The 72089-nt window shown below is 43.9% G+C and overlaps 3 protein-coding genes and 1 long non-coding RNA gene across 4 annotated transcripts; 2 read left to right on the top strand and 2 right to left on the bottom strand.

Annotated features, from left to right (window-relative positions):
* Window positions 1-2720: 2720 nt before the first annotated feature.
* LOC113590533 (elastase-1-like) lies at window positions 2721-5261 on the bottom strand. Its single transcript, XM_081719538.1, has 8 exons — window positions 5186-5261; window positions 4714-4793; window positions 4476-4576; window positions 4258-4383; window positions 3958-4091; window positions 3286-3428; window positions 3016-3165; window positions 2721-2861 (listed from the first exon to the last, which is right to left on the bottom strand). The coding sequence occupies exons 1-8, from the start codon at window positions 5223-5225 to the stop codon at window positions 2850-2852; spliced, it is 786 nt and encodes a 261-aa protein (XP_081575664.1). The 5' UTR covers window positions 5226-5261; the 3' UTR covers window positions 2721-2849.
* Window positions 5262-34144: 28883 nt separating this feature from the next.
* Window positions 34145-35268, top strand: LOC113590534 (gamma-crystallin M2-like). The gene is made up of 3 exons (XM_035527313.2): window positions 34145-34294; window positions 34618-34860; window positions 34943-35268. Exons 1-3 carry the CDS (start codon window positions 34286-34288, stop codon window positions 35225-35227), a joined length of 537 nt encoding a protein of 178 aa, XP_035383206.1. The 5' UTR covers window positions 34145-34285; the 3' UTR covers window positions 35228-35268.
* A 1830-nt stretch (window positions 35269-37098) lies between these two features.
* mbd2 (methyl-CpG binding domain protein 2) lies at window positions 37099-63638 on the bottom strand. Its single transcript, XM_027030697.3, has 7 exons — window positions 63112-63638; window positions 54153-54312; window positions 50103-50240; window positions 46518-46608; window positions 45950-46127; window positions 43450-43576; window positions 37099-37590 (listed from the first exon to the last, which is right to left on the bottom strand). The coding sequence occupies exons 1-6, from the start codon at window positions 63225-63227 to the stop codon at window positions 43462-43464; spliced, it is 798 nt and encodes a 265-aa protein (XP_026886498.1). The 5' UTR covers window positions 63228-63638; the 3' UTR covers window positions 37099-37590; window positions 43450-43461.
* A 2191-nt stretch (window positions 63639-65829) lies between these two features.
* LOC118241555 (uncharacterized) lies at window positions 65830-71717 on the top strand. Its single transcript, XR_004776174.2, has 3 exons — window positions 65830-66155; window positions 66474-71092; window positions 71207-71717. It is a non-coding gene; the product is annotated as an uncharacterized LOC118241555 (long non-coding RNA).
* Window positions 71718-72089: the final 372 nt, after the last annotated feature.

Genomic DNA, 72089 nt, shown 5'->3' with positions numbered 1-72089 from the left:
TTTACTGTCCCCTCCCATTTTAATGGTGGACAAATGGGTGGTGGCGAGTGAGTCCAGGTGGTGGAGAAGAGGGGGATAACGGGTGAGTCCAGGTGGTGGGGGGGGGGGGTGCAAAGGGTGAGTCCAGTTGGTGGAGAAGAGTTACATTAAGAGCAAGCCCACTGCAGTGTTAACATGGTCTCTTCCTCTTGTGTTCCCTTTTTTTTCTCTATATGCCATTAAAACCTTTTTCTTTATGTGATGAAGAGAGACAGAAATGCTGGTATGTGCCTATAGCTTTTCCTTTCTTTCTTTTGGGTCTCATTCCTTACATATTTATGTTGGGTTTTTTTTTTTATTATTACTTGTCTAAATCTGGAAGATATACACACTCCAAAAACAACTGTAGCTCAAACAGGAGATCCAATGTTCTATCAGCTCAGAGACCAACGGAGGCATGGCCCCAAATTTGATGCGCCTGAGCTCGTATGCTATACATGTGTACTTTCCCATGGACAAATGATCACCATAGCAACACAAGAAAATTGTTGGGGTTTTTTTGGGGTTTTTTTTTTTTTTAATGTACAGTTCCATAGAACAATTGAAGGGGAAATCATTAGTGAAAGGTTTTTGGGTTTGGGTGGGTTTCGGGTCTTTTTGGTGTGGGTGGGTGAGTGGGTTGTGGGCATGGACAGGGTTTTTACCACAAAATTTAATATATTGTTTAGATTGTTCCTCTCTTTATAATTTATGAAGGCAGTGTGTGCATTCCATAGGTTTATTTAGTCAATCAAAACAAACAAACAAAAAAATGAGTCCAGTGAGTGCTCTCTGAAATTAGCCCCAGCAGGAGTGTTGAAAACAGCTTCAGTCATGTGCGCTGAACTAGACTTTATTGGCAATACAGTTGCGTCTCAGTGACGTGTAGACCTTGTAATGGTCCAACAGTCCAAAGCCAGTGTCTGTACCGGTCTAGAAATCTCTGTCGTGTGATTAATGTTGAGCACAGGAAAAGAAAGAACCATGCTTGGACTAATATGATGTATTACATTCAAGAAAGAGTCATACAGAAGTTTGGTTGTCAAAAACCACTGATTTTGGAACTCACGTTTTCTTTTGCTTAAAACAATAGTTTGGGCTCGTTGTTTTCGGTCCTCACATGGTTCCCAGGATGAAATCCTCTCAGACAGACTGCTGTGTTATGACGATGGGGAACTGAGTCAGTCTCGTTTAGTCATCAGGTGGCTATGGTGGTCCAGTTAGCAGAAACCTTCTAGATAGCACTCTTAGTTCATGAGCTACATGACTGGTAAGATGGGATTTTACACTGATCTGAAAATGTGTAAATTTTGACTGGAAAAATGATTCACCACCCCACTAGTAATTGAATCCTTTGAGGAAAAAACATAAGCAAGATGCAGGTTACCACCACATCAATACTGTGACATGAGCATTTTCTACTCTTATTTAACCTGAGGTGGTTCTTTCTAACAGAAGTAATAAGGTGAGAAGAATACATCTTCTTATATGTATTTTGACTCCATCCTTAAATTGTTCAATTTTAGCATTGTTAACCAAATTAGAGTAGTCATTGAGCTATTAAAGTGTCTGTTTTGTTGCTATTTAAAGGGAGGGGAGAACGTTGCACACCTAACGTGAGAACACCCCCTTGGCTGTTTCTACCCACAACGTTGTATACTATTGCTGGTTTTGTAACGCACTGTAGAACAGTCTAATGGTTCTTTTTTATATAGAAATGTTATTTCAATGGTGCATTCTTTTTGTTTGATAAATAAAGTTTTTGATAATAAAAAGCTTCACTGAATGGCATTTCATTTTGTCACCCTTACAAGATCTGTCCTACTGTCAGTCTGCTGTTTATTATCAATGTACGAAACCCTGAGTGATTTACAACTTTTGGGAGGAGGTGAGTATCTCCAGCAAATATGAAAGAGTGGTGTGTTTAGTCTGATTTCTTTGGTTTACCTGTTTGCTTGCTTGCTTGCTTGCTTGTTTGTTTGTTTTTAAAAGGCACTACATCTTGATCCAAAAACCAACCCGCCAGCACCCTGCAGCTCTCAAATCTTTTTCCATTGGTCTCTGGCTCTCAATCACAGCTAATGTGCTACCACAGGCCCCCCAGAGCCCAGCAGGGTGGAGTACAGCATGGCAGCGTGGCAGACCGAAAGCAGCAGCCTGCGCCCAGTTTGGTATGGCCTGCAACAGAGGAGCAGATGCCTGGAAAATGGGTGTGATTAATGGTAGACCAGACCTGGCATATGTTGCACCAGACGCCTGGGCGTGCCAGGAGGGAGAGTGTTGGGCAGGAAGACCTGGGCCTTGTAACCCCTACGTACAATGCAGCTGGTGAAGGCCATTGAGAGGTGCACAAACACGAGCCATCCAGTGTGGGTTTACGACGCAAAGTGAACCTCTCTTACCATTTCATCAGCTTGTATATTATGATTTTGCGATAGTTTTTTTGTTTTGTTTTGTTTGTTGTTTGTTTTGTTTTTGTTTTTCTTTTAATTAAAGGTGGTATAAACAAAACCTGTTAGGTTTCTTCCTATATAGGGGACTGTGTACCAAGTTGGTGACTTTGGCCTTCAGCTTTATAGCAAGTAGAATGGCAAGAGATGGTGTGATAGAATGGAGTTTAAAGTATACATTATGAGCTCACTAAAAATAAAAAGAGTTATCTGACCAACAGAAAGGAAAACACAGAGATAAGCTGTGAATCTAAATTTTATTTTTCTACAAGCCACACACAACATTGGTTGTAATGGTGGAGGAACTGTTGATTCAAAATAGAAAAAGCCATCCACAGGGTTTTTCCAGATGAGGAGAGCATTACCCTTGTTGCATTCAATTTAGCCGGCAATCTAGTGTTGACAGAAACATAATAGACTGGATTTGTCTCCCAATAATTAATATGGTTTGTTGTCCAAATCACCATAGAAGCAACAGAATAATAGCCATTATAGTTGCAGAACATGTATTATTATGTTTACAATTAAAGAGCTCATATGTACTCACACTCTGAATCCAGGGCAGATAGTTAGACACTCGGGTGAAGACTGTTGGTTTATTGATGGTGTTGCAGCCAGCAGCAGACACAAAACTGACGAGTCCATGCACAACATAGGTATTACCAACCTGGCAGTTCAGAGGGCCTCCAGAATCACCCTGTAGTGAGAGAACCCAAGTTGAGTGCAAAGTATTTTCCAGTTAGCAGCCATGAGAATCACAGAACTGGAAATTGGTAAATGTAATATAAAAGGATGAAATAAAGCAAACTTCTCGTACAGTGCAAGCAGCATTGGTTCCACCACCAGCACAGATCATGTTGGGTTTAACGACGCTGCCCCAGTGGGTACTGGAAGAGCAGGTACCATAATCCAGTACAGCCAGGGAGGCCTCCTTTAGGATGGCAGAGTAAAGGCCTCCAGCTACATGCAGAAGGCAGGGGAAGAGGACACAGTCATGAACTGGCACTCTCAGCTTTCAACTGGTAACAGAAACGAAAGGGGCTCGAGCCATGATGAACCAGCCAGTGCTCAAGTTGCATCCTTGCTGCGAGACAGAGGTTCTTAATACTGTCCTTGGGGAACACCAGACAGGCTGCATTTTGGCTCTCTGCCAGCCCCAAGCATGACTGAGCAAGGATTCACTGTCTGTTTACTGACTCAGGTTTGTTGGGAGCTTACGAGGTACAAAAATGTGGACTGTGTGGAGGTCCACAAGGTATGGCTTACCCTGTGTTTGCCAGTCCAGTCCTCAGGAATGCTAGCCAGACCAGCCTTTTTTCTCTTCCAGTTCTCTTCACACCTTAGCCAGGTAATAGAGAGTTCTGCAGCTCTTGATTTACCTGGCTCAGATCTATAAGGAACTGGAACGAAACAAACTCCTGGACTGGCACAGGATTCCTGCAGACTGGACTGAGAAACTCTGCTCTAAAGACACAAAACTGCTCCTCACTCTGTGTGACTCCCCAGCCGGTCGTATAGCAGACACTACCAGAAAGAGTCTGGCTGCTGGTGGGCAGAGTACCCAGCTGCACGTAGGAGTTTAGAATGACATCCGAGCTCAGACGGATCAGAGCGATATCGTTCCTGGGATCAAAAGAGCAACCTGTCATTGTCATTGTCATTTTTTTCATCACAGACTTACAGAGACACTGATAATGATGCAATAAGTCAAATGAGAAAAGTCTAACGTGTGAGCTCATCTTCTGATTGAGTTCACACAAGCACACAAAGTGTACTGTGTACGACAGACCCATCAGCCAGGTTGCGGTTCCAGTTGGGGTGGATGTAGATGGCGCTCACTGCATAGTACTGCTCCCTGGAATTCTCGCTCGTGATCAGATCATAGTCTCCCAGCACAACCATGGACACTACAAGGCTGCATGGGAAAGTGACAGAGAGAGAAGTTGACCAGTGTATGGGGACACCGTTTTTCCGCACACAAGACAGTACCACAAGAGCTTCACTTACTGGTCTACACACTGGGCAGTGGTCAGCACCCACTGCTTTCTGATCAGAACTCCACCACAGACGTGGTTGTAGCAAGTCCCGCTTTGAACTCGTAGAGAGGCCTTAACAAATGAACAACATTCAAAAAGGAACAAAAAACATACACCATATGACAAGATCCCAAGAAATGAGGTGTGGAATGCAAGCTATATAGTATGGAGGTCTAAATGTCATGATTATACTGCACCACAGTATTTACCTGCCATTTCCAGGTGTTGGGACTGGCCAAACCACCACCAACAATCCGGTTCTGTTTGGCTGGAACAGTCTGCCCCAACACTAACGCGGAAATGTATGCACAATATTGTCCACACACAGCAGACTAGACCAACAACATTTATCTTCCTAGCCAAATGTTGAAGAAATGCTGCAGAGTAAAACCTTTTTTTTTTAAATCAGCATTTACAGTAGTTTTAAATGGTGTGGGGGTTATTATCTGAAATTCTTGATTTTAGAGTTACAGGTGATTAAGGCCTGGAATTATGCCCTGTGGAAGGCTATTGTGGGTAATTTTGATGTGCTGTATATAATTCTGGAAAAAAAAGCATTTGACAAAAGCACTATTTTAAACTTCTATGAATGCTGAAATAATCATGTAATGCTTATTTAATAGCCATGGACAACAGATAAAATCAACACTCACTTTGCATCAATACTCAATCACAACTTACCAAGTGTCGCAAAAGCAAGAAAGCAGAGGACATTCAGCATCTTGGCAGAAGGTAAAGATGATGTGCAGAACGGCACGTTCAGAAGCCATTTATACAGTAAGGTGCTGCATTCAGGGTGTGGTTAGATTCAACCTCTGAAGCAATAGCACAAAAAAAGTGATCCTCTTACACACAGCTAGATATCGTTTATGTTACAGGTCAGAGCTGGAAGAATGAAATCCCTTTGTGATCATACCATGAACTTGATGGCACTGATTTTGCTTAACAACAGGCCCAGGAAAAACTTTAATGTTTACAGTAAAATGTATTACAATGTATTACAATGGTACTGTCCATAGGCAGTACCATTGCAGTACCATTGTACTGTCCATAGGCATTTCTGGGACATGAAGACATGTGAAAGCTGGCCCACTACTGCATTGTCTTTTGGCATGAAACCAGAGTGTTCCTGCATCCCTTGCTATTATGGTAGACTAAAAAGCAGCTGTTCCCTTCTAAACATTAGCCTGCAATTGTTCAGATACCATGACACTGTCAACAGTGTCAGTGACATCGGATAGAGAGAGATGATACAGGAGAACACAGACAACTCGATTTTTCTTACAAAAGAATGACAGTGTAAATCATGTAAATATCAGCACATTTCTAGGTCTTGTAATTTCTAGGACTTTTTCGCACATATTCAGGACACAAACATGCAGCTTGCTCTCCACTAGCAGAAGGACCACTTTCACCAGAGTAGCGATATTAGCATGCAGAACACCACACTCCTGTAGCTCACACAGTGGGTGTCAGACAGCTGGATGAATTTGATTCCAAAATTAATAAAAGTTATAACAATGTGATCAGGGTGATTGTGTTTCTCACAATGTTGTCATATTATCAAAGTTGAATTAAAAGTGGCCAGCTCCTATATTATAGTATTATATTTATACAATAATGATATTATTATTTATCATATATTATCAGCTCATATATTATTTTTTATTGTTTGGTTGTTCGTGTTTATCAAGATTATGAGACAGTTTATAAAGTATTTTCTTCTTAGCCTTTACTGTAGTAAGATGGAATCATTTCTTACTCTATGTGTCCTAGTTATAATAAAGACCTGCTTCTTTCCCACACTGTTCTAATTATTATCAGTGTTGAGTTATATTATAGTACATAATGAAATGTTATTCTGCCGAGGACATGTATACATGAATGGATGTGGGGTATCAGTGGGAATTTATTATTACCATTGATGGGCAAGAACATACCATACAGAGCTTTTGACCCCGGACAACCGAGCTTTCTGCTAGGTGCTCCGTGGCAAAAATCATTGCTAGGTCACTGACATTACAGTTAGCCTACTCTACATTACATAATCTTTGGCTGGTTTATATATATTTATATATATATATATATATATATATATATATATATAGATCTTTGTGTCCTCTTTATGAAAATGCTTCTGTAGTGATTTTTAATACTGCTATTGTGTAATCTTAGCCAGATCATACCCCCCGTGTGTTCTAGATGTGGGCATGGTCCTGGATGGTAGGGACTTTTGAAAGCCTTTTTGCTAATCCTATTCAGTCTGAGCCATGGAGAATGTAAAAGCTTCCCCCCTTCTCAAATGTAATGCCTCCTGGCACAAGGCAACTGTTAAGCTTGTAGGCCTAAGTCCATATACACTCACCATTCAACATCCAGTTTATAAGAGCATCTACTAGGCACACATGCTCACTTCTTCCTAATCTGCAAATGCTTCTATGCACATCTGGGGCTAATACTTGCATGAATACCTTCACAACATATATTGGTGTTGCATGTATAATCCATCAAAAAAACATGACTAAACCTTGGAAAAAAAACACTTGGTAAAACATTCATTCATTCATCTTCTAAGCCATTTAATTCAATTCTGGGTGACAGAGGGCTGGAGCCTATTCTGGCAGGCCAGCCTGCATGGCAGGAAGCAACCCTGCACAGAGCAGCAGTCCACTGCAGGAGACACACACGGAACAGAGGGAATTGGGTCATTGTTCAAACTCTTCAAACACTTGCTGAAAAACCTGCTTGTTTTAAACTCATGGTGATTGTTTAAACAGTCTCTTCCCAAAGGCTGCTTTAATTTGCAAGGATATATATAGATAGATAGATAGATAGATAGATAGATAGATAGATAGATAGATAGATAGATAGATAGATAGATAGATAGATAGATAGATAGATAGATAGATAGATAGATAGATAGATAGATAGATAATTTATTCTAGGCTTTTTATGTATGTTTTGTCTGATTGTTTTATTTTGTTCATTTAGGTTTTTAGTCTTATCTTCTGTATGCACACCTTGGACCTACAAGGGATTTGGAAGTATGGACTGTGACGTTGGCAGTACAGAGGGAGCGAGAGGTGAGGTTGCAATAAAGACTTCTTTATTGTCCATAGCTCCAATAAAAGGAGAAAAACTAAACATACAATGAAGTCAGCGTCGAGGTAATTCAAGCATGTCATTCTGCAGTCTGCTAATGGGCAGTGTTGACTTCGGGTACCTGTGGGCATAAATAACAAAAGAGGGAAATAAGGATCAGGTGCGTCGGGTTACTAGGTGGGTGGTTATGAGCATGGCAGGGGTGTGGTGTGATCCTGAACAGGAGTGGGCGCGTCCCTCCTGCTGGATAATGGCCCACCATGACATGGACCAATTTGGGAGTAATACCTGTGATCAAGAAAGAGTTACTGTCTCAACAGTCAATCTAAAAATTAAGGATTGGATGCCACGATGTGACGATTCCTTCTTTGTTTATTTTGTCTGCATCTGGTCTGGAGTATTCTATAAACTGTATAAACTGTTCTATATGTGAACAGACTACTGAGGAGCTTTTGGGTGATGGAACATGGAGTGATGTGTGGTTATACATGATAACCATGAAGGCTAGAGCCTGGGCTCCATGTTGTGTATTGTAACAAGCACCATGTGAGAACAGCAGAGACTGGAGATGCAGTCCTTCAGTTAATTTAAAACACTATCTGTGTACAAAATATTCGGTCACGTTCCGTACATCAGCACCTTCCGCAGCCTGGAACGAGCATGCTCTTATTGCCACCCAATTAGATTGCCTCCATATACTCTGGTAAACAAATTAGCTACCTGAACCCAAAGAGGTGGGCAGGATCTGCCTCTTGGCTACTGAAAAACAACAGAGGTTGCACAGGGGTCTCCGTCTTTACTGTGGAAGCGCCGATCATTCCTGTGCAGATTGCACTGGTCGTCTAAATGTTGCCCCACCCACTACCATTAGTAGTGATCATTCCACTCTACACTCTCTTTAGTTTGCATTGCTGGTAACATTATACTGAAGAGCCAATGCTGCTGTCATTGCAGGTATACTTGATTCTGGTGCCTGTGATGAAGTCAGAGACCTACGCCATCACCATGTCACCTGCTGGAGAGTAGACTTACCTGAGCTCCTGGTTCCAAAAGTGTGGAAGCTGGAACAACTACAACCCTCCTACAGGTCAGAATGGCCTATGACCATGCAAGGGTAAGAGGGGGGCTGCCAAAGAGGAACACCTATAGAGATAAAAAGACAAGAAATCAAATGAGTCAACAAGTGTTCAGATTTACCAGTAAACTCTTGATGCAATGGCCATTAAACGGTGCACAGGACTGACATTGACCCATTGTAATATTTTGAGGCTGATTTTATTGTTCATCTTTAGAGGCACCTGCATGAGATATTGGTTAAGCCCAGGGCGGGAAAAGGGGTGTAGAAGAGAAGGTAGATGTTGGTGAGATGGGAGCCTTATTCAGTTGATGATTGCCTTCTGAATGAGCAGCATCGAATTCTATTTCAGTTTGGTACTGAAGCCTAGTCCAACTTTAATTAATAGGACTGTTGATTAATGTTTGAGGAAGCATTAGAGACCTACTGAACTGTTGTTTACTTTTAAAACCATTTATTTCCTTTTTCTTTGTTTTCACAATGTTTACTAATAAATTGGGCATGCTAAACTTATCTGGAGGTGTCCTATACTCTTGGTGCAGTGAACCGTGTACTCCATCCTTGACACAAAACCACATGTAAATCCTGGGATTCCTTTGGATTATACCATCCTCCGATGGTGGCAGTGGTGGGATCAGCTCAAGGCCATTGGGAGAGTGCGCCAGGTTGATCTCCCAATGCGCCCCTGCTGTGAGGTGATGGTGAAGCCCAGTGTGAGGACCCCTGTTGAGGGCCATGGGTGTGGCCCTGATAGAAAGAGCAGTTGTGTGCGGAGGGACACGTGGACAGTGTCATGCACAGGGGCACTCCTTGGAGGTGAAGGCATTGTGATGGGGGCTGTCATCCTCTGAAGGTGAGGATTGTGTGATGGAGACCATCACTTAGGAAGGTTAAATGGGTGCTCTGGCTGCTGTGTCAAGGAGATGGCTCTTTGGTCTGGTAGTCAGAGGTCACGTTTAGCTCCCGTCAGACCTGCGTTTGAGTCCCAGGTAGGGTGGCTGCTTTCAGCCTTCTTTACAGTGCCATGGGTAGTTCACATCCCACTCCAACAATTCCATATTCTTCTGTCCATGAGTTGGCCTCAGTCAGTATGAGACTTTCCATGTATATTATATACTTGCTTTACCCTGTCACATTCCAACTTGGGGTGCCCTTGATGGAATGTCATAACCCACATCTCCCCTGGAACAATGCTGTGGAAGAGTACACCAAAAAAAAAAAAAAAAACTCAAATTAGACTTTATTGTAGTTCACATTGACAATATCTTGATATACTTGAGTCTAGAGGAGCATGTTCTTCACAAGAGGGCAGCATTTGCAAGGTTTCTGGAGAACTGGTTGATTGTGAAGGTGAAGGCCAGGCCAGGTTTGGATTCACCATCTCATAGGGTCCAGGAACATTAAGGCTTGTTTGTGTCCTCGTTTACATTTACATTTATGGCATTTAGCAGACGCTCTTATCCAGAGCGACTTACAAAAGTGCTTTGTCATTTACTCATAGAATATATCCAAGTACAGTATAGTAGGTTAGAATTAAACATACCAATGAGCTAGAATACTGTAGAATACAGGGATGAATGCTGATACCTATAAGTACAAAATACATAAGGTCTATCTTAAACAATGATAAGTGCTAGAAACAATAAGTGCTAGAGTTTGTTAAAAAACATAAACAGTGCCCTACAATAAGTACTAAATTAGTCAGGCAATAAGGGAGCAGTGTCAGTTGTCCTTTAAATATTCTGCAAATAGATGGGACAGCAAGCAGAAGTTCATTCCACCATCTTGGAGCCAGGACAGAAAATAGGCTCGATGCTTTTCGTCCATGAGACCTGAAGCAAGGTATTTCAAGCCGAGCCGTAGTTGAGGTACGAAGTACTCGAGATATGGATCGGGCTTTGACCATTGACCTCATGTATGAAGAGGCTGGTCCATTTTTGGATTAGAAACATGAGCTGAGAACGACAACTGGTTATCCAAAGTTATGCCGAGGCTACGGGCAGCTTTGGATGGTGATACCAGGGAGTTCTCAAAGGAAACGGAGAGGTCATGGTAAGGGTTGGGAGTACCTGGGATGAAGAGAAGTTCAGTTATACTGGTGTTGAACTTCAAGTGGTGGGCTGTCATCCATGACACAATTTGCGTGTCAGAGGGTAGAAAAGAAAGAAATAATTGAGTATCATCGGCATAGTAGTGGTAGGAGAAACCATGAGAAGATATTACATCACCAAGAGAACGAGTATACAAAGAGAAGAGAAGGGGGCCCAATACTGAGCCTTGTGGAACACCAGTGGAGAGTCTACACAGTTTGGATGTGGATCCTCTCCATGTCATCTGATAGGACCGTCCATCCAGATAGGACTGAAACCATCTCCAAGCAGAGCCAGTCACACCAAGCCTGGAAAGAACAGAGAGAAGAATGTTGTGGTTCACTGTGTCAAAGGCTGCTGAAAGGCCTAGAAGAATCAAAACAGATGACTGTTTGGCAGCTTTAGTGGCATGAAGTTTCTCAGTCACCGCTAGGAGGGCCTTTTCTGTAGAATGTGCCGGTTTGTAGCCAGACTGATTGGGATCATGCAGCTAGTTCTGGGTGAGAAAAAGAGACAATTGATTATAAACTGCTCGCTCAAGGGCTTGTGAGAGGAAAGAGAGAAGTGATACCAGTCTGTAGTTGGTAACGCTGGAGCTGTCAAGTGTGGCCTTCTTGAGGATTGGTACCACCCTGGCAGTTTTGAACTGTAGGCACGTATCCAGAAGATAAGGAGTTGTTTATGACAGAGATGAAAGAAAGCAGATCTCTTGTGATTGTCTGGAAAAGAGCAGAAGGAATTGGATCCAGCGGACATGTAGTTGGATTGCTGGAAGTCAGGAGTTGAAGAATTTCATCTGAGGAGAGAGGAGAAAAAGAAGTCAGAGAGTTGGATGTTGGGGAATGCACATTGGCTGGAGAAGTGGGAACAGAGGAAAAGGACTGGTGGATTGCTACAACTTTCTCCTCAAAGATCCTCCGGAGTAAGAGACGAGGAACGAGGGGGAGGGGGAGGATTAAGGAGAGAAGAAAAAATAGTGAAGAGCTTGTGTGGATCAGATGATGATGATTCGAATTTCTTTCTGTAGTAGGATGACTTTGCAGATGTTACTTCCAGTGAGAACTTGGAAAGGAGAGACTTGTATGAGCTAAGGTCTGAATCTACGTGAGATTTCCTCCACTGCCTCTCCTTAGTTCTCTCCTGTGGCAGTGAACTGTTTCTGTTAGCCAGGGGGCAGGTGGGGAGGACTTAGCGGATCTAGAGGAGAGAGGACACAGAAGATTCATTGATGAGGAGAGTGTAGAAATGAAAGTATTTGTAACTGTATCCAAAGAGAGAGAGGGTAGAGAGTCTGGGTGAGGAAGGGTGGACAAAATAGTAGAAGTAAAGGAAGAGGGAGTTATGGAGTGCAGATTGCGATGGAGGAAGGAGGAACATGTTGGAGAGGACTGGATGGAAAGAGAAGGAAGGGAGAGAGAGAAGGATAGAAAGTGACGGTCTGAGAGGTGGAGGGGGGTGACTGCGATGTCTGATGTTGTGGTGGTACGGGTGAAGATCAGGTCCAGAACATTGCCCGCTTTGTGAGTCAGAGGGCAGTGGTTGAGGGTGAGGTCAAATGCTATCAACAGCAGAAGGATGCAGGAGGAATGCAGCTTGTCTGATGGAAGGTTGAAGTCACCAAGGAGAATGAGTGGATTTCCTTCAATGGGGAATTCACTCAGAAGGATGTCAAGCTCATCAATGAAGTGATCTAGGGAACCTGGAGGGCGGTAGATGACAATGATAAGAAGATTGGTGAGGAAAGATACTGTAATGGCATGAAATTCAAAAGAGGAGATGGAAAGTGTAGAGAAGGAAAGTGGAGTGAAATGCCAAGATGCCTCGGCAAATGGGTAAATGAAAAGGCAGAGGACAGGGCAGCTGGAGTTGCCGAGTTCTCAGGGGTGATATGTTTCTGTCAGAGCCAGGAAGTGTAGGAAGTGGAGGGATGCTAATGCTGAGATGAAGTCAGCCTTGTGGACAGCAGATTGGCAGTTCCAGAGCCCTCCCCCCACCACGATATGTGATGCTGTGAAGCGTTGTGAGTCAGTGAGGTTGCTGAGATTATGACGTCTATGATTGTGTCGAGGAGATCTGTGAAATATGTAGAGAGGAATTGTGAAGCACATTTCAGATGCTTGATTTGTGGATGTATGAGATAAAGGATTGAGATAATATGAGAAGATACTTAGCTGAGTTTATGAAGTCCTGTAGGTGAGATGTAGATGAACTGATTGAGAACACCACCAAACCTTCTCCAGATGTTGAGTCATCCTAATTTAACTCAGTTCAATAAATGCTGAGCCTGCCCTTCTATTCACACCTAAGGTCAGGGCGAAACTACACCTGTAGTGAGTAATTACTGTTACCAAGCGACTAACAACTAGGTTTAGACAACAAGCCTTGGATTTCACAGAATCTAAGACAAACGTAAGTGAACTCAGAGCCTACCTTAACCAACCAGATGATAATCCAACGAGACAAACCAAAGCACTCATGAGACTATCCTTTACTACCCTTTCACTCACCTTCCTTGTCACTCCAATTCTCCTATCGCAGGTTTCCCCACTGCAAACTGGAAGGCAGAAATACTCTTTCAACAAGTGTCCTACTATATTTGGACTGCCAAAAGATATCATCACGGACCGAGAGAGCCAGTTCACTTCATGGTTCTGGACATTTATGGAGCATCTGGAAATCAATGTAAATCTAACATCTGATCATCACCCAGAGGGTAGACTCAATCAGAAACAGACCAGTACTGTGGTACAGGAAGTTGGCAGTTTGAGTCCTGACCAGGGCATCTCTGGTGTAGTCCCTTAGGCAACGTCCTTAATGCTGCCTGCCTACCTCATTAACATGAGAGTTCAGAATAAGAGAGTCATACTAGCTTGGACGTTGCCCAGGTCAACGAGGTCCATGTCAAATGTTGGAGGACTGGGGAAATCTGATGAAAAGTGGGCTACTGGAACAAATACAACACACTAATGGATGAGAGTGGAGAATAGAGGACTGTTGGAATGCTACTACACAAGAAACCTATGCAGAACAGGGACAGGGCATCTCCATTATAAATCCTGCACTTGATGATGACTCATGGTCTGAAGTTGGCTTTGACAGCCCCATTGAGTTGTTGATGAAGGCTCTTAGAGTCCTGTTGATGTTATAAAACCTCAAGCATTCCAGGATCCACGTGCATGTGGGCATTGAATCATAGGCTTTCTTTCAGTCAACCCAGGTGGCGCACAGGATGGTCTGTCTCATATTACAGTCTAGGCCCCGCCATGTTCAGTTAACCAGTCAGGGTGGTTCCATCCATTAGCAGCTGGTTCATTTGTGCTTTCATGCACTCCTGGAGTACAGTTAGCTTCTTCAGACATCAGGGCCTGAACCTGTCCAGCTCTTCATTTGAGACCCTCTCTTGGACATCTACTAGCATGATGGTTACTAGATCCTGTTCCGGGAAATGGGTCTGTTCTCATGTTCTCTCTCTGCCACAGAGAGCACACTTTGCATGGCTCATGGGAGAACTTGTCTTGTGTACCTCTTCAGCTGGGCAGCTAGAACTGTTCATGACTTGGCAGTCTCCAAAGCTTGTTGTCCTTCTTGGGTACCTTCCTCGCCTGCAGCCCCTGAACACTCCCACTCTGGCTGTCATGTTAGATGGCACTCCCGCCTACGGTGTGAGGGCCATCCTGGACTTCACTAGAAGAAGAGGCTGGCTCCAGTACCTCATTGACTGGGAGGGTTGCGGTCTGGAGAAGAGGTGCTGGCTGAGGACACCATGCTTCTATCATCACCCGGATCATCTGGCTCCAAACCCCTGGGACCGCCCCCATTCATCCACCTTGCTAATGCTGGAGCGGCACCAGGATGAAGGCTTTTGGGTCACCCATACACAGTGCTCCACCTCCCCTGAGTACTAACACTTGTATCTTGTTACTGGCTCATCTACACTATCTATTTAACCCATCCTGTCTGGCACCCACTAGGTTGAGGGAAACTCGAGAAGAGATCCCTCTGGCTAGGGGTTATCCCCAGTCAATATGAGACTATTTCCTTGTGTTATGGACTGCTATAAAAGAAGGGGATGAGCTGTGCTACATTTGTTGTTTCCTTTGTCTCTTCTTTTGTAGCCATCTTATTCCTTATGTCAAATACCTTTGGCCAAGCACGTGCATCAACTTTGTATTAGTTCCTTGCCAGGCAGGCCATTAAAGAAATATACACAAAAACACAGCAGAGCATGATGCACCTATTAGGACTAGACAATACAAATAAGTAAATATATAAATAAGAAGAAGAAGAAGAAGAAAAAGAAGAAGAAGAAGAAGAAGAAGAAGAAGAAGAAGAAAAGCTTTCAATCTCAACTCCACTTTGTGCTGTGTCTGCCTCAGTGTCTTCTCCACTGAAAAACAAAAGAAAATTGCATATTTACATGCTGGTGGATTTTTCATAATCCCACCAGACACAGCAGCTAAATAATCAGTAGCAGCCCGTGGCCACTATGTGCAGGTTCAAATGGGCTTCAGTGGCAGTATTATAGACTGCGTGCAATGGGTTTCAGCACTGCCCACTGTGTGAGACATCTGTCCCTGGTTCGTTAGGCCAGTTTTTTCCATCCATTATTGTCATTTGCTGCCTTATCCACTTAGCACTCCATACAGCTGCTATGGTGTGTGAACAGAATGGTCAGCTGCATTAACTGACCAAGCTGTCTGTGTGTGTGTGTGTGTGTGTGTGTGTGTGTGTGTGTGTGTGTGTGTGTGTGTCCATCCAGCCTCTTAATGTAGCAGTTTAAAATATTCATTAGGATGGGCTTTATCTGGTGAATACAAGTAGTTAAAAAACATTTTCAATCAGTTTCCTGCATTAAAGCCCAATAAAGGCTAAAGATAAACCTGAACTTGGATTAGGGTCTAAGTCAGAAACTCAGGGATGAGGGCAGGTCACTGTAGTCTGCAGCTAGAACATCTGATCATGACTCTCACTAGGCACTCACAATGTCAGTGGGTCAAGGACAGCTGATTTACTTATTCCAGTGCTAATGGAAAGCTAAGCGTATCACTGATGTGACAAAAAGGAATATTCAATCTAAGGAATAAGTGTACAGTGTATTTTAAAAGGATCTAATACAGTACACATGCAACATAAAACTAGAACATCTCAGGCATTGTGAGATTCAAGAGGGTTCACTCAAAGACCAAACTACATTATGCTTAAAAAAATAATTTAATTTTAGTGATGTCTAATTAAATGTGCAGCTTGTCACAAATTAATCCAACTGTTTAATCCACCTGACTGCCTACAAACTCACCAAGAGCAAGAATCGTTTTTGTGACAATCTTGCTGTTGCATCTAATGGCTTCCAAACTGTTTTGAAATTGTTTGTAGTGTAATAAGAGGAAAAACATGACAGTGTGAATTTTAGACTTAAGCAAATTAAAGATTGCCTTCAAGAAAGCATCTTTTCTGTCATATCCTTGAGAAGATTCAGAATTAGCATTCGTGGAAAACAGCATGTCTGCCTTTTTAAGCAAAAAAAGTAAATAAACAAAACAAATCATGGCTACAGACATTTTGTCAGATAACCACAGTAAGTAAACACTGACCATGGTAGTAAGAAGAAATTAATTCCCTGGTTAAGGGTTTCAGATCACAATACCTGAGATCAAAATAAACTTCCCTTTTTGTGCAGGATTACGTCTCACCCTATCAGTCTGGCAGGGTGTGTGCAACCCCACTGTTTGTTAAATCCGTTACAGTTCACAGTGGTGAGATTTAGTCATGTGTCCAGGGACACTCAAGTTACCCAACATGGACTAATATGTAAATCTACTGACTAAATAAATCGATGAAAATTAATGTTCAGTTTCTCCTCTTACACCCACTGTGATACATTCATACACCATCCAGATGTCCCCAAATGGCAGTATCACCCAGAATGAATTAATCACTTATATGTCTCAATTCTTCCTCCTTCATGTCACTATATATACTACGTGTAAAGTAGGGAGAATTCAGTAAAACATCCCCCCTTCTCCTTCACTCCATCTAATGTCAGATTTAATGGTAGAAGCAACACTCCATTAACCAGGCTGCACCTCAAAGCCTGGCCCTGTGCATACCTTGTTACTCAACAGTGCCACTCAGGGCACAATGTTCCCAGGCAAACAGTAAGAAAAATATTAGCAGCACAGAAGGCAAAGCACGTCAGTGACAAATATGGGAGGTCTTATTCACACACACACAAGCGCTAAATCAGCAGGGATCATTGAAACAATAACACTGAGGGTTTAGTGTTACATATCCATTGTCTTCAGGCAAGGACATTTAAGCCCAAAGCTTTTATGGTTTTAAAGGATTAAAAGGGCTGATGCCCTATCAGATTTAGTCCCACCGACAGTTTGGAGCACTAGCAAATCCAATTACATTTCCCAAAATTGATCTCTCAGCCACCAGTCAACAATGAGTTTTTATGTATGCAAACTTAAAATAGGACTTTTATTATCCTCTTATTATGTATTAAATGTGTTACACCATGTCAACAATAATGTAGCATGCCCAACAGTATCCATATGCCTGCTTGTTCACCACATGCTTGTCCATTTATTCTGAAATCATGTCTACTAACAGGAAGCTCTTTTATGCAGTAACAGCCTGTACTCTTTTAGGTGGCCTTTCCATGGGCTGATGTGTTGGATCAATGCTTCAAGGAAGATACGGTGGTTCTGATGAGCACTGATGTTCGCTGGCTAGGTCTGACTCAATGAGTGCTGCAGCTCCTCCCAAAGGAGTTTGATGGGGTTGAGGTCAGGGTTCTGAGCTGGCCAGTCAAGCCCCTTTCACTCCACTCTCAGCAAATCATATCCGTAAGGGCCTTGTGATGTCACAAAGAAACAGGAAAGGGGTTGTCCCTTTCCTACTGCCATAAAGTAGGAAACACAGTCTCCAGAGATACTCAATTCTTGTTCCTTAAGGTACAGTTCCAGGATGTTTTCCACCTTGCCTTTACTTTGTAAAAGTAAAGGCAAGGTGGAAATGTAAGGATCCGACTTCATGGCCGGTTAGTTTAATAGATTCCTTAGTTATTAGAAAAACCTTTTTAAAATGTTTTAAATATAGCGTTCGACTCAGTGGTAGGAGAATAAACCAGGGTCAAAACCAAAAGAGCAAAGAAGGGGGAAATCCAAATCATAGAGCTAGAACAGTCCATGTCTAAACCAGAAGAGCCATCCAAAAACCAGGCAATAATTCCAAAAAAGGGGCATGCAAAAATCGGCAACAAGAAATACAAAATCAGGGTACGGTACAAAGGAAGATAATCAAAGAAAAATAACATTCAGTATTCTTAGACAATCTAGAGGCAGTACTTCACAATGTCTGAGAGCTTGAGACAGGCTTATATACAAAATCCTCTGAACACACAGGTGAATTCAATATTCCGGTGACAACGATCTGATTGAACATCCCTGATTGGCTGAGTCATTGGCCGGGTGACGAGTCTGCTGGGTAGTGTAGTGTGATAGGGGGTCGGGCGGTATGACACAACCCTGGAGGGAGCACCATATGTTTTCCACACTGCAACTTAGGTCCGCTGAACTTGCTCAGAGGAAAGCACTAACTCCCCTGCTAAACAAGGGCAAGCCCATGGATTGGCTAGTGTCACTGCGACTGACAGCAGACACACTTATGCCATTCCATGCAGCCAGAGAGCAGTACCAATTTTGATCTCTTGAACTGACTAATTTGATCTCTTGAATGATGGCATCTTGAGGGTTCAAAACACCTAACTCTTGATGATGAGGCTAATGCTTTTCTGTTGCGCCACTCAGGAGCCTGTAGTGTTAATATTTGACAACACTGGACCTAGCTGTCCCAGTCTAAACCATGAAAATCATCCCCAAACCATTGTTGCTCATCCACCAGACTTAACAACTGACATTTACATTGAGTCATGAAACATTCTGTGGGAACAGCTCATCCATATTCATCTGCTGGAGTACCAGACAGTGGTGAGTCATCACTCCAGAGAATGTGTTTGTATAGTTTCACAGTAGAAAACGAGACTCATGCCACTTCAGCCAGTGCTTGGCACAGCACATGGTGATGGTAGGCCTTGTAGGGTCTCCCCCGCTGATATCACCCTCAAAGGTGGATGCGACTAAGACAATTGTTTCAGCTGAAGTCACATGATATTTATGTTATACAATATACACTTCACTATACATCCTGTGGTCCCATGGGTTTGAGAAGCCTGCCACTTTGGGGCATTTTTCATTCCACAATGACGTCACTTACAGTGGGCAGAGGCAGATGCAGGAACACAGAAACTGGAGAGCAAATTCTGTGTGACGGCCTGAGTGCCGCACGGCAAGGAGCAGGATGCGCAAACGTCTCTCGACGCAGACAGACAGTTTATTAGCACGAGACACAAACGGTAAACAACAATGGCACTCACACATAACAAGCTAGTGCAGCATGGCATAAACGATACGTAAACAAGAGCATGAAACTTACGCAGGCAACCATGAACATAAACACTAGCACAAAAATCTACATGAACAATGACCGACAAATAACTACACACACAGGGGTTTAAATACATACATAATGATGTGAACAACAAGGTGCAGGTGTGTGATTGCAAGGGGGCGTGGTAACAAACAAGGGGGCAGTCACAAAGATAACATTCAACAGGTAGCTCCCACTGCACATGGCGGGCCATACCACGTAATAAGTGGGAAGGGGAGCATATGGTTACACATGGAAACTAGAGAGAAAACCCATAGACATACAGAAACTTGAGATAAGTCAAATAAATGCACAGAAACTGGAGAGCAGACACTCTGCGTTGCTGAAAGCACCTGAGCTCTCCAGAGAAACCCATTCCTTTGGCAGGGTTTTTCCACTGAAATTGTTTAACACCTGTATAAGGGCTGTAAATTGCCCAAATCATAAATTACAGACACTTTTAAACATATTAGACATCTATAAATGTAAATGGTATATAAAATGGCCAAAATGCGTGAGTCACAACTTTTCTGTCAAAAAGACATGGAGGAAAAGCAGCATGAATTGAAGTAATGCACGCTGAAAGCTGAAAGCCTGAGGGTGTCAAATGAAAGGGAGGAAGATGATTTCAACTGACATAGTGTAGTCAGGAGAAGCTTCAAGTGATCCTGACATGGCTGTCATTCATCTGCATGTTGTCTCTCTGGCAACATCACAGGGCCACAATGTACCGCACACATCCAGCACCAAGACGCACATTTGCTGAACAATGGAACAGACGAAGGACAAAGAGCCTAACCGCTCCCCGTCCATGTCAACAACAGCGGTGTTCAGTACATGGAGCTAAACTCCATGTGATTCAGTGATTCTGAACACACCTGGATCTTTAGAAGAACATATTGTAGGCTGTGAAAAAAAATGTGAAAGTCCTGTCTGTAATTTCCTGCAGTGGAAATTACAGGTAAGGTAACAAAAAATGTAGTGACATTTTAAATGTGTGGAAATTGCACATACAGGGATATGTGGTTTTATACGTGAGGCAAAATGAGATTGAAAGTGCACTAAATACATCAGATATGCTGAACTGTAGGTTGAGCTATATGTTAAGCTATATATGTCTCTCAGTTAAAGCCTGGAAGGAGGGACTGACATTCAAAAGCACTGCCATTTTTTCCATGATAAGCGCATTAATACAACACTGGCAATGGACGGAGGATTTAAGCTTAGCCTTAGCTTGCATGTTAGAATGGTAATCAGTACTTGAGACTTCAATACTTGAACTGATACATTTGGGATTGTGCAGTGACAAGAAAGTGTAAATCAAAATCATTGTTTGTATTCTTCAAGGTAGTCACCCTGTGTCGAGACAACGGTTTTGCACACTCTTGGCATTCTCTCAGTGAGCTTCATGAGGGAACCATCTGGGATGCTTCTCCAACAGTCTGGGGTAGCGGACAAGCTGAGGGATTACAGCGCTAAATGGAAACTACTTGTCATGGAGGCATTTCAAAAATGTAGTAATATATATTTATTTTCAATTTTTGTTTTGGAAATAATTTCATATATAGGTACCAATCATCAATTTAGATATATTAAAAAATGTTTAGGCATAAGTATTTAGATAAAAACTGTTTACATGATTATGCCACACAATTCTATTATATATAATATGAAACATATTTAACATTATATATAATATTCAACCATGTGTAGTACTGTAAATATTACACAATAAATTATGCGTTCACATGGCAACAACCACAACTTAGTGTGAATCCTTTCTTTATACATTCTCCAGCCACTTTATTAGAAACAACCAACACTTAAGGTGTACCTTGTAGGTGCACAGATAGCTGTAGAATCCCGTCTGTTGCTCTGCACAGTCTGTTAGCCATCATCTAGCACCCCTCCCAGGCTTTTTTCCCCACACATAGGATCACTGTTGCTGGATGCTGTGGGGGAGCCCACTGCTCTCAACCTGAAAATGACGTTTACAAACCCCAGCAGCGTGACCATGCAGGAGAGACACACACCACCGGAATTAAGCTCCAAAGTATACTTAAGCCAAGCTCTGATTTTGGCTTTTTTATGCCTAGCGTAACTTCATTCTCTTTCCAGTAATATAACTACCCCGGGGCAATTTTATTCCTATTGTGCATTTTGCAGTAGACAATTTGTTACAAAGAGGGTTTCAAGAAAATTAGATACAGACTTCTTAGGAACAAGCCAAAAGTGACATTGGCAAGGAAGAACTCCCAAGGATGTGAAGAAAAAAGAGGGTATACAGAGTTGGAGATACAGGATCATAGCAAGAGCTTTAACAATATTTAAGATGCAGATTAGGTGTTTGTAAAGAGTTTGTTATAAGAGACAAGTAATCTTAGAGTTTGTTTACACATAAATAATGGAAGAATATCCTACTGTCACAGTCATGAGACATATTGGTGTAAGAATGCTGACCTGGAATCAGGGTTCATCTCCATATGAATATGATTATATGAATAAAATATCTTATCTGAGATCAGCATTCCTAGTCTATAGTGCACACTCAAGATTTTGAGGCATGTGTCCTAAGCCTATCAAAAGGTCCTGATTCATTTTATTACTAAATCCAAAAGTATTTTGTTCTGTTGTCTAAATTGATCAAATCACAGTGTTACACACAGTCACATGGAAGCATAGTGTGCTTTGGAAAATTATGAAATGCTGCTATTTGCTTAATAACATTTGGTATTTGATAAAGCTCACATAAATTCTGTACAACAGCTAAGCAGCAGAGCACATGCTGCAGGGCTCACTTGCAGCCGTGACGGGCAAATAAATGCCCCTAATAAACGTTATTTCACACTTGATCTAACCATGCTATCGCTCACAAACAGGGGCCTTCATGAGCAGCACACTCTACCTGTTACGCTGTTACAGCTGCCAAACAGCACAGAGACGCGTGCAGAGGGCCATGGGACATGATGGTGTAAAGCCTCAAATTCCTTGATATGCTCCAGTAATGACAGTAAAGGTCAAGCTATTCAAATTACAGAGAGGCTCAGGACTGTGTGTGTGTGCATATCTGTTTGTGTAGCTGTGTGTGCGTGTGTGCAAGCGTGCGCTTTAACAAAACACAAAACTCCATTATATCATTAACTAATAAACTCATGCTCGTATTGTTCATATAAATGCCAAACAAACTGATTAAAGTCTCAAATCTCCTCTATGCCTAAGAACAATTTTCCCCTCTGGTCAATCATCCAGGCTGCTAGCTACAGACGCTGAATGCATACGCAGGTGAGAAGCACACTGGCAGCACTGCTGAGAGAGTCCAGCTGAATAAGAATAAGGCCCGTCACCTGGACAGCGCTGACGCAACACTGGATGGCAGGCCCGGATGGCAAAGTCGATCAGAGAGAATAAGGTGAGAGACAGAGGCAGAATCGCTCTCTGTGGGTTAAAGCTACATGGGAGAAACAGGGGGAATTAATTTGGAATAAATAACAAACATATCAGCAGCTCTTTAGTTATAGGAGCCTCTGCTGGGCTTCCTGAAGGACAAACTCAGCAGCAGCAGCAGGTCCAGGCTAGGAGGAGATGGAATGTGCAGGGAAAACCTGGGTGTGTATCATGGATCTGAGTATGTATCATGGATCTGAGTATGTATCATGGATCTGGGTGTGTATCATGGATCTGAGTATGTATCATGGATCTGAGTATGTATCATGGATCTGGGTATGTATCATGGATCTGGGTGTGTATCATGGATCTGAGTATGTATCATGGATCTGGGTGTGTATCATGGATCTGAGTATGTATCATGGATCTGGGTATGTATCATGGATCTGGGTGTGTATCATGGATCTGAGTATGTATCATGGATCTGGGTATGTATCATGGACCTGGGTATGTATTGTAGATCTGGGTGTGTATCATGGATCTGGGTATGTATCATGGATCTGGGTATGTATTGTAGATCTGGGTATGTATTGTAGATCTAGACATGTATCATGGATCTGGGTATGTATTGTAGATCTAGACATGTATCATGGATCTGAGTATGTATCATGGATCTGGGTATGTATTGTAGATCTGGGTGTGTATCATGGATCTGGGTATGTATCATGGATCTGGGTATGTATTGTAGATCTGTGTATGTATTGTAGATCTAGACATGTATCATGGATCTCGGTATGTATCATGGATCTGGACATGTATCATGGATCTGGGTATGTATCATGGACCTGGGTATGTATTGTAGATCTGGGTATGTATCATGGATCTGGGTATGTATTGTAGATCTGGGTATATATCATGGATCTGGGTATGTATTGTGGATCTAGACATGTATCATGGATCTGGGTATGTATTGTGGATCTAGACATGTATCATGGATCTGGGTATGTATTGTGGATCTGGGTATGTATCATAGGATCTGAGTACCATTACTGACTCTTGTTCCTGGCTGCATCTGAGATCAAGAGTATCTTTAAGCGCTAACCTATTTGTATTATCTAAGGATGCATTTTCTGGGTGGCTAAATATAAATGTAAACATAATCCTGCCCTGTACATGGAGCTATAAGGATCAGGAGGTGGGAGCAATTCCCTTTGTCATCTGTTATTAGTTTCTCTGCAGCCAGCAGTGAATGTATTTCCACAACCTTGAGCTCCAAGGTTCAACATGTCAAAGGTCCAAGTACAATCTTTAGACTATCCACTAGGGCCAAATTTCTGAACAGGTGCCATTTCACTTGTTCCTTTTGAGGTGAAAGGAATTAAATCTACAAATGTAAGTAACCAGACCAAACCTATATGGCCAAAAAAGCTTTACAGCATTAAAGCCACATCTAGAACTGGTGTCACCTCTTCTACTAATCAAAAGAAGCCACACAACAAACAATTTGTGCCTGTGAAAATAATTTGTGCCCGTGAGTTATTTATCCTGTCTCCCACCAGTCGACAAGATGCTTAAACTGAGCATCACTTGCTAAAAAAGCACAGGAACAAGAGACGACACTGGGATTGGACCCTTAATTACTAATTTAGTCCCATTCAGAAGCAACAGGCAGAGATGTCATTCCTGACACAGAATAATACTAAAAAAACACAGAATAACACGTCCCTCTGATGAGTCACACAGACTTTTCATTCATGCCCTAGGTGGTGCTTTCAGCTGAAAAGGCCGACTGGCATTGTTCAAGAACGATAGTCGAACCTACACCCGCGTTTCTGTGAGTCCAGGCACAGAATCGGAGGCTAGTTGATTTGAACCCCCTGACACTACTGCCACCACCACTACCACCCTAATTCCCCCCACCACCCTTTGCCCTGAAAATAAATCCATTGAGCTTCTGAAATTAAGTGTTTTCAATTCACACACAGCTACCTTCCTCCGGCATCACCCTGGCAGAATAAATGACTAGGATGTGTGAGCAATCTGTCACATTGCTTTTGAGGAGACTGCTGTTGTCATTTCCTCTATAAAGCTGCTTTGTGCCAGGGAGTCTTGGCTAGCTTTTTAACAGCCTCTTTTTTTTTTTTTGCACAGAACATTATTCCAAATGTGCTTTTGATGTTTATTAGAGGTGCCCTGATGCATGTCGTGCAGTTACAGCCTAGTCATTCTAAAATCTGCTGGGTTTTTAGTAGTAAATAGTAGCTCTCGTCAAAAGGCCTACGCTTCACGTGCGCCTTATGTTCCGCAGTGTCGTCCTGCTCGTCGTCGCATGCAGATAAGCATGCATCATATGATTATTGACACCCTGAATGCGAATCGAGAGCTGAGTGTCCATGCAATATGGCCTGAATCTCTCAGCTAAAGATTATCAGTAGGGTTTTCTTTTAAGGTGTAAAAACGCACGCGTCTCCTGTTTCAGCACCACGGATAGCTCCTGCTTGAGAAAAGCAGGAATTGAGAAGGAGAGCAGGTGAGCCTTATTTCAGCTGTGGACATCACTGACAAACAATTCGTGTGATCAATCACTCGCACTGAACTTCATCTCCCCTACACACCTTCCCAGCACATGGGCCACAGCCCTGGACGCCGATGGCCCTGCAGCGTTTAGGCCCGACACTAATCTAGCACAACTGATCTACAGCAGGCCTTCAGCAGCTGAGCTTAAGTGGGCAGTGAATTAAAAGTGAACTAAGCAGTGTGGTACACCTAAAATTATTATCAGGTTCACCAAAAGGTGCATAAATATTAATCTTTGTCTGTTCTGCAATTAACCAAATGTGAGCTGCTATACTGAAGTATTCTTCTATGATAAATTCATACTATAATATTGCAAATTTGATTTGATTATCATATTATATTTAGTTTTGACAATTTTCCTGGCATGTTCATACACCAACCACTGAACGTGTTATTAATATTAATATTGATCCTTTCTAATGAAGTCTTATGGCTGAATGATGAGTCTTATATTCTGCTTGCTTAGTCTGCCAGGTGTACCTTTTAACATAACATAACATACAACAATTCACCTTACTTGTTTTACCGGTGTACTCTGCTAGCTGTACATGGGGTTATTACTGGTGCTGTTTTATAACAATGCTCATATGTATTTTTTTTTTTTTGCTGAATGCTATTTTGATACCTTTTAAAACCTGGCAAGGGATAACAGATTAAACTGACCCTCTTGGGCTAACTCTGACTCATTCTATGCATACTGTTGATATGCAGGCATTGTTCCTGACTAACAAAGTAAACATTTTAAAAACAGGAATATACAAACATGTAAATGCCTGTATATAAATTAGAGAAGAAATACATAATTGCTCAAAGAACGTTCAAATACATAAAAGTGATCTGATTGGTGACTTTGCCCATATCCCCAACTTAAGAATTCCAGTTATTCATAGGAATAGATTCAGAAGATTGATACAAAAAAAAAGGAATACAAAAGGAATAGAGCTGATTTTTGATACCTTTTTAAGCTTACCTATGTTCTGAATGGGGAGGTCAGTGAGGTCAACAGCAAAGTGGAAGTGGGAGGGGTACTTAGAGCTCTGACATCACCAAGTCAGGTTCCAATTGCAACTGAACACACCAGTGTCTCTTCTATTCAAATTCTATTATACTTTCCAGATCCCTATTTACCTGGCTGAAGTCTATTAAATTAACATACTGTGCCATGAGTGCTTGTGGGTATCTGTGGATCTCTGGAGTGACAGATTTGGAATAGATTTATCACTGAACTGTAATTTCACTCTTAAAAAATGGCCTTCAACTTCAGTTCTTTGAAGTCTCAGACAAAGTGGAGGGAGAGATGCATGCGTGAAACTTCTTTTCTGCAAAGTGCAGCGGCCTCCGTCTCCCAGTTCCTCATTCTCTGGGTCCAGATGAAGGCCTGGCTTTAAAGAGCACTCACCTTGAAGAGAGACGGAGGCTGTGCCGAGGCTGGAGAACAGCGCACCACCCAAGCCCTCTGGAGTACGGCACACCTCTCAGCAGCACTGGGGGAATCCGAGCATGTTTGTTGTTTCTCTCGCCTTCTGTGTTTTATATGCGACGCAGGCCAGCCAGCCCCAGCGTGACTGGAGCCCGGCAAGGAAGTGCTCGATATCAAGGCGGGGCTGATTGATTTCAGCTAAGTGCTGCCACCAAACACAAGCTGCTTCCTTACCTCCATCTGTACTCCATCATTGTGCAGAACGGTGTCCTCAGTGCAAACGCCTCAGGGCAGAGTGGAATTTTAGAGGCCAAAGTGCCTGGTCATGTTAACCCACCATTTATTTGACACTGCCAGCTAACCTCAAGCTTGCCCAGGGAGAATGTGATTTATTTGTACTGTAGGTATATGTGTGTGTGTGTGTGTGCGCGTGTGTGTGTGTGTGCGTGTGTGTGTGTGTGTGCGTGTGTGTGTGTGTATGCGTGTGTTTGAGTCTTGGCCTGCAACTCCATAGCTGTAGTTCCAATAGGTTTTTTCTGGCTTAATTGGGAATCAAAGGCAGTGCGGCGCAAGCTGCTTCTGCTGCATGCACACTGAGTATTTTAACACACACACGCACACACACACACAGGGCAGGGCCTGAGAGACAGTCACAGGCTGTAATTAAGATCTGCATTCCCGCAGGCCTCCACTCCCATGACTGGGTTTTCTCTGCCTAACAAGCTGGTGCGGAGAGGAGAGGAGAAGACAGAGGAGAGGAGAGGAGAGGAGAGGAGAGGGAATTAATTGGACACCATTTTCAGTCTAACCGCTATGATTGAACTGGTCTACCAGCTCCAGTCCGTTTTAGTGAACGGAGACATGGAAACTGAACAAGTTCCCAGTGCTGTCTCACGCACAGTGAGCACACACACGATACACAGCACAAACTACAGATCACATCGATGGAGGGAAGACATGAATAACACTGGCCCTTAATGGGCTTATATGGGACAAGCTCTGTCTGCTCTACAGAGGGGATGTCCTTGATGGGGGTCCACACTTGCAGCCCATGTGGCTGACGTGCTCCAATCCGGGCACAGGCACAGCTGAGCCTATCGCTAGGCAACACGCCTGCCAATCGGGCGCCTGTGTGGTCACATGGCAGGAACGCCCGACGTTCTCTGACTAGCGTATCACCGCACCAGCGCTTCAGCCGTGAGAACACCTCGCCGGGTCTCCTGCTCACAGCTGCTACCGTCGCCCATCGGGAAAGCTGCAGTGGGAAGAAAAAGAGAAACAAACACTTAGTCTTAGCCATGGGAATAAGAGAATATGTAGTGTCAGGCAGGGCCCAGGGTGTGTTAATTATGTAATATCGGTTACAGAATTTCCTGAAGGTGCATGATGAGGCAGCGCCGTGTCTGTTCAACCCGACGCGGGCCAGACCTGAGAGGAGCGCCTGTATACTGGCACACGCGGACCTCGGTGGTCTTCACTGCATCATAGCAAAGCATCTATTCTTTATTTCTTTCTATAGTTCTCCCTCTCTCTCTCCCTTTCTCTCTCACACACGCACACACGCACACACACGTTTGTGCGGGTTTTAACACAAAGCGAGAATATGCCTTTTTCCGTTTCCATCCCTGCGGCAGTAAAGCGATGTTCACGACTGACTACCTCTGACCGACTTAATTCATCTGGAAACGCGTTCCGAGTGCATTAATACCCCTGTTCAATATAGTCCATGAAGACATTCTTCATCTCCATAATCAACTGGAGCAGAGACCAGCTGTACATTCTTCCTGCCTTTGTTTTTCCCCATTCTGTCTGTCTCTAGCAGGAAAGCATTAATAGTTTCATTTCCCGTTGTCGCCGGGCTATTGGGTTATCTCTTGATTAATGTTTCTGGTCTAAATTAAACCCGCTTCTCCGCACTTCACCATAAAACCAATAAACTAAAGGTCTTTCAGAAAACCAAGACACTGGAAAACAGTCCAGCTAGTGATGATTAGAATATTACTGGGTGTAACCGATTGTGAAATCATATGCGCTGCAGTTGTATCTGGCTGCGGGGAAGGGCAGGGGCAGGCATGTTTCTTTGAGCCGTGTCCTGCAGAACGAAACCTGAATCAATCACTATGCCAACTGGTCCCGGCCCGTGCTGTTCTCCTAGCTGGTCCTGGCTCCATTTCTAAGTCATTAATTAAGAGAGATCAATCAATAGGTGCTCTCCTTTCTCACCGTTCCAGAGAGCTGGGCGTTTGTAACCACCTTTCTGCACCGCTGTTCTGGGGTTAGAGCATCGCTTGGAAAGAGAGCCCATTAAAGACTGAATGATCCGAGCCACTGTGAGGCATTCTGGATAAATTGTGATTGACGCGGGCCTGCCTCTCATTAAGGTGACAGAGGCGCTTTCAGAGTGAAGAGCAAAATGTACACTATCTTCTGACGATTACTTTTGAGCTTGGAGTAATTGTCTGATATGGGAGGCCGTTGACACATTTAATTTCAAGTGGAAGGATCTGGTCTGTCCAACAGCTTTGATGATTTGTTGTTTTTTCATTTATTTTTATAGATGCAGAAAGTTTGTGTAAGGATTTGAAAGCCCATAATACATTATAAGATTATATAAATAATAAATAGATATAAATTTGCAAGATTAAAATTTTGTGCTGTGTTGAGCATGGGTGATGACTAATGCCAATACATTACAAAGATGTTGCCTAATTAACCTAAGGAACTGCAGTCAAGCTTCTTCTTGCCTACATTTTGAGGCAATATAAAAGGGTTCACACACACACACACACACACACACACACAAAAGAATGAAAGTCACACAAGGCCTTGTTATTCCTCAAGCTCTCACTTGCAGCGAGGAGTTTAATTAAGGACAGTCATTTTCACAGATAGGTTAATTAAATGTAATGAGGCTCCTGATGGTTTTTGTTCATTCTGAGATGGCAGCTTGGATTCCCATCACCCCTGCAGAGCACATTAACTCAGCCGCTGTCACCCCGAGTATAACCTGCCACTCCTCCCGTTTAAAAAAGCACGGCTCGTCCAAGTGCGGACCCAATCAGAGCCATAGGTTAGGGGCTCGTTACAGAAACCTCTGGAAAATTCTGGAGAATTGCAGCTAACAAGGGCACCTTGTGTGGTTCCCCTGTTTACAGTTCTGATCTATCACTTGTCACACAACCGAAAGGAGCTACCTCGACCCAGAACTTAAGGCCAGACACTGAGGTGTCACTTCAAAATTAATCATGCTCTTTTTGCTTATTTTTAGACTTTAGGTTTAATGTTAATCTGTTGTGGCCTATTCTGGAGTACCATGAGTGGTGGTAGCTTGCTACCAGACATGGGAAGCTCAGTTTGGATGAGTCATATCATTTGCAAATACATGTTTAGAAAGACCTGCCATAAAGTCTTAGATACAGGAGGTGAATACAGAGACAATACTGATTCAAAGCTCAAACTAGCTGGTTTATGATTAAGTTCTACATATTGAACCTTTCGAGGTCAATATGTGAAATTCACGTTGACCTCAATGTTTCAGTCCATCAGCACCATTTAGTTTCCGTCACACTCATATACATCAGCAATTCACATTCAAAAACCTAGAATGTGAATTGCTGATATGTTGTGAATGTGACATAAATGTGAATAGCTGTTTATAGAAGGTTAATGAACCAAAAAAGGTTTCATTTGAATGCGTCTGTGTGGACTGCAGCAAAATTAAGCTTTTCCTAAAGGGACTGAACAAAATCCATAGCTTGTCCCGTCCAGTTTGGAGCACAGCTCTACGGAATGACAGACGACTCCTTTAAAGACGTTTAGGGAAGTGCATTACAAAAAGATTAATGAGGAATGTAAAACGCGGTACAACAAGTCATTATTGTCATTTGTCACTGCAGATCTGTTGATACTGGAAAGCACATTTTGCAAACACGGCCATACATCAACCTGTTAGACAGTTTGGAAATTATCCATGAATCATGAATCACACCTGTAAGGCTGGGTTTTCCCGAGCAATCGATACAATCAAAAAATATAAAACAAACAAACAAAAAAAAAAAACAGTTTGAATATCTAGACTGGGGAAGTGATTTTATAAAAGTCATCCAAATAGGAATACGTTAAAGTAATCTGTTTCTCCAGACCTTGTGCCTTAAGTCATACAAATAATTTCTGCCTGCAGGAGTGATTATCTAGTCTCAATCTAAATCAATAATCCTAAAGTCTCCAGATGATTTCCAAAGACTGAGCCATTCTCCCTCTACAAGCAGCTATTTGCACCATTAATTACTTCCTTTTGGTCTCCGTGGAAACAGAACAAGCGCCCTCACGACTTCCTCTCCCCTTAAAAGGACAGGAGCGTGTAAGTCAAATGATCTATGGCCATACTAAAGAGGCCACAATGGAGCTAGCAAAGGTCCTCAATAAATGCCCTTTCCTGACCCCGGTCCTCTCCCCGCTGCCTGGGATGCTTTCCCTGCCACCATAACTGCTGGACAATTTGATGAGGAGAAAAGCAGTAGTAGAAAAAAATATTTTATAAGAAAGCATTTTATCGCTGATTGGGCCAATGATAAGCCTGGATTTCTACGAGCAGGAAGCAGGGGGGAGTTGTTTTCTCACATGACAGTGTTTTATAGCACCTCCAACTCCTATTGTGAAACAGCAGGGGGAAAAAGGGAGCGGGTAATAACATGCAGCATATGGTAGAAAGGTAGACCATATGAACAGGAGAAGAGAGAGAGAGAGATGCAGTGTTTAGCATCTTAGGAATTAGATTGAACAGTGAGAGGCAGATGCTCTCTCCCTGACAGATTTAAGGAGATGAAGTGTTGAAAGTAAGGCAGAAGGACGACAGGGTGACACAGAGAGCGAATTTCACCCAGAAGAGGAGCACAGTCACCAGGAAAGGAGCAGTGACCTCCCCAGCATACCCTGCAGGGAGGCGCGATCAGTCAGGGACTCCTGCTCCCATCAGCCAGCCAGCTGTACGTGCAGGACAATGGGCTTGAACCATTACTCACACACAAGATGCTGACAAACCGCCATCAATGCATTTGAATCCTAGAGGACCTCCACTCCTCCCTCCAGCACACATGTTCCAATGGCTCACATAAGCATTCAGTCACACTGAAAATTCACATTATTTATCACAGCATGAAATATAATTTAATTTAACTAGGTTGTTTTGAATGTGATATTCTTTTCATTGCGACAAAGGTTAATTAAAACATAAATCAGACATCTATTCATTGCATAAGTGTTCAATCCCCATGATCAATACTTGGCTGCACCACATTTTTGCAGGAATTACAGCTGCGAGTCTTTTAGGGTATGTTTCAATCAGCGTTGCATGTCTGCATCCTGACATTTTCCCCATTCTTACTGGCAAAATTGCTTGAGCTTTCTCAGATTAGTTGGAGACTATTGATGAAGAGCATTTTTCATATTTTCACAGCCTCTCAATCAGATCGAGGTCTGGGCTTTGACTTTGAGTTCTTGCTTTTGAACCACTTCTGTGTAACCTTTGGCAGTATGCTTAGGGTCATAGTCTTGTTGGAAGGTGAACCTCTATCCTAATTTCTTGCTGAATGAACAGGGTTTCTTTAAGGATTGCCCTGTATTTGGCTCCATCCATCCATCCATCAACTCCATCCATTCATCAACTGCGGTTTTCTAGTCCCTGCACAAAAAACATTCCCACATGACAATGTTTCACTTGGGGCGGGAGGTGAGCAGTGTTTGGTTAGTGCCATATATAGCTCACAAGGCCAAAAAGTCCAATTTCGGTCTCACCAGACAAGAGTACTCTGTTCCAGAAGTTTGCAGTGTCTCCAACATGCCTTCTAGTTAACTCCAAATGATGGCTTTCTTTCAGTGAAGGCTTTCTTCTTGCCACTCTTCCATAAAACCCAATAATTGTCCTGTGCAAAGCTTTTCTCAGCTGCGGCCCTCTCCAGGTCCGTCAGAGTACCCTGCAGCTTCTCGGTTGCTTCTCTGATTATTGCCCTTTAATGACCTTTTTGGATGGCTGTGTCTAGAGCTGTAGTTGTGCCATATTCTTTCCATTTCTTTATAAAGGAATGGTGCTCCATGGAATGACAAAATATTGTGATTTTTATAACTACACTCTGATCAGTACATTTCTATAATTTTGTCCCAGACATGCTTCGATAGCTCCTTTGTCTGTATGTGCTTTTAAATTGAATTTTTACATTTACATTTACGTTATTTAGCAGACACTCTTATCCAGAGCGACTTACAAAAGTGCTTTGTCATTTACTCATAGAATACATCCTAGCCAGTGCAGTAGAGTTCAGATACCAATGATCTAGAATACTGTAGAAATACAGGGATCACTGCTGATGCCTAGAAGTACCAAATACATACGGTCTATCTTTGACAATAAGTGTAATAAACAATAATTTTCTTACTGAAACTTTAATTGCTCACAGGTGGACTCAAAAAATTCCGTGACTTCTGAAGACTAATGGTTGTACCAGATCTAATTTAAGTGTTTTCACAGCAATGGGGGTAAACACTTATTCAGTGAAAATTTTAATGGGTTTTTTCTGTATGAATATTCTTCATTTTTTTAATGAAAACAAATGGGACTTTTCGTTGAACCCCTTAGAATTACACAGTAGAGAATGATCCTCTGAGCCTGTCTCTGTCACTGCTAGTTGAGTAAAACTTTGACACATGGACTATAGTATTTAGTTAAAATACATCAAAAAGCAATATATTTAAAAAGGGAACATTTAACAAATGTTTGCAGAAAATTATATAGGCCATTCTGCTCTCTGAGATGTTAAATGATCGCTGTGCATTCTCCAGGCACGTGCACACTTCCACACAGCGTGCCCCGAGCCAGTGACAGCCCACAGACGGACAGATTCATAAAGCAGATTTAATGAAAAAATAAGATATCTCAGCCATCAAGACAAGCTGAGAGTATGTCCAAGTCTGACCCACCAGTCGGAGGGAAATGAAAATCAATTCGAAAGTTAACAGCTGCCTGAATTACAGCTCTCATAAAAAATAGCAATCCAAAACATTTATTTTTCTCCAGAAAGACGATTACTCACAGACGCTGCCTGTGAAGTGCCTGTGGGTCCCCTCTGAGAGCATGTTAAGTGCATACAGTATGGTTACGTTTAAAAAAAGAAACAGATAGTGCCATGATAATAGAACAGGGGTAGTTATATATTTTTCTACACCTACACCTCTGCTAAATCCTCCACTAATCCTGACTGAAAGACAAAAACAAAATAAAAGCCACCTTTGTGGAGTACAGTTGAATGTTTTTTGCAAACATAACAAAAAGTACAGAACAGTGGTCACATTTAAGACATAAAGGGCAAACAAATCCACAACGCACACAGAAAAGGTGCAGATCTATTGTTCTGCCTGTGATATCCATTTTAAGCACTGCGGGAACTTAATCACATGGAACTGTAATGAAAGCAGACGAGGTCAATGGTGGGCTTGTGTGCTATGTTGCTTGCTCAGGGCTTTTGTACAATGGGAGGTGTTGAATCATTTGGGTTTGGTCAGGTATAAATACCAGGGTTAAACGGGACAGTCTGCATCAGTCACAGTTTGGAAACAGCTCCAACGAACCGAAAATACCCGTGACAACTATGGGCAAGGTGAGAACCATATGTGAAATGTATCAAATATCAAATTCTATATATACAAGCAGCATAAAATTATTACCCACATCCACAGCTAATCCACTGTGGCTGTGGTTAATTACTCTACTACTTCAGTCTTAGTTTTATCTCATTGATGGTTTTTGTTCATTCTTTGTGTTTAGTTAAAATACATTGAAAAGCAATATATTTAAAAAGAGAACATTCAGTGTGTAACATACCAGGCAAAAGAAGCCATTTATGTTCTGAATTCTGTATCTAGAGTTTCCAATGTTCCCATTAGACTAGAGCATGCATTTATCTCTTCTTGGTTGTTCTAGATAATCTTCTTCGAGGACAGGAACTTCAAGGGCCACTCCTATGAGTGGACCAGTGACTGTAGCGACATGGCTCCCTTCCTGGCCCGCTGCCACTCCTGCAGGGTGGAGAGCGGCTGCTGGATGGTCTACGACCGCCCCAACTTCATGGGTAACCAGTACTTTGTCAGGAGGGGCGAGTACGCCGACTACATGAGCATGTGGGGGATGAGTGAGTGGGTCAAGTCCTGCCGCTTGATCCCAATGGTATGTTTACCAGATCTCCAACACATAGCCATTTCCTATATCTACACAGACTCAACATTTTTCCCTCTTTTTCCCCCAACAGCACAGAGGACCCTACAGAACGAGGATCTACGGGAGGGAGAACTTCATGGGCCAGATGATGGAGATCATGGACGACTGCGACTCCGTCACAGAACGCTACCACTGGTCCAGCGGCTTCATGTCCTGCCATGTGCTAGACGGCCACTGGCTCCTGTATGAAATGCCCCACTACAAGGGCAGGATGTGGTACTTCCAGCCTGGAGAGTACAGGAACTTCAGGGAGATGGTGGGAACAGGCAGCATGAGATTCATGAGTATGAGACGTATATTGGATTGCTGGTATTAAATTGCTTTATTGTTAAATAAAGTAACATAGAATATAAGGAAGCACTATTTTGTCTCTCATTTTTTTCCTAAAACATACATATTCTCATATGTATCCTATATTTTAACTGGGAATGCAGTTAATAATTAGTTTACATTCTGGGATTGTAATATGCAAATCTCACACCACCACTGTATTGAAAAAGGCAGTGTCATCTAACAATAAGCATGTATTATATCTTTAAAAAGAAAATGACACAAATATACTTTATTTATAGGTCTTACTTTTTGTGTTTCTAATCGCAAGGAGACAATAAAATTCGATAACCACAGCCATTACACTTAAAAATAATTGAATGAATGAATCGAGCATTACAAAATATGTAGAAGGAGGCGAATTTTCACCTCGTAAACACTAGAGGTCATAAAATAGCGGAGAAACATTCAATTAGCTATTGATCCTCGGGACAAAGGGAAATAGATGATCTGTGCAGTTTCCCTCAGGTTTGAAAGATGGGCAGAGATGAAGAGAGGAAGAGAAAGAGGGCAGAAGAAAAGAGAGCCAGACAGAAAAGAGCCAGAGAGAGAAAAAAAAGACACAGCAAGGGATGGGGGCTCATTTTCCTTCTTTTGGTGTCCTGTCAAATGTCAATGATTAGATTTACAAATTCTCTTTGCAGGAGCCCAGTTTCAGAGCTTATTCAGTGCCTGATTAATGGAAAGTTCACGTTCACCCCAACTTACATTGGAGAGCACATCTTAGCAGTGTCAGGCAAGTCACTAATCAGATATGACAACAGATCACCAGCAGTAATTATGAGCTCCCAAGTAATTTCATGCTAAGCAACAAAGAATCATTTACTAAACAATGATGACAAAGGAGACTGGGAAATACAGATTCACAAAACAAATACAGGCCATTCAGTGACATGGTCATCTTGGAGATTTATCCACTGGATGAACCAGATATGACACTGGGCATGTAGAGCTGCAGAAAGAACAGCAGAAACATTCACCAGACAATGTGAGCTGCAGTAAGATGCAAAATGACTGGTTTTGGACCACTACCCAGCACTGAGACCTACTGGAGCTAGCATTTCATGAAAGTTGATTAAGTTTTAAAGGTAACACAGATCCAGTCTGACTGTATGGCCACATGGCTTCCTCTGACTGGCTCTTCCAAGACCTCATCTGCATCTTCAAAAATTTTTAATAATACATACAGGTGGGGAAAAAAAATCTAGTTGCTGCTTTTAGAGTCCAAAAATTTATGCAAAATGTGACCATTATAAGATGCAAATGGGTTCTGTGGACATTTTGTAGGCAAGCCTCTGCCAACCAGAGAGATTAGGGGAGCGGTAAAAATTCCCATGGACAAATAACATCTTGGCAACACCAGGCCATTAATGCATGGAAATGACTTTACGTGGCAGTCCTGCACAGAGCTTGTCTTGGCTGTAATGGAAAGATCAGAAACCACCCACGTGGGTCTCATGGACACCACAGATGAGTTCTGCACACCCTGATGCCATATATTCCCCATTTCTTATATCAATCAAGATGGATGCTTTTCATTCGAAACTTGAACAGGTCTTACAATTAACATTTTAACAAAGGATTATTCTTTCAGTAAGGGTGACTTGTTTAAAATGTCAAATCATACCTGCTTCTTGCACCTAATTCATAGCAGTGCTGGCTAACCACCTTTGAGAAAGGAAGGGAGCAAATGAAGACTTAGCACTGAGGCAGTGGAGGGAAATACTTGATAGTTTGGTAAATTTGTGACACTGTCCTACACAACAGAGACTTTCTGCTTCCTTACAAGAACACAGATATATGCATGATCATAATAAAGTCAAGCACAGTAATATATCAAAAACAAAAACAAATACATTAATTGAATATAATCATTTATTCATTCTATAGTAACGCACAAAATGTACAAGTATTTTTTTCAAGGTATAAAATTATTTTTTCTTAAATAAGCAAGTTCTCAATCATAAGTTTGTAAATGCATTAATTAGTTGTTACAAACCCTGAAAAGAACAAATCCCTTACAACCATCGACACCAAAAAAAGTTAGCAATACAAATGTAGCACACTGCAACCTGACTCAGTGTCCCAAAAGTATTGCTCATTATCTGCCTGTATAAAATGAACATTTCAATTTAAATGATTTCTTTTCTGAAACAAAATACACATTTTTCTGAATCATATATAGATATGTACAAGAAAATATATGCTCTAAACAACAAAGAAAGGCCTTGGTTGAAGCTATTTGTAAGAGGGCATGAAAATTGTGCTTGGGTCTGCAGCTTCTGGTGCAGACTGATGACATCATCTCCATGAGGTCGACAGAGGGGTGTGGCATGAGTTCAGTGCATCCTGGGAGGGCAATAAGAAAGACAGAGGTGAGAAAGCCAATAAAAAACAATATCAGATTACTTTTTACCAGTTGACCACTGACCAATATCACCCTTTGGCTAAATGTTAGTGTATTTAAACATGTACACACCTACATAAGCAGAGTTCCTGCCTGTTCTGGAGGAGCCCCCAAGTTACATTCCTGTCTTCTAAAGAGTTTGCGTCATGTTACAGGTAGAAGGCAGGTATGCATGGTTGCGGAGGGGTCAAAGTATCACTGGATGTTTAAAACTGGTCAGCCTGCTGGGGGCTTTCACATACAGCATATACCACTTAGGAAGAGCCTCAATCACACTGAAGTACAAACGGGAGTATTGAGAAGAAAGGCCTCTAGGATCCAGTGGAAATCAATGACAGGTTTGAAGATGGCATAAAGTGTGTGTGTGTGTGTGTGTGTGTGTGTGTGTGTGTGTGTGTGTGTGTGTGTGTGTGTGTGTGTGTGTGAGTGAATGTGTGAGAGAGAGTGTGTTTGTGTGTGTGTGTGTGTGTGCGCGCGCGCGCATGTGCGCTTGCCTGCCTCGGTCTATCCAAAACAAACTATAAAGAAACACAGTGTATGTCTGTCAGTACAGAATCATAAAACAGATCCTTTATGTGACCTACATGTGCTAACATAAAATGCATTTGCCAAATGAACCTAAATGAAGCCCCTCCATTTGACTGCCATCTCCAATACAGATGTTACTGGTATAGTTTCCTGCCAATTCTCTTATAATATGGACAATGAATGTGTTTTACAAGCAACCGCACTTGTTCAGTTGCGAAAGTGCTTTTGATTAGGGCTTTGACACGGAAATCATCTTGTGCAAATTACAGTGAAAATTAAGCAACGCTTGTCTCTACAATACTGCCAAAAAAGAAGAAAAAGCACTATCCTTTTAAGCAATTTTTGGTATGCCAATATCCCATTCTAAAAAATAAAGAGGAGGGGGAAAGGTCTATAATTGAGCTAAGTTCACCACAAGCATAATTTGCATCTCCATTAACAGATGCTTTTTACTTGCGCTGAGATTTGGGGGAAATGGGTAATTAACACTAACTGGCCTGCAACTTAAGAGTCTGCCTGTAGCACACACATTAATTATACACTCTTAGAGACAGTATACAGCCACCCTCCCCACCCCACCCAAAAAAGGAAAAGATTAAATATTATATTAACACATTTTTCACTGCTGAGATTTTGAAAATGGCTGGGTCAGAAAAAAGCAGTTTCAGAAAGGCAATTAGGGAAAAGCAGAATCTGAAATGTGGAGGATTTCAAATGATAGATACTACAACTGTGTTTGACAAAACTACTGCAACTATTACAACAGTGCTTGACAGAAATACTACAGCTATGTCTGAATTAGTACAACTGTGTTTGAAATATTGCAACTGTATTTAATAACAATACTGCAAGTGTGTTTTAAATAGTACAACTGTGTGTGACAAAAATAGTGCAACTGTGATTGAAATGTTGCAACATTATTTAAGAAAAAACGCTGCAAGAGTGTTTTAAATAGTACAACTGTGTCCATAATAGAAATAGTACAAATGTTTGACTGAAATAGTACAACTAATTGAAAAACATTGTTTGAAAGAGTACAACTGTGTTGGATAGAGATAGTACTGTGTATGCACATAATGCCATAGGCCAACAAGCAGCATGTTCTCACATACCCACACACTTATATAAATGTGGTTACACACATCCAGGCACACCATCACATACCTATACACATCTATATATAACCAGATACACACAAGCACACACAAAAAGCCTAGCTTGTACTGCAACACCACCCGGCACCATAAAAAGAGACAGACAAGATTGAGGGCCTTCAAAACAGACTACAGCTAAAGTGGAACTTTAGAGGATTTCCCTACTGCGCTTCTAAAAGCAGCCAGCTGACATTTACAGAGGAGCCAGTGATCCTTTTCCTGGCTGTTATTAAAACCAGGATGCGTCTCCTGCGGCGTGTAGAGCAAAGCTGCTTCTCGCAGTCACGTGCAGGACGCTGCTCGGTCGAGTGCTGGGTGCAGTGAGCCAGAGGCGTACTGCTGAGTGTGCTCCCTCCAAACACGTCCCCCTCTCCATCTCTGCTGGCCCAGCATATGGGATGGCAGCCAGAAAAACACACCTCTGGTTGGGAAACATTAGGTACCTAATGATCACCACAAAGAAGGAAGACACTGTGTATATTCAACGACAGATGATATGGGAGTGGTACGAGCAGAGGTTGAGATGTTTTTGTTTGTGTTTCAGCTCAGCCATTCTCCTCACTGGTCTGCTTCTTTCCCTCTCCCACACTTTAATTATGTAAAAGTGGTGTTAACAGTTCTTTAATATTTAATGATTTATTAGCGAGCATAACATTCTGATAATTGGGGGTATTTTCCTCTAGCAAACACCCTCCGGGGTCTTGGGAAAGTCCCCTACAGAGTGTGAAAGCAAACGCGTGCACCCACCCACCCACACACACACTCACACTCACACACTACCACTCACATTCATGTTCACACCCACACATGTACACAGACATTTCCAATTCCTCTCTGCTATTGCTGCTACTTTTTTTCAATTACTCAGAGCTGTGTAACAGCCATGTCCAAACATGCTGTAATTACAAGTTAGCTAAAAAAGCGCAGGCTTCAGATCCTCTAGCAATTAAGCAATAAAACATTCCTATCACAGAGATTACAAGAACTAATCACCTTCCATCTCCTGGACTTCAGCCTCCCCTATCCAGCAGACAAACTGCTGACACAGGCATCACTTCTTGCATTTATTTATTTATTTTTTGTTTTGTTATTGTGTCAGCGTAAGGGCTTGCTGCATCACATCAGCATTTCTCTGTGTGTGTGTGTGTGTGTGTGTGTGTGTGTGTGTGTGTGTGTGCCTGCAAAAAAATCTGGCCCTATTCAGGGGTAATTCAGCACATGCCTTTGTTTATCATACTTGATGATAATCAAATCCATCCCCTATTTATGCATATTAGAGCGATGGTGCTCTCATACTGGAGTCTACTGGAGTGGGAATGTTGGGATTTGGTCAGGATTGTTGTGTAGGAGTTGGGGCATGATCACGGTGGTTGTGGGTGCAGGGGTGTTGAGGACAGTTGGTGGGATGGCTGGCATTGGGGGAGGTTGGTTTTAGGGGCAGAAGTGTTGGGGAGGGTCAAGGTGGTTGTGGGGGCAGAGGTTTTAAGAAGGGTCAGGGTGGTTGTGGGGGTGATTGTGGGGGTGATTGTGGGGGTGATTGTGGGGGTGATTGTGGGGGTGATAGGGATGGCCAGGGTAGTTGAGCAGGTGGGGGTGTTGGGGATAGTTGGGGTGGTGTTGGAGGCAGGGTAATCTGTTGCGTGGTGGGGAGAGATAGGCAGCCATTTGGCTCCTGGCCCATGGCTCCACCCCCATGCTTCTCCTAAACTGTTCTGAGCACCCTCTATAGCACTGTGCCACTAGCTTACTATCTTTCCAATTTGCCAAACACCCCCACATACTTTTTCTTCTTTCCTGCTCAAGTGGAAAGGAGGTTTGTTACTGAGCATGGTATGGAGGAGCATTTTCTAGAATATTAGCTGTAGGGGTTGTACAATGCTTTCCCTTTTTAAGGATTTGAATGAAGGAAAAAAAGATACACTGGAGCAGGAGCTGATGTGGAACTTTCTAGGTGAACCCTGCTGATGTGAGAGGCTTCAGAGGACCTGGCCAGATCTCCCGATCCCCAGAGCCCCTGTATTCAGCTGGTCCCGGCGACACGTGGAGCCATAAACCCGGACACGAGCCCCTGCCCGGCCAGAGAGCCGTAATCACCTTCACCACACCCACATTAAAGGCATGCTGCAGGTGACCCGCCCTTCCCAAAGCCTTCTGGCAGCTGACTCAACAGGCACAACCAGCCCCTGTGCCTCGTGTCCTAAATGGCTGCTTGAGCAGAGAGAGGGGTCTGTTCTTCATTCAAATGAAAGCATCCACCCACCCTGATGCACTGGACATGCACATTTATCTTAGAAAAAGTCTGCGATTGGATTAATGCAAATTCTTTTCCCTTCTTTTCCCTTCGCCACATACACCGTAATTTGTATTCAAATTGCACTTAGTGATTGCAAACTCCTGTCCGCAATGATCCTTAAAAAGGGACAAACCTACCAACCCCCCCCCCCCCCCCCCCAACCACCACCCGAAGGGCACCCATCACCATCTCCTCCCCTCATGAGGGCAAAGTCTACATAAACAAACTCATATTTACAGATAAACACTCTGCCAAGCTGCGTTTGTGGGCCAACCTTCACGCAAACAGATAGCTATAAACAGCGCAAAGTGCATATTAAAACCAGGGGGGCAAGACGGTCCTCGAGGCAACCGATGCAACAAAACGATGGAAGTGATTACTCGGCAAACCATGCTGCAGGCAGTGTGGCAGGGCAGCTTTGTACAGGGGCTCTGCATCAGCATTCACACCTAACCAGAGGAGTAGGAGGAGGAAGAGGACTCACTCTTTTTTGATAGCTGCTATATGTTCTCAAAATGGAGGCATACTCAGGCATGTAAGATGTGGCCTGATGGAGGAGTGGGCTGCTTCGCTTCTGGGCCGGGGAGAGAGAGCAGGCAGCTCCACCGAGTGAGAAGGGCCAGTATGAACTATTAATTTGCTTTAAAGATTCATCGGCGAGAGATGAAGAGGATGGGGGGCACGGCGCACTGGTGAGGGGTCTTGGGGAGAGGTGGCAGTTAGACCCCGCTCCTAATGACCATCTGAATATTTCATGGTCTTCTGAGATGGGCTTTCTCCAAAAAAGAAACCCACTGGGTGACACTACCATTGCCTCGCGCCCCTCGTAACCCTGGCTACGCAAAAGAGGAATCAGAGAATCGGACCTGCTCCGCACGAAAGGCACCAACTTCCTTGGCATCCCAGCCTAGTAGCCAGTGTGTATGCTGGTATCTTAGCATAGTTAAAGGCACAGCACAGTCCATGGCAAAATGGAAATGATGCTAAAGCTAATGCAAAATGTACTGAGAGTAGGCTACAGAGACCAAATAGTGACCTGTTAAGGGCTTGCGTCTAGACAGTGCCTTTCAGTGGTTCCATGTGATAAAATCGTGGTTCTCTGGTTTAAAGCATCACAGTCTCAGCAGACTGGCAGAGCATATGCCAAAGATATGGAGCTCCAAGCCTGCTTAAGTATGTATAGCTATATCAGATCAGTCTGCAGAAGGGCTTGGTCAAAGCTGCAGGTTACTGCGATCAGAAGTGAAAGGAATCAGACTTTACGAGCTCAGACCCTTCAGAGTGTTTGGAAGTTAAAGGGATCAGGCTTTATGAGCTCAGACCCTTCTGAAGGGTCAGAAGTTAAAGGGATCATATTTTACGAGCTCAGACCCTCCTGAAGACCCTTCTGCAGCTTCTTTTTGGATACTTAAGTAAAGATTCTAATAAGGTACGCACTACATGCTGGCCAAAATATAATTTTATATGAACTGATAATTCCATTTGAGCGTTTGAATAATCTTGTGGTTAGACTCAGCAGCAGACATCACCTCACAGTTCCCTAACTGCGTGAGAAGAGAGGGTTTTGGGAGGCCCGGGTGGAGTGGAATACTAATTGCTTAAGTGGAAATCTCTCGAAGTGAGAAACAGTTTGAGTGACACGACCGCTTATCGGCAGTGGGATTTTTTTTTTTTTTTTTTTTTTGAATCAAGCACATTCAAACAATTCGATTCGACTCTTTCAAAATGGCTTTGAATCCCAACAGCGGCAGTCCTAGAGGCAGTGGAGCGTCTTCTGACAGTGGAGGGGGTTTGAAACACCACCGTGGCTGGATCCTCCCTCTCACCTGCTGCTGCTTCTACGCCGCCTTGTCCTCGATGTCTCTGACGGAGTCGGCAGCCCGCGCCAGTCCGTCGGCCATTAGGGCCTCCTCCAGACTCCTCCTGGCTTGGTACACTTTCAGCTCCTGCTCCCTGAGGTGAGATGGACACACTGAATTAGAGAGAGGGAGGGTGGGAGGTAAGGAGACAGAGAGAAAGGGAAGGGGAGTTGGGGTTTGCTTTGGAAGTCAGTATCCTGTCCACTGCTGTTTAACTGGTCTCTTGATCATGACTGACCTCCTTTTAACATCCTCCATCATCCGTCAGCAGTGTTGCACCCATCCCCCCTCCTCTCCCCTTCCACCAAACTCATCTCATCTTCTGCCCCGCCCCCACACTGTCTCCTCCCTTCCCTCCTGTCACTCAGTTTCCCTGCACGTCTACCAACCTCCCCCACACCCCAAGACACACACACACACACACACACACACACACACACACACACACACACACACACTCACACACTCACACACTCACACACTCACACACTCACACACCTGTCTGCACTACATGTCTGTCTATGCAGCACCTTCTGGTCTGAGATTAACGACGCCCTCTCATTAACGAACGCCAGGCTTAGCCATGCAGTAGCAACGGCAGCTTCTTAATTAGAGGTTAACGAAGGGAAAGAAAAAGAAGAAAAAAACAATAACAGCTGCAGTTCCACCACAGGCAAATTCTACCTGATATGAGCCCACCTTTATTCCTCTACACACATCCACACTCACAGACTCACCTTCACACATACACACTCACATGGCACGTGCAGTTCCTATTAATGCACCATGACTTTAACATCAGTGGAACCATGAAACTGAGAGGAAGGGATGCAGCCGGTTGAACAGTCAGCGGGTAACAATGCCACGGAAATGGACCTGCTATCATACGCAGGGTCTCCAGTGTCACTGACCAACGCGCTCAAACACTCACAACTCTCCTGACAAACGTACTACGCTATCTACGTGCATGTGCAAGGCCATGTCGCACACACACGTGCTCACACAAACTCAATCTGACCATGGGCACAACACCTCCAGCACTATGACTGTGGAGGCTATTTGCTTCAAACCTCAGCAGTCTCACACTGGGTTTAAGGAGAACAGGAGAGTGGACTAGATACGACTCATTTACTCCAACCACCTCCACCCGGGTTTATAATCACCGACAGCAAGCAGCTCATCTCAGACCCATTTCACAGTCCACAGGGTCGGCTGGATCCACCCCCACACCCACATCCCTGCCTAACGCTGCCCAGACGCTCACGTGCATCCACTGCCATCTAGTGCCTGCAAGTAGAACTGCACATGACTCAGCATTGCCTGCGTGAAGACGTCAAATGAATGCAGTGGTGACTCTGGAGAATCCCAATGTCTTACAGGTGACTGTGAATGATTCAGTGCTTTCAGACACTTAGCTTTTGAATGATGCCCCAAGTCCCCATGCTGGTTCCACTCATCTTGGTGGCATCTCACAGGGGACTTAAAACCTGCACCAATTATTTCAGAGGCTTATCACTTCACACTATGCAACTTAATCAGTCCTCATGCAATGCTACAGATAAATATACAATTTCCGCTAAAGCGGGAAAAACTAATCAGTATTCTGGAAGCTCTCTGAACCCAAAACTACCTTGTCTTGCTGAGAGAAAATCTTATTTCAGCCTTTCGTTTTTTCCTATATACAGTAGCAAGATGCCAATTTATCTTGTCCGTAATGCCTCACGGAGCTGGAGTGGCTCTGAAATTGGCAACCATTATGAACCTTATGAAGTCGTCTCCTATCCAATAAGCTCATGCTAACTGGGAGTCTGATCTTCAGAAGAGACCCCAGTGTCCCCACACAGGTCAAAGATGAAAGGAAAGCTTGAGAGAAAGTGAAAATGAAGTGGGAAGAGAAATAAACGAAGCCACAGAGGCTTGGGTGGAGCTGCTCGCAGACCACACTGGGGTTCACTACAAAAGAGACTGCAATTCAGGGTCAACAGCACCACTTGTGTGGGTTTGGTGGTGTCACAAAGAACAGCAGGACAGTGGTGGGGGCGAGGGGTGGAGAGGATACAAGGGGTGAGGGTTGGGGGTGGAGGTCTGTGTCACCTCCAGCAATCAACTTGAAAACCAGTGTGAACAGATTTCTGGAAAAAAGGGCCCATGACACTCCAATAGTGAACCACATTCAAATCACCACTCCAGGGGTGGACCGCATTCAAATCTCACCGGGAGCAGTATACTCACACCCAGATGGATAACTGGATGGATGGATGGATAAATGGACAGATAAACAAAGATAACTTTATTGCCCATTCTTGACATTTGTCAGTGGCTTCACAAGGTTGCATGGGGAAGAAAAAAAAAAGTACTATTAACAACCCAGCTGGCCCTGCTCAACCAGCCGTCGACTGTCTAACTCCCAATATTCACCCTCAAACACACACACACACACACACACACACACACACAGTCAACCCACCTGATGTCATCGTCAGTGACGATGAAGGCTTTGCAGAGGGGCTGTGAGGTGTTGAGCCAGATGGCAGGGTTCTTCTCTGCGGCAGTGGATGTTTGGCCCGTGATGGGCCCCGAGCTCATATGCAGAGCACTGGATATGGCTGACAGGAGCGTCTCGTCTGACGAATCTGGGCCTACACCTGCCCAACAGACACATACACGCACGGACAAGCACATGGATATGTCCATGAATACATTATTCATTATTATACTATATAATTTATACTATAGAATTTGTATAGTAATAATAAATAAAATATTTATATTATAGAATTAATATATTCTAATAAATGCATGAATATTAACAAAAACAATTGTAGTTCCTAAAGTAACTTTTGTAGTTTTTGTTTGCCTTTGCATGCAATATTTGTCCTCACAATACGCACTGGTAGGACTGGTAGCCTGTAGGTGGAGCTATAGAGCAAGTATACACTATAACATGGTAACTCAGTGTACTTATTCTATGAAAACAACTAAGAGAGTGAGACTCTGCAGTGGAATGTGAGTGAGGCAAAGAGAATCAGCCCTACTCTGTAAACCCTTCGGAAGCTTCATGGTGCGGAGAACCTCTTCTGTGACATCTGACGACTTCAAGCCTTTCAATCGCTTCTCCCAGAATAGCTGAACAAAGAGGAGGAAAAGAAACGCACTTAAACACAGGAATGTACACGACAAGCCAAGCAGTTATGGGCTTAGTTTTGCCATCCTGTATGTTCATCTTACTGAGCAGTCTAGCTGCCTGGATAGCACATCTACTGGTCTCACCGAGGAGTCCAGTGACATGGAAAGCTTATCTACGTGTCTCACTGAGATGTCCAACAGCCTCGAAAGTGTGTCTCCCAGTCTCACTGAGCTGTCCAGCAGCCTGGAAAGTGTGTCTACTGGTTTCACTGAGCTGTCCAGCAACCTGGAAAGTGTGTCTACTGGTCTCACTGAGAAGCACTAAGCAGCCTGAGGGAGATCTCACAACAGGCTCTACTGCTAATTTTTAAATCCCCAAATCCAACACTGACAAAAGAAAAATAATTCGAAAACCATTAAAGCAAGCAACGCTTTTGGTGCGTTCAAGGTGTTTTAGTAATGCAGTGTTTCTGGGGTAGGCTGGGTTAGTCTTCCCTGATGACTGCTGAGTCATGACAAGAGACTGCAGAAGGATCTGCCCTTAAACTGAACCTTCACACACACACACACACACACACACACACACACACAAGCAGAACACACACAGGCAGAACACACACAGGCAGAACACACACAGGCAGAACACACACAAGCAAAACACACAAGCGAAACACACAAGCATGGGGCACACGACATAAACACACACGTGGTAGACATGAACTGATCATGGCGAACCATTTGAGACTCGCCTCACCTTTCTGCTTATGATTCTAGAAATGGAATTTTGTCACTGGTCACAGATCAGGCTTACACTCCAACACAGACCTGATGCAGGCTTTAAATAAACCTTTAGCGCATGGCTGTTAGACAATAAAGCCCCGCGCCAGCCCAAGGGAGCTATCGATAGTCTTTTGCTCAGAGCTGTGGACAACTGGCCAACAACGGCTCATAAACAGGTCTGGGATTTATTGAAGCGCGTTCTTAAATAAAAGCTCCTGCATGGTCACCGCGGGGCCAGTACAGCTAAATCCACCCTTTACAACAATGGCTTTGTTTTGAGGAGGGAATTGAGATCTGGGGACTGGTGCTGTGTCTCTGCTCTTGGTACCTTTGCTCTGCTCTGAGTTTCAGATGGCAGTACCAGCTCCACCAGCCTCTTATCAGAATGGCAGGAACACATGCATCCGTTGAGCCGATCAGGGGTGACTGCTGAAGGCTGGCACTTTCACACCCGCACACACACCTCTCCAGATCCTGAGCGTCTCATGAGAGTGTGACGGTTGTTTATTTACACACATATATAAATACTACTGTTTACCTGCAACAAAGTCAAGTGAATAATGTAAAGAAAAATAAACACTGACGTGTTTCTCCAAAGGCTTGTGCTCCAGTCTCGCACCTTGGTCGTAAAAACCATGTATGACCTCTGATCCTAACCCTACACATGTGCAATTTCCACTGATTATTAACCATCCACAACAAAGGAAAAAAAGTGTTTATATTTAGATAACAGAATTTTGAAATTTAGTAGAGATGTCCAATACCCAGTACTGCTGGATCAGTTACCAAACAAATCCAATCTGATTCTTTAAGAAGAATGAAATACATCAGGTTCATCATATTAAAAAGCTGTAATTGTATAATACAAATGCTGGCCATTCAACTCTTCCCATAAGGAAGTAGTGTGCTTGTTTGAACAATCTGGGCATGGTACCTTTGGGTTGTTAAGTGAAGCACTTCCGATTATAAATAATTTAAAGTGATGTAATTAAAGCAAACATATCGATTTGGCATATGTTTCAGCTGATACTTGAGTTTAAGTATCAGTATTGGAAGAGAAAAAGTTGTATCATGCCATCCCTAAAATGTTACAATTTCTGTATTATTATATCCTTCATTATTTATATGGGAGCAACTGACGGCGGGCAAATCAGTCCTCGGTTCCAAGAAAACTGATCAGCTCTTCAGCAATGGTGCAGTTTCAAAGTGCTCTTCTATCCTGACCCAGTTTCAAGACACCAAGACACTTCCACCTGTCCTCAGATCATGAGCATGATGAAGACATGTTTATTGAAAACCAGCCACACGGCAGCACAGGAACCACGCTGGTGAGTTCAGCACAGCCTCCATCGCCTTGAGACGTGAGCCGTGATCAGAAGTACTGTTTCTGATAGGAGTGTCAGGAACAAAGTGAGTCTTTGTGCTGCAACAGTGAATTCTGTCATGATATGATGCCAACATCCTTTCAGTGTCACCATGTTAAGCGAATTACATTCCCAATAACACAGGCACTTGCAACAGATACCCCTTCTGCAGCCTACCATATACACACACCGCAAGGCATCAGAGGCTGTGGTATATTACTGATCTCAGATCAGCTGGTGGAAAGCAGGTTCACATTGGCCCTTGCCCAGATATAAAGGCTGCTTCAGGCTTTGCAAGAAATGGTTCTGAGAACCACCCGAAACAAACTCCTGAAAGGCTGATGCATTGATGGTCAGTCGCTGGAGGCGATTCTGTTTTGGAAAGTGACTTTTCCAGCCAGATCTGAAGTGCTTTCCCCTCCTTCTGCAGTCTTCGAAAAGCACGTATGAAGGAAACATAAACCAGTCTCCAGGCATACAGTGTGTATGTGTATGTTAGTACTGCCCTGGTCACGGAGCACACGCCACTCAGGCACAGAGCTTATATCCCACACACCAATGATTGCATTAGCTTCCCCTTCATACACACACACACACACACACACACACACACACACACACACACACACAAAAGCTCTCTCTTTCTCCTCAACTCTCACTCCCTTTCTCCTTAGATTTCCCCCCCTCGGTGGTCATTCTGTCCTCACAAATATATTTGGGGGGTGTGGGAATGAAGGGAGACTGAAAATGTGTTGGGGGGTGGTGGTTGGGGGGCTGGAAATGGGGAGTGAGAATGGGAAATATGAGACAAGGTGGCACCTATAAGAGAGAAAAAGCCCTCCTGAGTTTCCTTTATAAAAACGATCCTTTGGCAGGCAAGAGTTGAAACCACACGTCTTTCATTCGCACATTTGCCGCATGTGTCCAGTGCTCCTCTCTGCTGCCCATAAAAGCAGGGCAAAGGAGAAAACACAAGTAGAAGCAGAGAGCCTTCTGGAACTTTCCCAACATACTAAAGCTAGACGTACCCTCGCCATCCTCCTTAATAAAATCACACACCAGCTGTGCTCTGAGCTCTCTGCTGGAGCAAATACCTCATTTGGCTGTTCACATTCATCCAACAGCAAACAGCTTAAAACAGCTCAAAGCCAATCTAACTGCAGCACACGTATGGGGAAATCTATGTACAAGAGCAACCTCTTGTGTCCAAAGTGAGAGACAGCAGCCCCAATACATCTGGAGGGTTTAGGTAACCTTCAAAGCACCTAAGTTATCAAGAAACATACAGTCAGCAGACTGGACCTAACAGCAATTAACTGGACTAAACAGGTCTAGACATCTCAGTCTTACCTGGCGAGGCTGCTCCGTTGCTCTTTGTAAGTCTGTTTTGACTTTGTTGTTGGGATGGTTGACCACTTTGGTGACAGGCTGTTTGAATATGGACGCTGTCTGTCGGATGGGTAGTGCAGTGTTGAGGTCAGGCTTCCCCTGCAGTCAGAAAGAGAAAGAAAGAGAGAGAGATCAGACAGGAACATATTTTCATTTGTAAAACCAGTGTGCAGACTCAATGATGCTATGAGTTCAGGAAGCATGTGTCAGTACGGCCCCTCCCCTAAAATGTCTCCCCGTGTATGTTTGTGTGCATGCATGTGTGTGTGTGTGTTCGTCTGTATGGTAACACCCTCCCTGTATTTCACACCTACTCCTCATTGTGTATCGTTAGTGTGTATGTATATAAGTCTTGTGTTTGCATATGAGTGTTGTCGATGCTTAACCCGGTTAGCGTGCTAGCCATGCATCCGTCTTTGTTTTGTGCTACACTAAAACATTTCGTTGTGCTCGACACGACTCATTCCCGCATCCTGCTTTGTCTCACCGCATCACAGCATGAATGTATCCAGACATGGAGCAGGACCCAAGACCCCTCCATCAGCTCCAGCCACTCAAACAAACTTAATTTTGAAAAATTTGAAATACACTGTATACAATAAATAAAGTATATGGGAGAGGCAGATAGAGATGAGCAAAACTTCAACCTATCAGTCATTGTTTTCTGAACCAGTGCGAAGGCCCCGCCCCAAACACCGAGACAGAAATGGGGTCATGTATGCTGAGATGGCAGCATATACGGGGACAGCCCTGAAGGGGGCACCACAGAGAGCATTGAGAGAAAAATACAGACGTCTGCACAGAGGGGCTACCCTCGGTCCAAGGGGTACTCCACCAAACTACCTCTGCACATCAGTGACCAGCACTGCTGCATGTTCAACCACCAACTGCATGTGGAATGTGGGTCTATACATGAAGGACTTTGAACCTCAGTGTCCTATTGGAATTGCTGGGGATTCTTTAAGACCATGATCAGCAGAGGTCAGACAGAAACAGAGGAAGAAAACTCACTGCTGCCTTGAGATGACTCTCCTGAGGTCAATCAGCCATGTTGAGAAAGACTGAAATAAAAGGAATCTGTCTGAAAAGGACACACACACAAACCCTTACACACACACACACAATATTTACACTCATATCTGAAAGTGAACGCATGGCACACCACAATCACAAGAATGCAAACACTGCAGGTGATGTGAGGATTTCATCTATAGATTACAGATTCTAATCATTTCACCAACTGCACAGATACACGTGCACGCAGGGCTCGTGCCTTGCATGTAATGTGAATTCGTCCCACCACAGGCTCTGTTCAAAAGGCACGATGTTGACTATCTGACATTCCTCCCCCTCATTTGGTTCACAGACATCAGCTGTATTAAAAATGGCACACTACATACTACTCGCATAGTGAATATGGTAAAAACGGATTTCTCCACCACACCATAGACACAGAAATTTCCAGCATGAGCTATCGGGCAGGGCTTTCTGCATGGTTACTGCATTCCACAATGCAACGTGGCATATTCCAAAGTTCCTTCCAACAAAACAAACAAAAAAATTGGGGGGGGGGGGGATGATTGTGGCAAGGTACATGAGTTTTTGGGGGCAGAGTTAAAAAAGTGCCATTGTTTCGGACAGCGAAAACCGGAATACCCTCAAGACAGAGACCGTTTATTTCATGGTTATTTTGGGCGCTCTAGTCACGTAACTGAGTTCCAGGGAAAAGATGCAGAGCAACCAGTGCAGATTCCCATCCAGATGACCAAATTCCCATCGGTTGAGAGAGACGGTACGGTCGAGACATCTGCTTAAACCCCGCCAGGCCATGATGCAATGAGCCCAGGCAGGACTGAGCAGTCTCTCAGCTCCCTAGCATGGGCTTAGCATGTGTTGCTAAAGCTAACAGAGGGCTAAATTAACCACAGCCAAGAAAACTAACCACTGCTTCAGTATGAGGAGTGTGAAGATAACAGTTATTAAAACATTTACAGCTCATTAAATTGGAAATGGTTTGAACTATTCTATAAGCGATCATACATATATATTTATTTTTTTTATTGATTGATTCAAAAAGCAACATGCCTACAATGTCTAACCTACAAACTCATTTCTTGCTGAAATTGAGTCACTTCAGCTTAGTTAGTGCCAGTATGTCAGTGACAGGTGTCACATTACAATTTTGAAATTCATTCTTAATATAGCTCAAGACTTTACTTAAATTGTGACAAGTGCGTGTGTGTGTGTGTGTGTGTGTGTGTGTGTGCGTGCAAGCAGTCTATCCTGTGGAGGTGTGGTCATGTGTACTGTTACACATTCTTAAGATACTATCTCAACACAAGTTAGCTCCCAATGACTTGTGTTGAACTTACAAAACACCACACACACACGCAAAGACAGAGATGCAAACCCAGAGACACAAATGCACGCACGCACGCGCACGCACACACACACACACACACACACACACACACACACACGCCTCACCGGAAGGTGCGGAGGACTTGTACTACACTAGCATGGGTACTGACCCACTACTGGCTTCTACTGACTCACTATGAAGCCACGTCACCAAGGCATCAGACAGTGAGCTGAGTAGCAGAGCCTGGCCAGTCGAGCATGACTCGGCGTGGTGTCTGTGTTTGGAAACCACGGGGCCTTGCTCTAAGTCAAATGGCCTGTGGAGTTTCAGCTCATTCATTTCATTGTGAAAAGAATGACACAACCACACACAAGAGTAGCAGCTCTGCAAATGGGTTTCCAGAACCTTCCGTGTGGTGGTTTTTTTTTCTTTCGTTTTGTTTCTTTCGTTTCTCTCTTTCCCTGCCTCTATGGCATATGTGCATACTGCCATTATCTGCTCAGCCAGGATGACGACAATGATTAACACAGCCTCTTACATAACCACACACAAGATCACTGTAACAATCAAAACACAGGAGAAAAAGTATGTGTAGGAGCAGTTTAACATCCACCAAAAAGGTGAATTCGCAACACATCTGTGACGATACTAAAGGTTACAAATTCACACATTTATTGCCATTAACTGATTTGGCAGTGTCCTGTGAAATCAACTGACTCACAAACCAGACACACTAGATGTTCAAACTCAAACCATTGGTATCTGACACATTTATTGCATTTAGCTGACACTTTTATCCAAAGCAACTTACAATTCTGACTGAACACAACTTGAGCAACTGAGGGTTAAGGCCCTTGCTCAGGGGATCAACAGTGGCAACCTGGCTGAGGTGGGGCTTGAACTGGCAACCTTCTGATTACTAGTAAAGTAACTTAACCACTGAGCAACCATTGCCCAACATGGACTGCGACACAAGTAGTCTTACACAGGCAGTGGCAACGAGAAACTGAACCCTTCAAAAAGGTTTCAGCAGCTTTGCTATAGAAACATGCTTCACCTTTTGCTGATCCAAACAAACAAACCTCCACTCCGCTGAACTAAGGGCCTTGGACACCTTCGTTAACTTCACCAGCACCATACCTTTCCAGAACACTTTTCCTGCTAATACATTCGAAACAGCTGCAGCCATTTTACAATAAGCATTTTAAGGAACTGCACCACAGGTCAACTATAAACCCACAAGCCCCCCAGTACCAGAGACACTTAGCCTGCTAAGCCCCTTAGCACCAGACTTTTATCTTACAAACCACACACAAGAACCACACACACTTCACAAACTGAAATTAGAAAAAAATGTAATTCAAAAATAACTGAGCCATTTCAAAAACCATGTGTGACTTAGGCTTCTGACCTTCAGAGACTCTGGACACTGCAAACTCTACACCAACTTCTGTGCTCCTCCTAACTATACCCCACTCCACCCCGCACAGATAGACATACACCCACGCACACACACACACACACACACATACACACACACACACACACAAACAAATTCTGCTATTCCAAGGCCTAAACCCGTGTACCAACTTCATTTAGGGGCGTTCCCAACATTCCCAGCATTCCGGGGGTGTACTGGGTATCTGTACCTTGGACAGGCTTAGGTTCTCACTGCGGAGCCTCTGTTTGTTTTTCTGCAGTTTCCCGGGCATCATCTTTCCTGTGCGGAAGTCAAAGCATCCCAGGTCAACCGTGTTGCCGAGGTAACGGGACAGCTGGGGTTTGCTTCGGAACTTCTTCCCCGTGGGGCTGGAGGTACACAAACAAAAAACAAAAACAGCAACAGCGTGAGAGTGGCTTAGTATGAACAGGCCACTGGTCCCCCAAATGCCATTGTGTTAATTAAAACCCCACTAATTAAACCCCTTCATTAAAAAAAAACCTTATAAACAGACAGTCAGGTCATAACCATCACAGGTACATCAATGTTGGCAAGGTCAATTACCTCCTGACTTCAAGGGTTTCTTCTCTAAGTAAACCAAAACTAAATGTGATCACAGAACTCACATATTCCCTGAGGAAAGTTTACTCCAATCTATGTCAAGCCGCTGTTATCCAGCAGAAGCTAACGTCATGCACTGACAAGCTCCACATGCCCAACCAGAATTGCAGATGCACTGTGACATGCGGCAGCCCCTGCTGATCTGTGATCTGCATATTCTAGCCGTCTATGATATCAGCATCGCCAGTATCAAGGCCAACTTTGTGATAACAAATCAAAACTGATTTATTGTGTAAGCCTGACGCTGACACAGGACCAGGGCAACAATATACCAAAACGATCCATTCCTCCTCAAAGTTTGATAAATATGAACTTCTGTGGCGTTCTGTGGCATTAGGCGTAAGGGGAAGAGCACACTCAGGCAATGTCCGCCCCGGTAGAAAAAACTGAGCTCATGAAAAACACGGAGAGGGAGGGACGTGACCCCCATTGCATAATGTGTTTATTTTCAGTAGACCCAGTTACAGCACGTCTGCAAGCTCTTCACATGGGCCAAAACAAATAAAAACCACTGGATCATGCAGTAAAAGGAAAGACAGGGGAATAGTCCCATTGTTCCTCCCTAACAGCCACATGTGTTTGCTTATTACAGCAGCCAGAGTCCAGTTCCATCCATGGAGTCCACTCTCTCACAGACCTTCTCGCACCAACATTCTCTCATCAATGCCCGCTCTCGGAGGGCTTTTTTATGACCACAACAAGCTTCAAAGAGAGTGCAGAATATTCTATTTTATTTGTTGCTTGTTCACACACCCTTAGGGGCACTGTGTTGACAGGAGGGTTTTTTTTTATTTTATTTTGCAGGGCGTACTTGCATTCTCCTCAGGCATAAATTTGAATTTGTGCTCCATGGTCCAATTAGCACAATTCTCCCAATACAGTTACAGGGAGACTAGCTCTGAGCTGGCAGACCATCACGGTACCGGACGGTCATGTACTCTTCGGAGACATGGCTTCCTAAAATGGCACCTCAAAGAAGCTCGATCCGGAAGAGCGGCGACGAGCCCGTGAGCTTTTGTCAGTTTCATTTCTTGATAAGCACACAGAGAACAGTCACCACAGACGCACAACGAAGAAACAGCAGTTAGCACAGTGGCTAGATGCCTATCAGCTACCACTGCTGCAAGTAAGTTAGCATGTGTGTGTGGGGATGGGCGTGTGTGCATGCGTGTGGTGGTGGGGGGGGGAATTACGTGTGTGTGCGGGGGGGATGGGAGTGCATGTGTGTGTTGCCTATTGGTCTCAGAATACAGCAGTATGCTGTACAGGTTTTATTAATTAAATCCTGAAAATGAGGTATTGCTCCTTGGGTATCTAGACATTTGATAACAAAGCGAGCAGAGGGGCTCTTCTTTGAGCGATATGCCCGCATGTCAGAGCCCCGCCCCATGGTCACAGAACCATGTCAACTGGTCACAGAGCCCTGCCCACTGATTACAGAGGCCCACCCATTGGTCACAGAGCCCCACCCCATGATCACTTACCATGTCTGCTGATAAGAGAGCCTCACCTATTGGTCACAGAGTCCCAGCCACTGAACACAGAGCCTCATCTTCTGGTCGCAGAGCCACACCCAATTTATTTACATGAGTTTATTTACTTACAGCATTTAGCTGACACTTTTATACAAAGTGACTTACTATTACGACTGAATTGAGGTTGCCTTGCTTAGGGGACCAACAGTGTCAACTTGGCAATGGTGGGGCCTGAACTGGCAGCTTTCTGATTACTGGTCAAGTACCTTAATCACTGAGCTACCACTGCCCAGATGGTCTCAGAGTCCCCGTCTACACCATCTGGATCTGCACTGAACTGCTGTACAATGGGTCTGACTGAAAGATCTGCTTCAGTTCTAATTTCATCAATAAATAAAAACTCAGATGTTGTGGATCTGAACTGGCTTGGGTTCCCATAAAATGTTTCCAGACACAGGCATAGATGTGTTAGTGTTTCGGTTTTGGTGGTCACATGAAACTGGATTAAAAGCTAAGCAAAGGGTAGAGCATCGTCTCGGTGCAGCTAGATCATGGGCAGAAATGACTGTGCGATAGCATTCAGGTTAGCCTACACAGAGCATGAGTCAGAATTGACTCAAAACGCAAAGAGAGAGGGAAACCCATGGACAAGGTTGTGTGCATGCATGCTTTCACACACACACACACACACACACACACACACACACACGTCTGCTCTCTCTCCAAATCTCTCTCTCTCACACACACTCTCTCACATGTTCGCTTGGTCTCGCTCTCTCACACACACATTCTCTCACACACGTTCACTCCATATCTCTCTCTCTCTCTCTCTCTCTCTCTCTCTCACACACACACACACACACACACACACACACACACACACACACACACACACACACACACACACACACACACATCAAGCATTTCCATGCACCAAGACCCAGGCCTTCTATAAGTCAAGCGGTTTGAGCATGCCATGTGCACCCCTCATCCTCCACCCCGACTCCCCCTAATGCCCCGCCCCCAAGCTTGGGAAAGTGCTGATGTAAGCAGGGGCGCAGGCTGCAGTTCCTTTCTCAGCAGTGTGTGACCATATGGGCTCCGTGTGCAACCTGGAAGAGGACTCCCAAAACTACCACACCCTGCAACGGTCTCTGGCCCAAACCCAAACTTTGGGGGTAAAAGTGCAAAAAGGTGTGGGGCCACCAGGGGGCGCTGTGGCATCTCCCCAGGGGATGCTGGGTGCCGTTAAAAGGGTGTGTGCAGAACGGCGGAGCTGCATGGCGGTGGGGGAGGGGTAAGAGAGGGGGAGTGTGGCACTAGCATTCTTCCCTGGTCCAGTGCTGCCTTTGGCCCAGAGCACCAACCCCTGCAGTGTGTGTTTTATACACACACACACACACACACACACACACACACACACACACACACACACACACACACACACACATGCACACACCCATGCACAGACAGACAAACACAAAGAGACACAGATAAACAGGTACACAAAGACACGCACAGACAGACATGCATGCATGCATGCACACAGACATGCATGCAGTCACGAAGAAACACGCACGCAGACACACACGCACAGGCACGCAAACACAGATACCGAAGGAGGGAGTAAACCACACAGCCGCAAAATAGTAATAACACATTTATTATCACATACACGAACATCTGCCAGTATATAATAAGTAAATAAGTAAATAAGTAAAATAAATAAAAGTTCATTAAAGATCCCACAAAAAAGACAAGCCTCAAGCACAGACAGCAGTAGAGAGATCGGTAGGGCAGAAGCCAGGGAGAGACAGTGGCATTTCCCCAGAAAGCCTGCTTCGCCCAAGAGTTCACAACGCCGGCTCGAGAGTGAGTCTCGCTCTCACAGAATGACTGGCTCCACCAACCAGCTTCACGTGGCTGACCGCCCACAGTCTGCAGTCACAGTGGAGAGAGCGCTGGCATGGCTCAGACCTCCCTCACCGCATCTGAAGGAACTGGCTTCGCTCTCCTCTGCCTTTCGTAAGGTTCAAGGCCAGGGGATGGCAGTCTCGTCTGCTGCAGTCAGCTCCAGACGGGCCACCGGCGACCCTTCAGGTCTAAGGAGGAGCCTTGCCTGACTGACAGCTCGGCCGTCCGCATAAGTGGCTGCTGGATTTGTGTGCTCTTTAGTTTTTCACAAAGTAACAAGGTCATGGTTGCTAACGGAGGACCTGCTGCAGGGGGCACAGCGTACATACTACAAATGTTTATTATAATGGAACACGGCTTGGCATTCTCCATCAGCAGACCTGTGAACAGTTGAAGAACGGCCAGTGTGCGAGCGGACACGGGGCTAGAGAGAAGGTGTAGTCAGGCCAGCCTTCCTCCAGATCCACACGGCACAAGCACACAAGGCAAACCGCTTCGAACAGGATTCAGGACTCGACAGCAACTGACGCAAAACAGGAAGCATGCTCTCGGCTGGCTTCCCACGAGGCCTTGGGGGGATTAGCTCATGAGGTTCTTCCACCCACTGCTCCAAAGGTAGAGGGATTTATAAAGGCCTTCATTGGGAACGCCACAGCAGGCCTGGCCTCGGAGTCAGCGGAGGGAGGAAGCAACTGCCTCTCGGCACGCTGGCAGGAGACAGGGAGAGAGCAGCGAGTGTTCTGCTTGGAGTGATGGGAATGCCGTGTCGCTGCCGAGAGGCCAAGGACACAAGCATTACATCACACCCGAGCAGGTCGGGAACGCCAGGAACGCCACGTCCGCACTCAGCCCAAGCGACATCACGCGGGGAAAGAGAGAAGGACGGAAGAGAAGGAGGAAGACAAAAAGAAAGAAAATGAGACAGGGAAGAAGAGAGAAAGGGAGGGAGGGAGAGATAAAGAAAGGGGGAGGGAAAGAGAGAGAGAGAGGGAGGGACAGAAAGAGAGACAGCAAGGGAGAGCGAGGGTGGGGGAGGAAGAGAAAGAAAGAAGGGGGAGGGAAAGGCAGAGAGAAAGAGAGGAAATGAGTTCTGCCATGGAGGAAGGCAATAGAGCCACAGCTCACAGTAATTAACACCGTCTATAAATACAGAGACGCACTGGTAAGGTCAGGTGGATCCCGTCCAGCGCAAGTCTTCACACTCGCACTGAACAGCACGTCTTACCGAAGGGCGTGGAACACAAAGCAGGAACATGGACTGGTGTTTTATTTTTTTGTTTTGGGTTTTTGTTTTTGTTTTGTTTTTTTATGAGCAGGTGCCACACATTCACAATGAATCGGTGATGTGCCCAGCGATCCGGCTGGCTCTGGGGAAACGGCACTCGGAGCAACTGGAAGCCCGTCTGCAAACATGCAGAGGAAGGGCTATCTAATGTCTACTTAATGACAAAGTGTATCCTATGTCCCAAAACTCTACAGGACAGGGCTGCTGGAAGGTGGTGCTTTGAGCAGGGACAGAGGGACAGAGGAACAGAGGAACAGAGTCTCTGGGTGCCCACACTTGTCCTGAGCCAAAAGCAAGCAGCCAGTTCTGAGAGCCAAGGGAGCACCAGGAGAGGAATCTGAGCGATGACTCAAATTGTGACTCAGTTTAAGAACAGCCATTCGAGGCCCTGAGTAAAAGAATTGTTCCAGGATCAGGCTTGTGTCAAAACTAGCAATTACCAATACCAGTGTGGACAGGAGTGCAGGACTGACCCTAGAGCAGCTCTGTAAGTAAAAATGGTAATGGGGACAGGCCTGGGTCAAGCAGTTGAGTGCTGCAAGTAAACAGTGGCGTAAGGGGGGAAAGCCCCACACAGAGCCACACTCTCATATAGCCCCACTGACCGGGGAGAGCCAGAGAACTGCACCGCACACCTGAATTTAACTGGAACCCAACCAACTGACAAGAGGGTGTACATGCGTGGGTACACACACGCACACGCACATACACACGCGCAGACACACATACATGCGTGGACACTCACACACACAAGCTTAAACATGCACCCTCACATGCATGTGAGCACACACATGACAAAGCAAGGCCGCAGCTGTGACACAGGCTGGTACAGGCACGATAGGGTGAGTGGGGCGGAGCCCCGTCACCCAATCATGCAGAGAGTGTAGAGTCGCTGAGGAACAGAAGACGCAGTGCGTGAGCGGAGCCAGAGATGGAGATAATTAACAGTTTTTGTATGAGGTGTGATCCGGGAAACGAACACTGCGTTGCTGTGGTGTCCACAGAGTCACAGTTGCCATTAGCTCCCCAAGCATTTTCACACTTACACTGTGTCAGTGCCATGCAAGCCCCCACACCAAGAGTGATGCATTACACATGCACTTAGGGACAGTTCTCTTCTAACACGGTATCTCGCATGTAACCTTCCTTTTACGGTGTGCTGATCTGGTCTCGTTAATTAATGGTGTTGTAACGGCAAAGTCAGGACAAAGCGGGGGAAGAGTTTCAGACACTACCTAAACAGGAAGTTCTGAGCAGCGGCAGTCCGCTTTAGCGTCACCGGTGAGAGGAGCTGTCTGCGCTGGCGGGCGAGACGAACCCTCAGCACAAGCCCTCTTCAGACGCAGCCTGTCCGCAGCAAGACAGGCTTTCATGCTGGGCTATGCTGATTGCATTCAGTGTGTAAAAATGACACATCTGATAGCAGTCAGAAGGAGAAATGCAGAAGAGCAGAAGAGCTCAGTGCAGCTCAAAGTGGTTCATTGGGGACAGCAGAAGGGAAGGCTCCACACCCTTTTTTTCCCCACAAGTGCTCCACACCCTCTAACGAACTGTCGGCCCGGCCTGCAGGCCAGACTCCGCCCATCCGATTCCAGATCAGACCTGCGCTCACCAGTCCTCGCGGAGATAGGGTCTTGATCCTGGGTCAGTTTCTGCATTTACTGCTGCGCTACAATACCTTGTGAATTGAGTTCAGTCAGAATCTAGAATTCCCTCTAGAGCTGACCTGGGATCACCATGAATACAGATAAACCTCCAGAGCTGATCTCAGATCAGGTAAATGTAGAAGTCCCTAAGAGCAGATTGGTGCTCAGGCTGAATCTATAATATGATGCCAGCTCTAGAACAGGATGCCAGCTCTACAAGCAACTGCGCTGTCTCTTGTTTGAGCGTGGCATGAAAAGAAGTCAGCTCACGGACTTTTGGCATTAAAACTTCGACCACAAGCAAGCCAGAGTCAAAGGTACTGAGACGGGGGCAGCAGGAGCGCCTTACCCTGCCCCGTCACCAACCCGGCACCATCAATAAACCACGTTCGCCACCGGGGCAGATCGGCTTACAGGCCTCCCCCGCTTCCCCTGCCATCGCAGCACCTCGGAACAAGCCACAGCAAACACCCCTCCCCCACAGCGCATGATCGCCGCTGCCTCACCGAGAGCGAAGGAGAAACAAAAAAAAGAAAGAAAGAAAAAAATGGGGAAAAAGAAGCCACTTCACAGCTTTTGTTCTGCTTATAGCATGGCTATAAAAACAGAAAAGTCTGCTATAATCGATCTAACACACACACACACACAGAAAAGCTTGCTATAATCAATCTATCAGCACAGAAACACACACGCACATGCATACATATACATAAAAACATGTGCACACAGAAACGCACATGCATACATGCACTTGCACATTTGTGGGTACACACATACATATCCAAACAACCAAGAGGGGAGTACAAAAATGCTATTAACAAAATGTTCTTTTGCACATTACATAAAAAAAGGAAAATCTTTGTATGTCCTAGGTATTGGGGGAGGGGGGGTGGGGGTACTGTGCCAGGCACAGCAGCAAGGCCAGCCCACTTAGGGAGCCAGCACTGCTCTTGCCGAGCCGGTTTAACTGAGGCAGGTCGGGCCTCACCTGCAGACACAGCACCCAACAGAGCACAGGCTGGCAGCACAGGACGCCCGACTGTATCGCCGGAAATACTTGGAGATGGCCAACCAGCTCACAAAAACCTCCCCCCACCGCTGACCACTCCCACATGAATAAGAATAGGGTGGCCGTTCTCCTGAGAATAGGGCTCGTTACCAAAATAGACCCTCAAATGGTCTAAGGCCTCTTCTTGTTTTAGGTGACGATGATTGCGGTTTCGATCAGGAAACAGGGTCAAAGAGTACAACAGCAGGGTTCAGAAAGTGTGGTACCATGCTCAATCTGACATGAGCATTGAAGGAACAGCAGCCTGTAAGCAGGGAAAATGAGTTTCTGTTCCTCATCATGGCTGGTTTGAACATGTAGGTAACAGCAGGCTTGTGCCAACCACCCACCTGGCCGCCTCGAAGCACTCAACCACTGCATACAAGCTTCACTGCGTTTCTCACCAGAACATAACCCACCAAATCACGCAGTGTACACCAATACGCCACTCAAGCCCGGAAAGAAGGCCTCCGGTCTCCTGTCCTCATGTTGCCCTTCAATGTCCGATTTGAACAATGCATATGAATCAGTCTTCCATAAATCAGGTATTATGATGGAACATATGATCAGTCATGTGATCTGACTGTAGTCAGTATTGAGATGGACAGGCAAACTGCTTATTTCCACTTTAAATGATCAAGCATGATAGATGCACTTTTTGTAAATTTCCCACAACTTATTTACTAGAATAAGGCAATTATTAATGTATTTTGATAACAGATGTTGCTTCTCAGTCAAAACTCAAGAGAGAGACCACTATGATGCTAGTATGAATATTATATTGTTAAATATAACTTCTTAACTGTAATATGGCTAAGAAAATTATGATCCCAAGTTGTTCAGAAACATGGCAAAGACAAGGCATCAAAAACCATGCTGACACCGAAACATTCTGGACGCTCCAGACTCCGTGCAATTGCTACATACACTTGTTTTGTAAACCGCTACAGAGGTGCACGGATGTAAGGTCAGGGGGATACACTTGCTCGGGTCCAGCTTCAAAATCCTAACAAACTGCAGCTTTCGCGTGCAAGGCTGGGTGGCTCGAGTTAATCTTAGGAAAAGCACGTAAACTCATCCTTAATAAATACGTTTCGGAACTCAAACGTAGCGGTCACTTTACGTAACTACTCCGATGCTCTAGAAAGTGATACAGTGTAGCCGTGCGTTAGCGTTACCTGTAGTAATAAACATCACTTTTGCCAGCACTAAGTCCCGACTTCCGGATCACCTCTTCTTTCTTCCAGCCCGGTGGCAAAGCCGGGCACTCGATCCTCTTCCTCTCCATAATCATTTAGTTGATGTTTACGTCTTAAAAGGGGTTTACCCCGACGGACGTGAGCCAAAAGTGTCCGCTGATGGCCCGACCGATAGTGGCTAGCTCGTCTGAGTAACACTAGCTAGCTCTGTTAGCCGCTGAAGTGTGGCTAAAGTAGATGACAACCTTCTAAGTCCTTAAAGATCCGCAGGGTCACAGAGAGCGATCGGCGCCGTTATATCTGACACTTTTCTTCAGCTTTCTTTTTCTGACATGAACTTCTCGTAACCATCCGCTGGCTACATAACAGTATCGGCAGGAGCGCAGCTACTGCGATCTGTGGTGGTGGCGAAGTACCCCTGTGACGCTCTGAAATTTCAGCACTTCCCACACATTGACCCAGCGCCTGGCAACCACACGGATTGGAGCGACGCCCCGCCCCTCGCTGAGCATCCCGTCACTTCTCGCTACTCCGGCCTTGTTGCTGTTACGGCATGCTTGTGATGCAATAGCTCAAAAAAGAAACCGTGACCAACCAGGGAACCAGGCACGCCCCGCGTGCCGTGTGTTTTTCTTCCTGTTGTGTCGTATTGTCAAAAGTTATGTGTGTGTGGCTATATATGTGTGTATGGTGTATCATGATTCCTCACTTTGATTATTTTCTAAAGATGTAAAGATATTACATATATAAATTAAAAAGGTAAGGTAGGCCTGGCCCTGATTTTGATATCAATATTTATTATTCTCATTACGTCTGTGGCAGGTTTGTCATCGTGAACTGAACTCAACCTAACCGCCAAGGTACATAATTATTCACCAAAGATAACGCAATAAATAAATAAATAACATAAATAAATAATGAGAACATTTAGTAATTGCACCTTCAGTAAATCTTCTGTAATATGAATTTATTTATAGGTTGTTTTACAAAAGCTTTCTATAAATATTTTATACGTAGAGAAAACACAATAACTTAAACGTAAAAATAAAATTGTTTTTGCTTTTTGTGAATCGTGTCTCATTTAATTGCACAGCTAAATCAGCAAATAAAATAAAATTAACTTTATCTGCAGCACTTTCCAGCTGTAGCTGTGATGAAACTACTGAAAAATATAAGGATGATTTTGTGGTTACAATTAATTACAATGTAAGCAGCTCATAGTCAGTTTACTGACACAGCCATATGTCTACTTGTGGTAGGATAAAAAGAAATAAGCAATATGTGTTATACTGTAACGTTTATTTCTACATTTACTTGCTATTGACTGAGTGGTTATTATTACCATGTCTTGTAAAAAGATCTTGAGCTCTAATGATACATTGACAGCTATTTGAAACTGTCGCCCTCTTGTGTCTGTGTTACAAAGTACAAGCGCAACACTTCAGTGAGCAATAAGGTCAAGGACCTCTGATCCAAAAGAATGAACTAAATCCGTTATTCGACCCTGTTCTGAAGTATTCTGGTTAATTATTAAAGGCAAAATGTTTATTATGAATAAATATATTAAACTGAGCTTTATTCAGTGCTGCAATTCACTGACATGCCAGATTGAGAAAATAGACATCTGTATTTTGTATTGATAAAATACAAATATAAACTAATAATGTAAAAACCTCTGAAGTCCATCAACATCTATAGTCTTGGTGCTCTATCAAACTCTAGATTCTGAGCAAAATTAGCTGATCAGATTTCAGGAAAAGATTTAATTTGTTAACTACACAAATCCACTCTAATCTGTTCCAGTAAACAGGAAATATTAATATTACTATTAATATAATAGTGATATTCCTCTGATAGTTTAACATTGCACTGTGCTGTCAGCCTAACCAATTTCAGTGCAGTATACACTGTACATTTTTGTCTCCTTTAAGAATGATTGTGTGTATCCCTGTGTGAGACCTGTTTGTGTTCTGGATTAGGTACTATCTGACAGATCATTACACATGGGTGAAGTTTGTGTGTGTATATGTCCATCAAATTGTTTGTTAATTTTGTAATCTTATCCAATTATCTATGAATGCTTATATTTCAATTTCAATTTATTGCATCTAAAGCTCATAATTAGATTTGCCATGGTTCTGCTGGTACAATTGAGTAATTATTTTTTAAACTGAACAACATTTTTAAAAATGACAAAAAAGGCCCGACGGAATGCAGGGAGGCCCATGTGGCACAGGCCACCACCCCGCTGCAAATCAGACCCTGCACACACCCATCCGACTCTCTCCCAGTCCCCCGTCTCTGCACATCACAGCTTGTCATCTATTGAATGCATCCTAAATGACGGTTTCCGCGCGCAGAACTTCAAAGGCGTTGGCGATGGGTAAAGCCCTTCCAGAGACTGCAGGGGGCTATAGCCACTCAGCGCCATTCACGCCTTCTTTACAAAGGGAACATTAGCAAGGGCCTTGTTTTATTACTTTGCGAAACAGAGTCGGTTAATATTCAAATGTGCCTGCCTTCGAACTCAAAAGAAACGAACATTTAACAAGTCTTAACGTTTAACAGAATACTGCAATCACTACCACTGATTCTTGGCAGTACATTCACGCTCAGGTAGTTACTATGTTGAACTGTCGTATATGCGTTGTTACATATATACACTACGTACGAACTTTAATTCCATCACTTACGTTTGCGTATATTTTAGTCATTCTTGCAAACTGTGCGAAACGAATGTTTTTAGCCGAATGAATTCTTTGCTGAGATAGTTCATGGTTGTGGTTGGTAGTATAGCTTTTGAGCAGAAATGCACATAATAGAAAGATTTCTGGCAACATCCCCAGACGCAGAGTACGTAGCGGGTTGGTTCTCTGCGTATGACGTAAGGCCGTACAGTTTCCGGGCTAACGCTTGATGCAATCAGCTGAAAGTGAAGCGCAGTAACCTACTTGACTTGACTAACGGAGCTATAGAATTTATTTTTGCACCTAAGGCAAGATCTGCTGGTCGAAACGTTTAAGGTAGCTTTGTTTAATGTGAAATACGTTTTTACTAGGGATGTCTCGATCAAGTTTTTTTTGCCCCCTATACCGATCCGAGTCATTTAATATTGAGTATCTTCCGATATCGATTCTAAATACGATACTTATATTTTCCTAGATAATACTATTGCACAGGGCACACTTCAAGTACATTAGTTATTTAACTCAATCCAGCGTATATGCTTGACAATCATCCATTGGTATTTTCATATTTCTTGCATTATCCCACAAAATGACATGGACCCGTTACTTGTCTTTCCCAAGTGTTGGACATCTCTTCGACTGCTTGTTTTACAGGCTCGCGAGAAATACCGCACGCTTTAAATCAAAAGTGGAGTCAACCCAGGAAACATCGGGGAAACATCAGAACTCCAAATATCTGCGGTAAAGCCAATAGCAGTGACATATGTTAAAAAGACCACGTAAGTGGTCGCGCACCTTGTAAAGCCTCGGTACAGCCGTGTCTGAAATATAGTGTCGAGATGATATGACGTACTGTTGCTCCAAAAGACGACGAAAACGTGTATTTCTACCACAGAGACAGGCTGTTCATCCAATGCGATGAATTCAATGACCTTCTATGTTACCTTTTTGGCCAGGTCTCCGGAGAAATTTCCTCTTTTCTTTTTAGTTTCCTCTAGTGTTTTTCTTCGGTGCAGCCTTTGCCTGCCAAACCCGAGTAAACTCGCTGTATTCCGCCGAGTGTTTATTTTTTAGGTGGCGTGTCAAATTGGTAATATTGAACCTAGCTGTTACTACTGCCTCGTGAAATGCTTGCATTGCAGACATTACACGTTGGACTTGTTTCATTCTCCAGTTTAGGCGCGTTCTGTTCTCCGTTTACAACACCCCTATGATAGCAAAGGATCGCAAACAAAGGATCGAGCTTAGGTTCGAGCTCAATAAAGCCGATAATGAGCAGTTAAAAATGCCTTGATCGGCCCCGATACCGATCTTTGAAATCAGATCGGTAAATTCATAGTTTTTGTTATGCATCAGCTACACTGTCCAGCTACGTTAGCTAACCTAGCTAATCAGCTAGTTAAAAGCAGTCATAGCTCTTGCCAACTTACTGAACTGTGGAATTAAGTAGAAAATACAGCAGTGGTTTATTAACTAGCTAGCTAGCTAACACAAGCTCTGCTTGACAGTTTCATTGTCGCTTTATTGCATAAGAAATCTTCGTTCACAAAATTATGTGATGCGCTTTGCGTATTGGATAGAAAACATTGCGGTGTGTAACTTAAATCTGTTTTAATGTAGTGTAAGAGAGATCCGTTTTCATAGGTATACAGTGTATGCTGCATGTGTAACTGCTGTTTATTTTTCCCCCAAACGCATTTATAATTGTGTTTATTTACTTTTCTAGACGTTGTTCCCGCGTTTTAGTCAGAATGGCCAGCGCCGTCCCTCAGACATGGTGAATTCTCTGAGTTTCCTCCCAAACCTTTTCACTACGTCCACAGCATCCATACATCCACAGCAGGGATGTCAGTAGTGACCGAAGTCCATGGGGGGTTGGTAACCAAGGAAACACTCAAATGGCGTAATGCCCGTGGAGGAACTCGGGAGAGAGTTCTGGGCCATCTCTGCCCAAGGAAGGAACTTGGACCAGTCAGTGGGGTTGTTCATACAAAAACAATGCAGAAACTTACTTTAGTTCTTGGTTAGCACGTTCGCATTGTCCGTTGGACTGAGGGTGATGACCTGAGGGCAGACTGACTGCCACCCCTATATTTTCAAAAAAAGACTGTCCAAACACAGGATGTGAACTGAGAACCATGGTCTGACAATGTCCTCAGGTATACCAAATATGTGGAAAACTTGGTTGAATAAGACCTCACCGGTTTGGAAGGCGGTGGGTAGACCAGGAAAGGCTATGAACCTTACACCACAAGAGAACCTGTTTAGTACTGTCAGGATAGTGGTATCGCCGTCAGAGCAAGGTAGGTCAGTGACGAAGTCCACCGCTATGTGGGACCAGGGTCTTTCGGGTATGGAGAGAGGCATGAGTTTACCAGTAGGCAGTATCCTAGGGGGTGAGTAAGGGATGAGTGAGCCCAAGTTAACAGCCAATCGGCATGATGCCGGTACAGACCTCCTTTTGCAGGACATTCAGTAGGGATGATGATGCTTCTTGTAGCTTGTTCGATCTGGTTGTCTATCTCCCATTGGATCGAAGCCAGATGTACCCATAAAGGAAGAATGGTCTCTGGATCAGTAGGCTCCTCCTCTGTCTCCCCTAGGTGGATACGGGACAGGGCATCTACTTTCGTGTTATGGGACCCTGGAGGGTATGTAATCTTGAAGCAAAATCTCGAAAAGAATAATGACCAGCGGGCTTGACGCGGAGTCATCCGTTTCACCGTGCACATGTACTCTAGATTTTTGTGGTCGGTGATCACTAGGAATGGATGATTAGCTCCCTCCAACCAGTGTCTCCAGTCCTCCAATGCCAGCTTCATAGCCAGTAGCTTTTGTTCCCCTATCCCATAGTTGCATTCCACCAGGGTCAATTTGTGGGGAAAAATATGCTACGAGGTGCATTTTTGATGCCTCATACCATTGTGACAATACCGTCCCAACACCTATATTCGAGGCATCTACTTCAACCACGAACAGGATGCTTCAGTAAAGGGACGGTGGTAAAAGCCTCCTTTAACTGTTTGAACATATGTTCAAGTTTCTTGGCTCCAGTGTAGCTTAGTTGAGGCTCCCTTAAGGAGGGATGTGAGAGGAGCTGCTATAATCACTGAAATATCGAATAAAACATCTATAAAAGTTCGCAAAGCCGAGAAAGCTCTGAAGTTTCCTGATAGTGGTGGGAACGGGCCAGTTGAGGTCGTCCATGGCGAACCAGCCATGGCTGAAGATGTAACCCAAGAATGTCGTAGTAGAGAGATGAAATTCACACTTCTCTCCATTAACATATAAACCATTCTCTAGGAATTTCCATAAAACAGAACATACATGTTGTACGTGGGTCTTCAGATTAGGTGAATAGATGATGTTGTCGATGTATGCTATAACATATTGTCCTATGTAATCCCGAAGTACATCGTTGATAAAAGCTTAAAAACAGAAGGTGCTATGCTGAGGCCATAAGGCATGACCATTCGGTGGTCATCTGCATGCCAAAAGAATTATCTCTTTCTGTGACCACAAGATACTAGGGTTACGTTGTTCTAACCATGGGAGGCCAAGCATTATGGGAAAGGATGAGGCTTCTATAACCAAAAAGGATATGATCTCAGTGTGAAGTGCACTGGTGGAGAGTTTGATGGGTGTGGTGCAGAGAGCGATAGAACCTGCCCCTAATGGGGACCCATCTAAAGTGGCCAGGTGAAGGGTTTTAGGTAGAGGCTCGACCGGAATGTCCAAGTTCCAAACTAGACTGTTATGAATTAAATTGCCCTCTGCTCCTGAATCTATTAAGGCTGTAAACAAAGATGATGGGGAGTGTGAACCAACAAAAACAGGTAAATTGAAGGATTTAGCAACCATCCCTTTAATGGAAAGGACTACTACGTGGGCTAGTGGCTTGGTCTCCAGATCTCTCCTCTGTGCTGGGGAAGCGAACCGGTTAGAGTCTGATAGTGCACTCTCTCAGTACATGTAAATGGAAGTGGCATCTTCTCTCTTCTACCGTCAAACAAGTGAAGTCAAACTGCATGGGCTCGGCAGGATTTTCTCTTCTGGGCTCGACTGATTAATTCCTCGAGTGGGGAGACTGACGTGAAAATGACTTGTTCTGCATGGTCTCAGTTATTGAATAAAATGATCCAACTGAATGGCTAGTGCGATGCGTTGGTCAAGATTCAGCTCGTCATCACGGCAAGCCAGTTTGTGAAGTACTTCCATGTTAAGACCGTTACGAAACGCGAAAGCAGAGCTGTTTCATTCTGTCTGCTACCAGCAGCTATAGTGCAAAACTCGCAAGCATAGTCTGAAACCGCACGATTGCCCTGGCAGAGTTTGCCGAGCCTTGTGTGCATTCTCTCCTCTCATGTGGATGATCAAAAACAGCTTTAAACTGGGCGAGAGAGTCATTATACAACAACGTCTGAGCAGTCCAGATAGCTGTGACCCAATCCAGTGCTTTCTCCGTTAGCCGTGCGGTAAGGAAAGATATCTTGGCTTAGTCAGAACAGGGTGGAATGCTATTAAAATAAAGGGTGCACTGTAACAAGAAACCCCTACATTTGTCCGGAGAGCCGTCAAATTTATCAGGTTTACTCACTGGAAAAACAGGATGAGCAATGTTGCAGTAGCGGTAGCAGCAGCAGGAAGTGAGTTGTGCTGGAGAGACAATCATGGCCTGTAGTTGAGTAGTAAGGTCTCTTAGACACTGTCCGAGTTCAGCCATTTGGGCCTGTTGGTCTATTTGTTGTTTGGCAAGAACATCCAGGGACCATGTGACTCCTTCGAAGACATGCTGGTGTTGACTGACAAGCTGTCCTTGGCTGATAACAGCCTCCATCAGAGCCTCCGAATCCGCCGTCCGCATAATGGCAAAGTCAGATGCTTGCAGATAAAAGGCCGGAATTTTATCGTAATCCGTATCCATGGTGGTTAAACTAGCCAGGGTCAGAACCAGAGAGATGCAGTCAAGGGTAATCACAATCATAGAGGAAAACAGTCCGAGTCCAAAAACAGGCAGACAAAGCCATCAAGGGGTAGGCAGTAATAGGAGTCCAGAGTAACTGGAAAACCAGGTCAAAAACAGGAGATCAAAAACATGAATAGAACGCTCGGTATGCACAGATGAACTGGAGGCAATACTTCACAATGACAAACAGTCTTAGAATGGCTTATATATATGAAAAAACAGGTGAACTCAACATGCAGGTGATGAGGATCTGGTGAACTGTTGAAGACTGGATGAGTCATTCTCCTGGAGAATAACTGCATGATGGGTATTGTATTTGTATTTTTTTGTGGGTATCGGGCGGAGTGACATGAGTTTTATATTATATTTCTACCCTCCTTGAAGTATATCTGTATATTTACAGTATATCTCCCATTTACAGTGGTTGGAAACCAGACCAAATGGACAGGTGTGTCCAGTATGTAAAGTGGGTATCTGCGGAGACAAAGTCATCCCACATCCCACTGGCTGAGGTAGCACTGGTCAGCAGGACCCCAGGTCAATTTAATGCTTTAAATTCCTATTCAGAAATGTGCTCTGTGACACTGTGTGCATTGTCAATTAATCTCACATGCTGCCAGGTCAAAGGCCAATAATAATTCCTATTGCAAAAAGCAAACAAAGTAAATAAAAAGTTAGTAGTTGGTAAAAGCATGCATTAACTTTCTTGCTTCTGGAATTTCATTTTGTATTTGTCTTTGTATTTCTATTTTGTATTTATTATTGTTTATTTAATTACATTTTTGCACTATATTGGACTGTTTGCACTTGTGTAGTATGTTGTCTGTTGCACTGTTATTTTGTGTTGCACCATGGTCCTGGAGGAACATTGTCTTGTTTTTGTTGTGTACTTGTATATAGCTGAAATGACAATAAAACCTCTTTGAACTTTAGAGAGAGGACTCTGCCTAGACCACAAGGGCAAAGACCAGAGCCTGAGAATCATGGCATAAGTGAAATCATTTTGTGCTAATTAGCCAGACTTGTTAGTCATAGTTGAAAAACAAACAAATAAATAAGCACCAATAATTTCTGCCATTTTACAAAGCCAGTCTGAGCCATTTCAATGTTTACATATTTTTGGTGAGAACACATTAGCTGGATCACTGATTGTCAGATTGCATGGAATGTTCTGAAGTCACATTTGCAATACCGTGGATCTTGTGCTAGTCTTGATGAAACCATTACATGGCCTACTACAATAGGCAGTTACTGTAGTGCCAACGAGCAAGTAATTCATTAGTAAAAACCCTGCCCCCAAAGGG

This window comes from Electrophorus electricus, chromosome 8 (genome assembly GCF_041902795.1).
Source record: "Electrophorus electricus isolate QZ-2024a chromosome 8, ASM4190279v1, whole genome shotgun sequence".
In the NCBI taxonomy this organism is placed as follows: Eukaryota; Metazoa; Chordata; class Actinopteri; order Gymnotiformes; family Gymnotidae; genus Electrophorus; species Electrophorus electricus.
This window is presented reverse-complemented; position numbering and strand designations above follow the sequence as displayed.

Bases quoted from the DNA above. Each gene is read 5' to 3' on its own strand.
- LOC113590534 (XM_035527313.2), top strand. The intron at 34,861-34,942 runs GTATGTTTACCA...TTCCCCCAACAG, and splicing joins CCTGCCGCTTGATCCCAATG to CACAGAGGACCCTACAGAAC.
- LOC113590533 (XM_081719538.1), bottom strand. From the start codon at position 5,225: ATGCTGAATGTCCTCTGCTTTCTTGCTTTTGCGACACTTG. The intron at 4,794-5,185 runs GTAAGTTGTGAT...TTTCCGCGTTAG, and splicing joins TCTTGCTTTTGCGACACTTG to TGTTGGGGCAGACTGTTCCA. The intron at 3,429-3,957 runs GTGAGGAGCAGT...TTCTGCATGTAG, and splicing joins CGGCTGGGGAGTCACACAGA to CTGGAGGCCTTTACTCTGCC.
- mbd2 (XM_027030697.3), bottom strand. From the start codon at position 63,227: ATGATTATGGAGAGGAAGAGGATCGAGTGCCCGGCTTTGCCACCGGGC. The intron at 50,241-54,152 runs GTACAGATACCC...TTCTGACTGCAG, and splicing joins AGAACCTAAGCCTGTCCAAG to GGGAAGCCTGACCTCAACAC. The intron at 43,577-45,949 runs GTGGGTTGACTG...ATCTCACCTCAG, and splicing joins GTCACTGACGATGACATCAG to GGAGCAGGAGCTGAAAGTGT.